At 36.8% G+C, this 71,860-nt stretch overlaps 6 protein-coding genes across 7 annotated transcripts in view; 2 read left to right on the top strand and 4 right to left on the bottom strand.

Annotated features, from left to right (window-relative positions):
• Window positions 1-9,332, top strand: part of LOC306854489 (secretogranin-2a-like) — a 14,551-nt gene extending 5,219 nt beyond the window's left edge. The window contains exons 1-2 of one of the 2 annotated variants that reach the window (XM_079392557.1): window positions 5,609-5,726; window positions 7,166-9,332. In XM_079392557.1, the coding sequence (XP_079248683.1) occupies window positions 7,173-8,981 (1,809 nt within the window). In that variant the 5' untranslated portion in view covers window positions 5,609-5,726; window positions 7,166-7,172 and the 3' untranslated portion in view covers window positions 8,982-9,332. Of the gene's footprint in view, window positions 1-5,608; window positions 5,727-7,165 lie in introns of those variants that run through there. The other variant, XM_079392558.1, reaches the window with a different exon arrangement.
• A 472-nt stretch (window positions 9,333-9,804) lies between these two features.
• Window positions 9,805-13,230, bottom strand: LOC306854607 (AP-1 complex subunit sigma-3-like; the record flags this gene model as incomplete). The annotated part of the gene is made up of 4 exons (XM_079392770.1): window positions 9,805-10,445; window positions 10,682-10,819; window positions 11,353-11,461; window positions 13,052-13,230. 4 exons carry the CDS (start codon window positions 13,228-13,230, stop codon window positions 10,410-10,412), a joined length of 462 nt encoding a protein of 153 aa, XP_079248896.1. The 3' UTR covers window positions 9,805-10,409.
• A 2,722-nt stretch (window positions 13,231-15,952) lies between these two features.
• Window positions 15,953-26,935, top strand: LOC306854531 (dehydrogenase/reductase SDR family member 12-like). The gene is made up of 10 exons (XM_079392651.1): window positions 15,953-16,151; window positions 18,797-18,930; window positions 19,373-19,455; window positions 20,100-20,195; window positions 20,761-20,842; window positions 20,982-21,043; window positions 21,114-21,218; window positions 21,968-22,058; window positions 22,406-22,543; window positions 26,082-26,935. Exons 1-10 carry the CDS (start codon window positions 16,096-16,098, stop codon window positions 26,195-26,197), a joined length of 963 nt encoding a protein of 320 aa, XP_079248777.1. The 5' UTR covers window positions 15,953-16,095; the 3' UTR covers window positions 26,198-26,935.
• Window positions 26,936-29,841: 2,906 nt separating this feature from the next.
• Window positions 29,842-45,096, bottom strand: LOC306854606 (WD repeat and FYVE domain-containing protein 1-like). The gene is made up of 12 exons (XM_079392769.1): window positions 44,873-45,096; window positions 43,472-43,539; window positions 42,379-42,452; window positions 41,498-41,552; window positions 39,965-40,115; window positions 39,189-39,301; window positions 38,294-38,420; window positions 37,155-37,260; window positions 36,746-36,847; window positions 32,035-32,165; window positions 31,824-31,932; window positions 29,842-30,775 (listed from the first exon to the last, which is right to left on the bottom strand). Exons 1-12 carry the CDS (start codon window positions 45,007-45,009, stop codon window positions 30,716-30,718), a joined length of 1,233 nt encoding a protein of 410 aa, XP_079248895.1. The 5' UTR covers window positions 45,010-45,096; the 3' UTR covers window positions 29,842-30,715.
• A 1,204-nt stretch (window positions 45,097-46,300) lies between these two features.
• On the bottom strand, window positions 46,301-55,597 carry LOC306854612 (glia-derived nexin-like). Its single transcript, XM_079392775.1, has 9 exons — window positions 55,336-55,597; window positions 52,122-52,402; window positions 51,795-52,022; window positions 50,892-51,089; window positions 50,171-50,369; window positions 48,969-49,066; window positions 47,021-47,107; window positions 46,812-46,895; window positions 46,301-46,702 (listed from the first exon to the last, which is right to left on the bottom strand). The coding sequence occupies exons 2-9, from the start codon at window positions 52,375-52,377 to the stop codon at window positions 46,665-46,667; spliced, it is 1,188 nt and encodes a 395-aa protein (XP_079248901.1). The 5' UTR covers window positions 52,378-52,402; window positions 55,336-55,597; the 3' UTR covers window positions 46,301-46,664.
• A 1,655-nt stretch (window positions 55,598-57,252) lies between these two features.
• LOC306854530 (putative serine protease K12H4.7) lies at window positions 57,253-68,054 on the bottom strand. The gene is made up of 9 exons (XM_079392650.1): window positions 67,794-68,054; window positions 66,877-67,058; window positions 66,472-66,704; window positions 63,609-63,744; window positions 61,037-61,151; window positions 59,159-59,360; window positions 58,672-58,762; window positions 58,335-58,534; window positions 57,253-58,265 (listed from the first exon to the last, which is right to left on the bottom strand). Exons 1-9 carry the CDS (start codon window positions 68,001-68,003, stop codon window positions 58,156-58,158), a joined length of 1,479 nt encoding a protein of 492 aa, XP_079248776.1. The 5' UTR covers window positions 68,004-68,054; the 3' UTR covers window positions 57,253-58,155.
• Between the last annotated feature and the right edge of the window lie 3,806 nt (window positions 68,055-71,860).

Raw genomic sequence — 71,860 nt, 5'->3', positions numbered from 1 at the left:
AAATTCTGGGTGCCAGCGTCTCTCATCTCCTTCCTAATTGGCGCAAATGCACTTCTTTTTGCGGTGACCGGAGAAAAATCTGGAAAGAAAGACAGCGTTGCTCCGTCAGAAGTTTTCACCGGGGCGTGAAGTCTGGCGGCCCGCAGAATGAGCTCCCTGTCTGTGTACCGTAGCAGTTTAAAGAAGAAAACCTGTGGTTTAGCGCGATCTGAGGAGAGCCTTGTGTACATGTGATGCTCTCGCTCCACTTCAATCTCTTTGCCCGCCAAAGACAGGAGCCACGTCGGTAGCGATCTTTTCAGAAAAAACCAAAGGGTCGTCCTTTTCGGAACCTTCAGGCAATCCAACCAGACGCAGATTGCTGCGCCTATTGCGATCCTGTAAATCCACAACCTGTTGCTCGAGCACGGCAACGCGCCTATCGTGATCTGCGACGACTTTCTTTTGTTCTCTCATCTCCCCTGTAAGAAGATCCAGTTTAGAGCATAGTGACTGAATAACTGACATGTGATAAGTGAATTCGTTCCTCATCACGGTCAACTCGGTTGTTAGAATGTCCTCAAAGTGTGTAACATTGTTCTCAAGCTTGTCCATCATAGCGCTCGCGGTCGGTGGCTTGGATTTTTATTCTTAATCGGAGAAGCCGATGGAGACAATTCCTGCAGTTTAGACTGCATGCCATCAGGTAAAGCATCACCAATGAATAAAACTTAAGACAACACGAAAAAAATCAAGAGGGTGCTCGCTGCAGAGCCAAATGGGAGGAGCTGGAGCTCTAGCTCCCCCTCGCTGGAGGTAATGGGTGGAGATAGACACCTAACCACACCCTAACCCTACCCCTTACCCTATTGCTAAACATAACTCCACCCATTAGTTCACACAGAGGTGGAGCTGGACATCCAGAGAGGGGGAGCTGGAGGGCATTTGGCTCTGCAGTGAGCAAAAAGAGGCCAAACGTACAGAGCTCTACTCGAGTGCGACTAGGTTCATGAGCACGTCACGTGACTCCTTGACAAAAATTCATTATGAAGTTTATTGCATTTGTGGTGAATTCAGTAATATCTATCTTATCTGTCCGGTGTTATTTATTTATTTATTTATTTACTCTAATTGAAACCCCAATGACCCATCAACCCAAACTTTATATTTGACATTTTGCGATTGCACAAACTCATATACACCCCCCATCCCCATCAATTTTGAAAAGACGAATAAAAATAGCTAATAGGCTATTTTTATACAACTTACTTTCTCTCTCTCTCTCTGCGACACTGTTTCTTATTGTGTTGTAAAGGTTAAACGAATTGTATCCTGACAAGGCAAATAAAAATAAGAAATAAAAATGTTTTACAACATTTTTATTTTCTCTGTGACACTTTTTTTCCTACTGTGTTGTGTCTTAAGATAATTCATATAAATTCAAGCCAAAGTCAATAAATTCAAGACATGACAAGACAAATAAAATAAATACAATTTTGTGTAAATTTAACGGGAACGGTCGGGTCGGGAAGAAAATTATTCTAAGTGGACAGAGGAGTGGGTGGGTGCGGGATATAACCTTGCGAGAGCGTGCGGGAGACCTCTACTTGGACTGTCTCCGCGTGGTTTACATGTTGTTGCTGATTGGGCTGACATTTTTGACACACCCACCAAATAAGAGAAAACGTATCTCAAACCCGGTAGCATACCGTTTTCCAGGAAACATGTCGTTCAACCCGGAAACCGTAGCAAAATGCTGGGCACCAGTCTGAGCTTGAACGTGCCCCATGGTTAGAAAAAACATTTTTAGATATTATAAATTAGCACAGACTCTATCAAATCTAGCATTCGCAGACATTTATTTCACAATCCATCTCCGTATAGCTCATAATGGCAAACGAGGAGATGGATCCTAATGTAAATGTAAATAAATATCCGCGAAGCAAATGACTACAGTGTTGCTACGATTGACCAATCAGAATAGAGTGTTTCAGAAAGCATTGTAACAAATACACACACAAACTAAATTAATATAAACAAGTTATCCTATTTAAATTCTTAACGTTACATCTACACCCAGTTTTTAAAACAACACGGTACGAACAGGCTAATTTGTGAAAATTCAAGTATTGGTGTAAATGCATAATCAGGATAGTATTAAGTAAAAAAGTAAAATACAATTCACATATTTGCATATAATTTTGACTGTGATTACCCACAATTTTACCCAAGAGAACCGTTTGGCATCTCTACTTGCATTCATAGGCTAACAACACTGTACGCTCTGATAGACCGGAAATGTTTTGCATGTGTCTCCGTGTGGGAGGCACAGTTTGATGCCCAGATACAACTGAGGATTCAGTAAAAATGAGGAGAACTTTGAGTGCTGGGGGCCATGGGAAAACTGACAGCCAGAAAGGAGTGATGTTTGACAGATAAACAAAGATAATCTCTCTCAAATATACAGAAAAACAAAATCTTCCCAGTGTATCATGTTCTCAATCTCTGTTTGTCACTGTATGTCATATCACTGTACACAATGATATGAATGATGCCTCACATTGTTTCATGGGAACACAAACCATAAATACCTGACATTAATTGTAGTGTGAAACATCTTTCATGTTTTGTCAATTTAAATCTGCCTACCACAAGCATTGCACAGGGAAATAAACACAACAAGACGCGTCACGTTGAGATGTGTCGATGCTAAAGGGTTGCACATGCACAAGTGTGTGATCTCCCGTGAAGAAACGTTCAGAGAAAACAAATGGCAGGATTAACAACAACAGACAGTGAGTGTGAGTTTGGATCAATGTGTATTTGAACATATATTTCAGAACAGTGCTTTGCCCCATCCATGTCCATTAAACACAATTTTGTTTGTTTTTATAAACTGGCAATCAATAGCAATCAACAAGATGCTTCAATATTTAATGTAGCTTAATTTACACCATCAGAGATTCATTTTCATTTTACTGCGCACCATCAGAATATCTCTGTTGGCGATTTAACCTATTGTGCTTTGAATGACTTATTGTGCATGTTAGCAAGTCAAATTCATACAAACTAATGCAATGCATTCTTCAAACACTTGAAAACATCTCAAGATAATCAAGGCTTTATGCACTCTGGAACAAGTAGAAAAAATACCAACTATATAACATTTTGATGGGGCACAATAAAATGTTGTGAGAGCTGCGTTTAACAAAAATTAGTCATTTGTCTTGCAAGACTTGCAAGAGCTGATAAAATGTAAAAACTGTAAATTGAATGCAATGTAAGTCGCTTTGGATAAAAGCGTCTGCTAAATGCATAAATGTAAATGTAAGACTGTAATATGCACAGGGTTAGACACTGCTGTTTATGTCGTCTGAACTTCTACCATCCAGGAAGCAGCTGAATATAAAGCAACTCCAGCTCGAGGCCGTCTCATACTGCATGTATGCACGTCACACATGCCTCATCCCCTTCTGATCAGTGTGTGTGTGTGTGCTCTGTCTTCCATCCTCTGTCAATATGATTTGTCCTCTGAAATATTCAATTCATCCGTCACGCTGTATTCAGAATCAGCCGGAGAACAAGCTGTATTTAGCCCATAAACACACTTACATAACAAAAGAGGTAAATGAAGCACATAGACACACACACAGGATGTCTACATGAATTGTTTACTGAATCTGTAATGTGCAGGACACAGATGAAAATAAAGGTGCAGTAACAACAATGGTGCACCTGCTCTCACACACACACATCAGAACAGGATCGAGCTTTAGGCACATACGCTGATGTCAGAGCAATGACGTGAGATAAGAGAAGAAAAACAGAACAGAACAGATGAGAAGTGAAGAGTTGAGAAAAGACAAAAAGAGAGGAGATCAGATGATAAAAAGACAAGGAGAGAATAGATTAAATTAGTTGAGAAAAGCAATGAGAAAAAGACGAAAAGAGAAGATATGAAATGAGAAAAAACAGAAGAGAAGATATGAGATGAGATGAAAAGAGAAAACATGAGATGAGAAGATGAAAGAGGCAAAAAGAGATGAGATTAGAAAAGAGAAGAGATAAGATGAGAAAAGAACAGGAGAGAAGAGATAAGTAGATAAAAGAGAAGACAATGAAAGATGAAATGAGAAGAGAAAAAAGATGAGATGAGAAGATTAAATAGTCAATTAGAAGAGAGGAAAGAAGACGAGAAGAGACGAGAAGAGAAGAGAAGAGAAGAGAAGAGAAGAGAAGAGAAGAGAAGAGAAGAGAAGAGAAGAGAAGAGAAGAGAAGAAAACATGAAAAGATGAGGAGAAGAAATAGGAAAAAATTAAATATGAAAAGAGCCAAGTCAGGATAGGAAAGACTTCATGTGATGAAAAAGATGAGAAGATAATAAATGCTTGACTGTAGCTGTGGCCCAATCAGCATCTCCCCCTGAACTCTGTGTGTGTGTGTGTGTTGTTCTGAATGAGACTGTGAATGAGTGGGCCACCCACAGCAGCAGAGCAGAGGATTTCTGAATGAACGAGATCTCCCTCCTACCAGCTCCTGGCACACTGCCAAACATATGCTCACTTCACAAAACCTGAGCCCACGGAGACAAACCCCGTCCCAAACACACGCATGTCACTTCCCATCAAAACACTCCTGTCTTCCTCTCCGTCAGTCCCTGTCTCACACATCTCTCCCTCCTCTGCTCTGCGGCTCTCTGCTGTGACTCATCGCTCGCCAGACGCTTTACAGATGAAGTCAAATCAACATGACCAGAACCTCACAGCCAGCCAGCCAGCCAGCTATAAGAGATGCATGTGTGCACGTGAGAGAGATGCTTTCAGCTTCCCCTACCTCATGTTCAATATTTAAGGATTAAATAGCTTTTTTGGCACAAGGGCAGCTTCATGATCAAATAAAAGATGAGCTAACGAGAGCATTCTGGGCGTGCAGATCAAAAGCAAAGTACCATCGCTCTTCAGTGATCGACTATTATCATAATATCACAATCAGACTCGAGAGCTTCCTCTTTACATGATAAGAGAAGGTCATAATGAGTGGGTTTCTTCTTCGCCAGGGGCCTTTTGGCACTGAAACCTCTAATCAGAGGCACTCTTGTGTTTCTTTACAAAAACTTGCCATGGTAGCCACCAAAATATACTACAAAATTCCAACCCACTAAACTTCAACTAAAATGTAATTGCTGGTTTTAAATTGAAATCAAAGTGAAGCCAAAGTTATACAGTGAAGAGTTCATTGCACTTACCATGTTTAATCTAATTAATGATGATGATGATGAAAAATAGGTGATTTTTTGAATGAATGAATGAATGTTACATTTATATAGCGCTTTATTGCGCATTGATGTAGACCCAAAGCGCTTTACAATCATATGGGGGGGGGGGGGGTCTCCGTTTTATAAAGGATCACCCTTCTTGATGTGAAAAACTGAATAATAAGACGAATTCAAGGTCATGCATGCATAAAAAAAAATATTTTCAGTTTGCATGCTAAATAAATAACCTTGAATTGCTTGGAGTGCGTGTGTGTGTGTGCGTGCGTGCGCGTGTGTGGCCGGTTTTGCGTATGTTGTTTCAGTGACGCACGAATCAGGTGGCGTCTCATATAACGGGCGGAGCTGTCCGCGGTGCTGACGAGAGAGACTCCGCGCTCGTGCTCACGGTGCTGCACAGCCATAAACACACCGAGAGCGCGAGAGCGATGCGCAACGCACTCACGACTCCCCGTTAAAACACCGAAAGCAAAGGTAAGAAGTTTTTTTTGCCTTTAAACACTTAAAAACTGTGCGTTCTTGCATCACTTATATCTGGGCGAAATGCATCACTTATATCTGGGTTATCTCTTTAGAAACGCGTATGGAGTGCTTTATATATATCAGCAACCTGCTGCGCGCACGAGAGACGCGTTCAACAGCAAGAGAAGACAAAAAAAGCACGCGTTTTAAAAGTTGAAAAAAAGGATTAATAAAAGTTCGACCGCTTCTTATATAAAACATTCTCAGTTTCGCGCACAATTATTATTTTAAAGCTCATTTGTGTTAATTTTAAATTCCACAAATGGTTAATTTATAACGCTGCGCACATTTAAAACCAAACCTGGCGGAAAATGTCCACGTTAAAGTTCTAAATGCTATATTTCCACTTAAAAAACAAGTATAAACCGCTAAGAGATTGACGTGAGCAGGATGTCGTGCTCCGGGGCTTTCTCCTCCTCTCCGTTTGTCTGCACTTTGCGGTTCAACAGCAGCGCGGATCCTAGCAACGGGGTATGACTCATTTAGTCGCGGCAGCAATTTAGAAACTAATGAGATTTTCAGCGCAGGCTCTCTGAGTGCTCCGCAAACACTCATCAACAGGCTTTCAACAGATGCTAGAAAGAGAGAGAGAGATGCAAACAGAGCTAGACCTGCGATGGTCAATTAAGCATTGTAAAGACTGCAATAAGCCATCAAGGGTAGGTCTTTGTAAGAAGTTAAAGGAATAGTTTGCCAGGTGATACATATTCTGTCATCACTTAATCACCCTCTGGTGTAACTCCAAACATGTGTGGCTTTCTTTCTTCAGTGGAACACAAACAAAGGTATTCTGAACAAGGTATTTTTGCACATACATTGAAAGTCAATGGGGTCCAAACAACACTGGACCACACTGACTTTCATTGTATGGACAAAAATGATGACAGAACAATGAATATGCATGAAATTTTTAACGCAAACATATCCATGTCTGCGCATGTGTTGCAAAATATACGAAAGCTATCACCTCTGTACATCGAAATGGTACTAAATTTACATTAAATGGTGCACATTACCTTAAAGGTACATATTAGTACCTAAAGTATACATTATTAGTACATAAATAGTACATTTAGTACTTAGTTTTACAGGATACCACCCCAGTGAAAGCTTTCATACCTTTATTATTTTGACAGAATTATTACATGAAATTGTTAGCACAAACATATTTGTGTATGTGCATGTGTTGCAAAAATGTACAAAAGCTGTCATTGGGGTTGTACCTTATTTACCCCTAAATGGTACATATTAGTACCAAAAATCTCCATATTAGTACCTATTTTAAAAGGGTACCTCCCCAGTGAAAGCTTTTATATTTAAGTTTCCATGAAAAACTGTCTGACTCACCATTTATGTCTGACTGCCTGACTTTCGCTCCCTCTCTCTCTCAGGTAAAACATGTCGTCATCATCTAGATGTTGTGCAACAGGGGTTTTCGTCTTCCCCTCGCTACTTCTTCTGCCCCTTTTCCTTTTTCTCATTTGTGGAGTTCAAGGGGCCACGCTAAGAGAGCATCGCCTGAGTGGAAGTGAACCGGTCTCTTATGGACCTGCGTCCCAGATCCGTCCTCCTCCGAGTGCTGAGATGCTCAGAGCTCTACGTTACATCCAAAGCCTCAGCCAGAGAACCCCACCTGAATCTCTTGACGACGAGCGCCAGCAAGACACTTCAGACGGCATGGAGAGCGTTCGCTCCATGCTGCAATTGGCAGCTCCTGCCCGGATGGATAGAGGCATGGAAGAAAGTGAGGAAAGAGAGAAAGATAAAACTCAAGAGTTGCTGCAAGCAGTGCTTACCACACTACAACAGACCGAGGAACACATGGTGCCCCAGAAAACCTCCCAGAAGGTCATCGCACCATCTCAACCTCGATATACCATCCACCCCTTCCCAAGACCAAAGCAACAACAAGAAGTGGAAACTTCATCTGAGAATTACGGAAGGACCTCGTGGACCAATCCGGATAGCCGGAGACAGCATCGTAAATTCCCACTCATGTTTGAAGATAAGGAGGATGAGGAACAGCCTCTCAAACGAACCAACGAGAACGCAGAAGAACAGTACACACCCCAGAAGCTGGCGACCCTTCAATCTGTGTTTGAGGAACTGAGTGGAATCTCCGCATCTAAGGCCAACAGCAAACGGGAGGATGCTGAGGAAGATGACGATAATGATAACGACATGTACAGGCAGAGGAAGATGTTCTTGGAGGACATCATGGGAACCGATGAATGGGCACCTCTGGAGGAACAAACAGAGACCGAAGACGAAGAAAGAGAGAGGCATGGGTTTAATCGCAACATTGAGGATAATGAGCAAGAGGAGGATGAAGAGGACGATGACGTCAAGAGATCCAACCAACCCAATTGGTTCCAGACAGGAAAAGAGGAGGAGCCAGAGGACATTGCAAAGCTTGTGGACTACTATCTTCTGAAAATCCTAGAAAAGAAAGAGCAGGAGCAGCAGAAAAGGCAAGAGGCCAGCAAGAGCGAGCAAGAAAGCGACCGAGAGGTGGAGAAAAAAGATGCGGATGAAGACGAAGACGAAGAGGAGGATGACAAGGAGGAAAGAGAAATTAAGCCCGTGCATAGCACATTCCCTGAGTCTTTGTCCCAGATCATCAAAATCTCACAGAAGCTACAAATCCCACCGGAAGAAGTTCTTGAGCTTCTCCAGAACGAGAAGCAGAAGGATTTATTCAGAATCCCAACAAAGTCACGTACGCCGTATGCAGCTGCTCACAAGACCTTCGCCGCATCACCTCACCGACGGCCGCTCGAGGCATCAGAGGGCAACAGCATCGCCCAGGACATCATGAACATCCTTGAGCTGGTAAACGCAGTGCAACAAAACAACCGTCCAGCACAAGCAAAAACGTCAAGTTATTACGAGAGGGAAACCAGCAGGGATGATTATGACGACGCTGCCGGCGAGGAAGACGTACTTGCTAATTACCTGGCGTCGGAAATGTTCGCCCATGGACAGAGACGTGCACGTCTGACGCCATTACGTGACGAGGATCAGCCTGTGTACGAACCTGCTGACTACTTCGACAAAAGTGCGCCAGAAAAAAGGTCCGAGAATCACAAGAACGCAGTGGCGGGATTAGACAACAACACGATGCTGCAAATCCTGCGGTATCTGGATCCGGAGAGCGACGATGCCGACGAAACAGACTCTGTGGGCAAAACAGTCCCTGAAATGTAGATGTGTAGATAACGATTATATTCACTGTTTGAAGTTTGTCATAAAATAAAATATTTTGAAACAAATATACCCCCTAATTGCGTTTAGTCAATGTAGTGCTCCAGCTTTTCTCATTTCTTGTTCTGTATAGCGAAAAAAATACTATTTTAGTAAACCCAATGAATTTGTTTCTTAGATAGCGAATAGAACAATGTAAAAAGTAGCCGGCTTTACCTCTTCAACATATGAACACACACAGATTTTCTCCCTCTTAAAGACGCCAGTTATGTTTTCAGTCAGTCAGTATCTTGTGCGTGTAATGAGGTCATGTGTGACGTGGCAGAGGTAAATAAAGCATTTGTTCACACCATGGTCCTCTGTGTAATGCTTCTCTCACTGCCGAGCAACGTCTGCAACCTTTGCATGATATACAACCTCTTTTTTTGTTTTGTTTTTTGTTGATTGGTTTCTGTTTCATGTGCTACCAGGGTCATAACAACCCTGAAATGCATTTACATTTGTCTCATGAAAATTTGGTAATATATTTAAATGCATGCAAAGAATAAGCTGTATTCGTGCTACTACAATTCATACATTCTCAAGAAAGTCTAAACTGTTATTAAAATGCATTTTATTATTTAATAATAATAAAATAAATAAAAAAACTTCCAGATTTGGGTCAGTAGCTGGGCTAATCCTTCCAACACAACACCTTTTAGATTAAAAAAAAAAAATCTTTCAGTTTCAGTTCAGTGTAAGATCTGACTGATTGTCTGCACAAAATAAAAAATAAAATCAAAACAAAATTTACTTCACAATGAACAGAAACCAGAGGGCTAATTTTACAGTGTATTCAAATATCCCACATGTACACTACTGTTTAAAGGTTTGGGTTTGTTAAGATTTAAAACTTTAGTTTTTAAAAGAAGTTTCTTCAAAAACACAATAAAATCCATAATATTGTGAAATATTATTACAATTTAAAATAACTTTTCTATACATTTTATGTATTTTCAAATTATTGAATTTTCACTATCATTAGTCCAGTCTTCAGCGTCACATGACACTTCAGAAATCAAGAACAGCATTTATTTGAAATATTTTTTAACATTATGAATCTCTTTACTGTCACTTCTGATCAATTTAATGCATCCTTGATTAATGAAAGTATACATTTCTTTTAAAAAATACATATGCTGACTCCATTAGTGTACATGAGTGTATCTCTCCCTGATTGTCTAAAACCAAATGTGCTACATATTAAACTCCTATAATTTAATAATAGTATTCTCACTATCTCAAAAGTAGTTTAAAATGCTTGCTAATGCAAAGTGTTGCTATTTCAGTGTTGTGACTTTGTATGGAAGCTCAATTAAATACATTCAGCATATGAAGTTCTTGTTATTGTGTCTTGAGTGAGGTGATGGCTGTGATGATCTGAACGTTCCTTCAGTATGTGGGTTTGTTCATATACTCCTCCATCGTCTGTCAAAAGATAAGGATAAACCCCAGTGTGTCTGAGTTATATTTGACCAGTGTAAGAATTAAATACATACAGTATATTCATGAGGTTATAACATTCATGAATGACTCTATAATAATTTATTTGAAAAGCAAACTGTCGAGCAGACAGGATCAGGTTGTGTACATATAGTACACCCACATCTGTGAGAACATGATGAATCACCTTTTCAATAAGCTTGTGTGTGTTTGTGTTTCACCTCCTGAAGAGAATCTGCCTCCTCCATCGATTTGGCCACAGATGCTTTGGATGTCTCCTGCACCTCTCCACCAATAACAAACTCATCCAGGATAAAGTAAGCCTTCTCAAAGTTAAAAATAATGTCTAATTCACACACCTGCAACACATGCAAACAGATCTAGATGCCAAAAACATGACTCACACAATTCAGAAAACACATTAACATGCTCTTGATTAAGTCTTACCAAGCGGATGAGTAATATTACTCTGAACTATTATGCCACACTTGTTCAAAAGTTTAAATGAAGTCTCTTCTGCTCACCAAGGCTGCATTTATTTGATCAAAAATACAATAAAAACAGCAAAATTTTAATATATTATTACAATTTAAAATAAGTGTTTTCTATTTCAATATATTTTAAAATGTAATTTATTTTTGTGATGCAAAGCTGAATTTTCAGCATCATTATTCCAGTCTTCAACATCACATGATCCTTCAAAAATCATTCTAAAATGCTGGTTTACTGCTTAAGAAGCATTTCTTATTATTATCAGTGTTAAAACAGATGTGCTGCTTCATATTTTTGTGGAAACCATGATATATTTTTGGTCAATTGAATGCATCCTTGCTGAATAAAAGTATGAATTTCTTTAACACCCCCAAATAAACTCTATAGTTTTTAAGCTTACATTTCCAAAGTACTGATCCAGCAGCTCGACGTATCTGTGCAGAAGCTCCAGTGTGAGCAGCTCATTGTCCCCTTGCTCCAAACCACAACAGAAATACAGACTCGCATACCTGCATGACAGAGGTCAGAGGTCAGTGTCACTGGGTTTCAAGCTGCTCTGAGTCACTAAATGTTTTTACATCCAACACACAATCATAGGCTGATCCAGGATCAGTATACTCTTAAAAATACACATTTTTCACTGGTTATTTTCAGAAGCTTTTCGTCTTCAAATAAGGAACCATATTTAGTTGAATAGAGCTTTCTAAGGAACCTTTTTAAGAAAAGGAATCATATAAACTTAAAGGACTATCAAACCCTTTTGGAACCATTGTTTTTCAATGTGTGTTGCTACTAGGGATGCCACAATTCTCAATATAATATTGAACCGTTCGGAACGACATCCACGGTTCAATACGCGCTTGTGAATTGCGGTTTTTTCGGTTTTACGTTTAAATAATTTATGTGCGTTTTATTTCTCTCCGAATTGACTGTTTGTGTGTGCCTGTAAGTCTACGAGCTGAGATGAGGAAACTCCTTCCCGCGAGTGAATATTCAATCATATGCTCTAAAGTTAGAGGGCACTTAACCATCATTCCACACTTTAACATGGCGAGCGGCGGTGAAGTGAGGCAACAGTACGAGGAAGCGCCGGCGTCTTTCAAATCCGCGATGTGGAGACATTTCGGTTTTGCCGTTGAGTATAATCAAAGACCTAAGACATGTCACTCGTATTGTTTTAAATGGGGAAAAATGCAACGCTCAATATGGCCGCTCAATCGCAGGAAGCCCCGCCTTCTGAATGAAAGAACCAATCGTTAATCAGTAAAGTCAGCGCGTCACTGCAGCTGCCGTTAGAAGTCCCGGTTGCTATAGAAACAGTCAGCGCTCTGAGACTCGCGCTCAGGACTGCGCATGCGCACTGGCTGATCTAGCCTGAGAAATAAGCTTTTTATAACGCTATTTGAGCAAAAGAAACAACAAATGTATGTGTTCCCCAGTTTGTACATGGGCTACCAGCAGCTCTAAGATTTCAGTGTTAATTTTTTATTTATTATACAATACACTAGGAACTAGTGTAGGCTACTGTTCTTGGCTTTTAAGTAAAATAAAGGAGCATTGCAATAAATCGTTTTTATTTTTTTCTCCTTAACCTCTTACTGTTCCTATTGCCTAAGCATAGAATAACAAAAAAAACACTTATGTGTCAAGCCATCAGAACCGAACCGAACCGAAAACCGTGTTAAAAAACCGAGGTATGTATTGAACCGTAGGCTAACTGTATTGTTGCATCCCTAGTTGCTACCATGCAAAGTTCCCTTAATCTAGGACAGCAGACGAACAGAAATCCCACAAGATGCATCAGGTTCAAATACAACTGCTCTGCAGGTCAAAGTTCAACATGCAAATGTTCTAGCAGTTTTAGTATCTTCTGACTATGCCGAATTATTATACTTTAATGTGCAAAGATCTAAAAAGGTAGATAAACTGATAAAAAGCCTGTAAACGCACCATAATGCTTTAGGGCTTGATGGCTGATCATTAACTTGAGTCAAAGGTTGAGTTAAATTATTCTATGGGAGACGGCATCAGAGTCAGACACTTACAGAAAGCATTGCAATGAAGAGAAAAGCACATGCGATAAGAAGGTGACCTCTGACCTCCTGTAGACGATCTTCAGATCCCTCCACTGCAGGAAGTTGCAGGACTTCGGCGGTCGAGCCAGCACCATTTGCGTGACGTCTCTTATGATCTTCTTCTTGTCACGATCGCCGAGAACTGTGAACCATTTCTGCAGTCGGAGTTTCCCCTGACGACTGAACAGCAGCAGGAAATGCATCTACAGCGGAGACACACATAAAAATGTCTGAAAGCTTCATTAAGCTGCTTTTGGGAATGTGATAAACTATGTGAAGCATTGACCTGAATACAACACAAAACACACACACAGGTAAAATACCACATGCTTTGTCATGGTCAGAATGTCAAACAACGCAGGACTATCGCAGTTAAAGTATAACTAGGAGTAATATTAAGGAGAAACTGTGTGCTCTCTTACACACACACACACACACATGTTTCCAGCAGCACATACTGTCAGTATCTTACAGATACACTAAAAACACAGAGAGTCCGCGATGAACGTAAGACTCCTCACCGAGACCCCAGTGGGAATCTGTGTTTGACATTTTAGGCCTGTTGCCAAGAGCCTGCATCACTGCTGCCACCAAACACATAAACACTTACACACATACATGCATAGCACATGCTTACCTAGTTAAATGAGGACATACCTTAGAGCTTTACTGCTATTAAATAAAAGCAATTTTGTAAATATTAAATATACTACATTAAATATTTACATTGTCATTCCTTTGTCAAGTAATTGCTATTAAATTATATATATATATATATATATATATATATATATATATATATATATACCTAATAATAATAATAATACTTCATTAATAATTTATAATAATTGCAATAATTTAGCAATATTTTACAATTCATTTAACTACAAATTATCAATATCAAATAAAACTAACACACATACTGCCGTGTGACATGAAAATTATTTTAATTGCTTTATTTAAAAGCAAACATTTTACTTCAGGACCATTTGAAATGAACTATAACCTAAAGTATTGACGCAAGATTTGTATAACCTAAAATCTTGATGCAAATATGTAATAATAATAAAAAAAAGCAGGGGAAAAAAAGCTTGAGCATGCCAAGGTCACAGGTTCAATTCTCAGGAAACTCATGTTTTACTAAAATACATCGCCAGTGCATACAGTGAAAATTATTACTACACTATAACTCATAACCAATAAACGCCTGTGCTTGTTTAGACTATAAAATAACTATATGAATCATTTTATATTTAATAACATCCTAAAACGAAGTATATTTTACATTGACAGCCATGCATTTCTCACTGGAAATATGAACATGAAACTGCAAATTGATGTTTTTAACCAAGAAAAGAGATAAAAGCAACAAACGCACCTTTGTCTTTTTGACACAAGAGGAAATACAAATGTCCCTCTTATCTGCAATAGAACAGTGTGTGTGTGTGTGTGTGTGTGTGTGCGCAGTAAAACACAACAAAGGGTCAAATATAAGGACAAATCCCAGACAAACAGCTCTACAGAAGAGAAAACACAAAAAACAATTAAGGCTCTATCTGACCTCCGCCTGACACTCGGATTCGTATCTTAATAGTTTTGACCTGTTGGTGATGTTAACGAGAGAAAACGGCAGCAACAATTAACAAGAAGACAGTACATGACGAGCACCAGTTGCACACTCGCGAGCTCACCATCCTGAGTCTCCCTCAGATCCTAAACGAGCCTCTGCGTGGAGCACCGCGCGGGGTCACGTCCACAGCTCAACCGGGACAGTCTCACCTCGCCCCGGTGTTGCGGTGTTTCTGCTCGCGCACAGGTGTGAACCAATCACAGACGCGCACGGATAGCGGGGGGCGGGGCCGAGATTCGCGCGTGTCTGTATCTGCTTCACACCTGTTTGCTTTACCTGGTCAGGTGTAGCGAGAACATTCTTTCCGCTTGAGTTGTTTTAAAATGCGATTTCAAATTAATAAGGACTCACCCCCTTGTGACCCAGCCATACAAAAACAATAGCATCCAAAGACGATCAACATATTAAACACTAAAAAAATTATATATTTTGTTTTATTACCCGCATGTTAAGTGCATCCTGTGATTTTTATTCTGCCGTATAATAATTATTACAGGCGACTAACATTTACACAAGCATGTAGCCTACATTTCTCGTACAAACGTTAGTGATATAACAAATGTTAAATCTCCTCATTTTGAACAACTTTGCCTCAAGAACCAGCTGTCGATTAAAATCGCTCTTAAATATTTGAGATTATTAAACTTAAGCGGGTTTTCCCCTCTATCAATCTCGACAAAAACCGGTAAGATCACTAATTATCCAAAAAAAAAAAAAAGTTAAACTTTATTATGGATTGCTATAACAGGGTCATTTAGAATAGGTATGACCAAGTTTAAACAAAAGCCAAAAATCCCGAAGCAAAACCAATTTCGAACCAATCAGAAATTCACAAAATTGTAACTTGCACCATGATTCTAAATGTTGCACCATGATTCTAAACAATACATGCAACATTTTATGGAGATCGGGCAATAGGTGGGGCTATATAACCGTTGTTATTAAATAATATATATTTTGATGGTAAATTAGCTTAAATTGTCTTTTTCTTTTTTTATCTAGACAGTTACAGTGTAGTTTAATAACGCGTACGATTTTAAGAAATGCGCAAAAGCCTGAAAAAATCCTGAATTTGATTATAGCCTAAGCTTATATAATTAGGCTACTACTAATAATAGGTCTATAACATACATTGTTGTACTATTATTATTGTTATTATTTATATTGCAATACTGTCATTAAATAGACGATCTTATATATTCTGAACTATTATCAAACTGTCATCTAAAGCAGACACAAACTAACTGCTTTGAAGCATCAGAGGTCTGACAGTCTTGAGGCGTGTTATGTGTATTATTACCGGTAGAGGGCAGAGAGTGTTGACCATCGGTGAGTGGCGTGGATCTACGTGCACTCATGTGACCCCGGTGCCGGTTAAAAGCACCGGCGAGCATCCGCGGGCACAGCGGGCGACCTGAGCGACAGCGCGGGTGTGAGAATGTCTCTGTACCGGAACTCAGCATGGTTCCTCAAAGGACTCACCGAATTCACCAAGTAAGAGATGCACTGCTTCAGAAATATCACAACACCGTATGACAGCATTAACAAACATAATGCTTTAATTATGCACATTCAAATATAAAATAATATATGTTGCATAAAGGCTCATGCAAGATTTAATATTTAACATCTCTATTGTAAAGTTAAGATTTCAGCTATTCTACTACATCTGTTTCGCTCTTATTTTATGTAATTTATTTAATGCATTTTTCTGTATTTATCAGTTTGTCCTCATTAATAGGAGTTTGATGAAATATTATGTGTAATGGGAGCTGAAAAAACAAATAACAAACGGTTCTTACTTTAAATTGAAATACAACTATTTGGACATGTCCAAGATTTGTCTGCAGGCCTACTTGGATTTTTATGTAGAAATATTTAAATGTGGCAACTAACTGTGATTTAAACGAAGAATTATTAAATGATAAAGGACACATGTATATTTCTTTTTACTTAAAAACAAGAACATAATCAGTTGTTTTCCTTTAAAAATATTCATTATAAAAGTGTTGCAAATCATAAACACAGTGACAACATAAATTCTGGTATGGGTCAAAGGTGATCACTCATGCTTTAAAAGTCATTTTCTAACACCGGCAAAACTAGTATATTTTTTAGACTACATTTTTTTCCGAGCTCAGTGTCAACACACTAACGCTTGCGGCTTTTTGTTTTCCATGAAATCCAATTTCATATAAATTCTTGGGAGTCTGAAAAACACTCAACCCGTCTCATCTCACGGCTGTTGTTTGTCTTTCAGTGGTTTCTGCATCTCTGTTTTTTCCTCCTAATACATTGTCACCCGGGTCGACCTCTCACGTCCCATAATAGGACACACATCACCCATAACAGTGCACGCATTTACCGAGAAAAGCTCGATTCCCCCGGCACCTCCTCGCTCCTCTCATCCCTCCGCCTGGCCTGGTACGCGTGGACAAAGCCAGTCTTTGAGATCGGGTCAAGGGCGCGAGCGCCGCCGATACCAGGAGCGGTGCTATCAGAGGACACACTGATAGTCCGCTCTCATTAGCTAAGCGATGACGCAAAGTGGCACATTAGGACAGGGCATCTTGAGCTTCAGGACGTTAAGTGGCGAACCAATACAGAACCTAATTTTGCATCATACAAAAATCAACACGGAAACACATACCCAGCTAACAGAAAATGTTCTCAGAAATTAAGAACATCATTAATCTAACCTTCCTAAAATGATGCCACTTGTTACTTTTGAAAATTCTCAGAACATCTGGAAACATTTCCATGTTTTCAAAATGCTAAAATGGAATGTTTCCCTTGATAGAATTTTCTCAGAGCCCTAACATTCTGGCAAGGTTCTCTCAAAGTTATAAACAAACGTTCTTCCAGTAACATTAACAGTTAGTTCAGAGTTATCTGGTCTTTAATAATGTTCTTAAAATGTTAGCTCAAAAACATTATCCGTGCATCATTCATGGAATGTTTTTTAGCTGATTTTTAAAATGGTGCTACTTGTTACAGAACGTTCAGAGAACATTCCAAAGTAACGTTAACGATGCTTTTAGAACTGCTCTAATGTTCTGGCAAGGTTCCCTTCAGAGTTATAAACAAACATTCTTACTTTAATAGAACATGCATTTGAAGTTATCTGGTCAAAAACGTCATCTGTAGCCTACGTCGTTCATGGAATGTTTTTTGTGAAACAATTTAGTTGAAAATTCGTCTAAATGTTACTTGTTTCAGAAAGTTCAGAGAACATTCAAAAGTAACATTTCCATGTTTGCGAAATTATAAAATGGACTGTTTCCTTGACAAAATGTTCTCAGAACTTCCGTAGTGTTCTGGTAAGGTTCTCTCAAAGTTATAAGCAAGCAAACGTTCTTCCAGTAACATTAATAGAAAGTTCGTTCAAATTACTGGGTCTTTATTAATGTTCTCAAAATGTTAGAACAAAAACATTAGATCGTTCATGGAAACATTTTAGTTAATTTATTTTTTAAATGTTGCTACGTGTTTCAGAATGTTCAAAACTAACGTTAATGTAATGTTTGCAAAATGATTGAATGTAATATTCTCAGAACTGCCCTACTGGCAAGCTTATCTCAAAGTAAACGTTCTTCCAGTGAAGTTAATAGAAAGTTCGTTCAAAGTTATTGGGTCTTTATTAATATTCTCAAAACGTTAGCTCAAAAACCTTAACTGTACATCGTTTATGGATTGTTTTTTTCTGAAACGTTTTAGTTGAATGCTCGTCTAACATTTTTTAAGTGTTGCTAATTGTTTCAGAATGTTCAGAGAAATTTCAGAGGTAACATTCACATAATATTTGCAAAATTATAAAATGGAATATTCCTTTAACGTTCAAGAAAAATGTGCAGATGTGCCAAGGGAAAAATAATTATAACATTTAAAAAAATGTATGTTTTGAATGTTTAGAGAACATTCAGAAATCATGTTTTCATAACTTCATTGGAACATTAGCAAAAAGTTCTTAACATATTTTGTTAGCTGGGTTCTTCCATTGCCAGGTGCTCCATCTTAAAATAGTTAAACAGTTCAAAGCATGCAAAAAGTGAACTAATTAGTTAACTGAATGATCTAGCAGTGTTTTGAGAAGTAACCCTGTGACATCTCAAGACTAATTAAATGTGTGTGTGTCTCAGGGGGGCATTTCTGTCAGCGTCTAAAAACTTTGTTGAGAAGGACCTGGAGACGTCAATGGCAGGCCGATCCTTCATGATCACTGGAGCGAACAGCGGGATCGGGAAAGCCACCGCCATGGCCATTGCCAAGAAAGGTGCGTGTTGGGGAAAATCAGCAGTGATTGGTAACTAAAACAAGTCATTATCCTCTGGTGTCTGCATTATTAGAAAATAGAAACAAACCTGGTGTTTCATGGTATACTTATGTTCTTCAAATGTTTTCCATATCTTTATGTGAATACAGTTGCCCTACAAAGTATTTGGACATATTGGTCACACAAAAACATGTTGAAATATCATTGCATTAGATAGCAAAACCCAGAATCTGCAAACATATTATGCTAGACCTTCACTTTTCTTTATTGTTGCATTGCTTGTGCTCTGCATGCATCTAAATTTATGCATTTTATCTAATTTTATTTGTCTGCATTTATGCATTTATCTAAATCAATGACATTCCAACATTTCAAAGTGTTTTTAAGTCTCCAAACACTTGTTTGGGTAGCAGTGTAACCTCTGTTGACTCTCTTCTTAAAGGTGGTACCATCCACATGGTCTGCAGGAACAAGGACAAAGCAGAAGAAGCCAGAGCAGAGATCGTCAAGGAGTCTGGAAACAAAGTATATTGGAGTTAATATTGGAACGACTGGGATTGTTGGGCTGCAGTTTAGTAGTTAAAGGAGCTGATTGAAACACAGATGGCTGCAGAAGCTTCCAGCATTATGCCTTTGAGCAAGTCAGTGCATTTAAATAGTAGGCTACGCCAAATAAAAATGAAAACTCATGCTATTGATACGCAAAAATGGACTAGCGTATATATGATATGAACGTGTTTGGCGTGCATATGATGCAAAATTTGTTAGCGTGCATATAATACGCAGTTTTCGCATACATATGATACGCATCTACCCCACAACCCTAATCCTATCGCGTAGCATATACATGCCAAAGTCCATTTTTGCGTGTATGTGTATACAACGAGTTTTTATTTTAATTTGGTGGTTATTTATATGCACTTTCATGAGATCGGGTTGTCAGGTCACACCAGGAGGACTGGACCTGTGGTGAAAATGAGAAAGCAGCTGCTTAATGAAGTATAATGTAGTAGTTTGCAAATAAGTTACCGTTTGTACAAAACTCCATTGAATCATTGAAATGACTCATTTATTTATGCACGTTGTCTGGAAACAGATTTACATCTGAATCTGTTTCTAATGCAAGTCTAGTAAAATACATAACCTTTGGCCTCTGTGTCTGGCTGCAGGAAATCTATGTGCATATTTTGGATCTTACCGAGACCAAGAAGGTGTGGGAGTTTGCAGAGTCTTTTAAGAAAAAGTACAAGTCCCTCAACGTCCTGGTGAGGCTTTAATATTCAATATACACAGTTTATGCAATGGGGTCAGTAAGACAGATTTATTTATCAAGGAAACATTAAATTGATCAAAAGGCAGTAAAGGCATTTATAATGTTATAAAAAATGTATTTAAAAAAAAATGCTGTTCATTTGAACTTTTTATTCACCAGAGAATCCTTAAAAATGTATATTGGTTTCTACAAAAATATGAAGGGGCACAATTGTTTTCAACATTGATAATAATCAGAAATATTTGTTGAGCAGCAAATCAGAATATTAGAATGGTTTCTGAAGGATCATGTGACACTGAAGACTGATCACAGGAATAAATTATATTTTAAAATGTATTCAAATAGAAAACATACTTTAAATTGTAATAATATTTCACAATTTTACTGTATTTTTGATCAAATAAAAGTAGCCTCGGTGAACGTTTTTTTCCAGAAACATGAATAATCTTACTGATCCCAGATGTGAATGTTAGTGTAACTGATAATACTTTTGAATGGCATTAGCAGCCAACTGGAGTAATGATCATTTGGTTGTTTGATTGAATTGATTGTGATAGATCAATAACGCCGGCTGTATGATGACTAAGAGGGAAGTGAATGGTGAGGGTTTGGAGAAAAGCTTTGCAAGCAACTCTCTGGGTACGTGAGCAAACAAACAAACAAAACCAGCTCAATATCGCCTCAGGGCTAGAAGTCTTTCCTACTAACTTTATAATAAATAACATCTTTAATGCCTTAGCAGACTGTTTTCACCTGATGTCTCTGTTGTGCTCTTCAGCCGTGTACATCCTCATCAAGAGCCTCATTCCTCTGCTGGAGAAGAGCCCTGACCCCAGAGTGGTGAGTAAACCAGAGACTGAGAGCGACAGACCGAGGTCAGACGGGTCACCATCTCTCTCCTCTCTTTCAGATCACAGTATCATCCGGTGGGATGCTGGTGCAGAAACTGCGAACAGGAAACCTGCAGTCTCAGAGGGGCAGATATGACGGCACTATGGTGTACGCACAGAACAAGGTATATATATATAGAGAGAGAGTCTCGAAAAAAAGCTTGTGTCCACATACATAAAACTATTTATGATGCCATATGCTAGTTTAATAATTTCTGTTATAGAGTTCATTGTTTGATTAAGTATGGCAGCTCAGTGACTCGTAACTACAGTTTGAACATTTTTAGGATATTCCAGTTTTACGATTAAAGTCTCTTCTGCTCAACAAGGCTGCATTTATTTGGTTACAAATTCAGTAAAAACTGAAAAATTGCGAGATATATTTCTGAATTAAAATAGCTGTTTTCTATGTGAATATACTGTAAAATGTAATTGATTTCTGTGATCAAAGTTGATTTTTCAGCATCCAGTAAACTCGAGTCTTCAGTGTCACATGATCCTTCAGAAATCATTCTAATATACTGATTTGCCACTCAAGAAACATTTCTGATTATTATCAATGTTGAAAACAGTTATGCTGCTTCATATTTTTGTGGAAACAGTGATACAATTTGTCAGGATTCTTTAATGAAAAGAATAGAATTTAATTGAAATAAAATGTCACTTTTGATTAATTTAATGGACCCTTGCTGAATAAAAGTACTAATTTCTGTCACAAAAAAAATCCTACTGACCCCGTACTTTTGAACAGTAGTATAAATTATTGTAAAAAATATACAAGACTTCACTGTTTCACTTACTTAGCTGTTTATAATGTTAGTGCCTCTTGTGATATCAGAAATGACTTCTATGTACTTCTTTCTTTGTGTTTCAGAGGCAGCAGGTGGTGATGACGGAGCAGTTTGCTAAAGCTCACCCCAGCATCCACTTCTCTGTGATGCACCCCGGATGGGTCGACACGCCGAGTAATTGCAAAAGCACAATTTTTTAAATCATTCATTTAAACCGTGCATAAATGCATTTTAAAAAGCTACATGGAATCTTTTTACTTTAAAAATTGAGTAAACTGCAAAAAATGTGATTAAAATTGGTAAAGAAATACATCACCCACATGCAGTTTCCACCAGAAATATACATTTTACCTACAAGCTTGACATTGTTGATTTGTCAAATAACATTTCAAATGTTCTATACAGTGAATGCATTGGATAAAAGCGTCTGCCAAATGCATAAATGCAAATATTAACATTTATTCAGACTGATTTGGTTATGTCTGATCTTGATGGATTCATTCTCGACTCTCATTCTTTAGCCATTGCAAATGCGATGCCTGATTTCCACAGCTCTATGAAGGAGCGTTTGCGGACACCGGAGCAAGGGGCCGATACGGTCGTGTGGCTCGCTGTGTCTGAGGTGGCTGTCAAGAATCCCAGCGGGCGTTTTTTTCAGGGTGAGCAAACACATACAAGCGCACGCACACTGGCTGTGCTCCAAAACCTAGTGAGCCGCGAAACTGCATGTGCCACAAAAATGTTGAAGCACACAAGAGCCACAATTGATTGCAACAGAGCTGCATTAACATGTTGCTAAAGAAATACTCTAATTTACATAAAAGTACATGAGGCACAAATATTGCATTTTTAATATTAGATTAAGCAACATTTGAATATTTGTTTTTAGGTATTAAATTGTTCACTTTTTTTTGTTAAATATTAAGGGAGCATTGCATTTTCGCAAAGACAGCGATCTCAGAATGCATTGCAAAAATTTGGGTGAAACAATTAATCCAAGATTGCTTGGAAATATTCTGATATAAATATACTGCTATTTCTTTTACTACTGAAAAATATGAATGAAACATCTGTGTAATTAGAAATTATTATTCCGCACAATATTTATGCATGTTATGTATCTTAGAGTATGCTATGGAAGCTTATTTTTCACCATGGAAGAAACATATAAAGGTAATTGCGACTTTCTCAATTTCTAATTTCAGAATTTTGCTCAGAATTTCACATTTTTATCTTGCTATTGAAATTTATAAACTCATATTCTGCATACATCTCGCAATTCTGACCTTTCTTTTTTCTCTGAATTCAGTTTACAGCTTGCAGTTTTACCTTTTTTCTCAGTAGACGGACTTTACATCTCACAATCATTTTTTCCCAATTTTTTTTTTTTTCAGACTCCTGACCCAACCCCCTGAACTGAAATTTCTGAATTGCTAGATGTAAATGTATAATTCTGAGAAAAAAGTCAGATGTGTGAGATGGAAAATTAGAATTTGAAAAAAAAAAAAAGTAAAAAAATGCAAGGTCAACAGAATTCTGAGAAAAAAGTGAGAATTGTAAAATGTCAAATTAGAATTCTGAAAAAAGTCAGAATTAAGAAATGCCAACATAATTCTGTGAAAAAATCACAATTGCGAGATGCTAACTCAGAATTCTGAGGGAAAAAGTCAGAATTGCAAGATGTAAACGTGCAATTATGAGTATATAAATTGCAAATGCAAGATATTAACATGTAATTCTGAGAAAAAGTCTGAATTGTGAGATATAAATTCACAATTACCTTTTATAAATCTTTTTATTTCATGTCAAAAATAAGCTTCCATAATTTCTGCATTATCATAGCAACATGCAAAATTCAAATAGGAATCAATTGCAAGTGCCATTTGTGTGCCAGTTTAGAGCATTCCAAATCATTCATTATTAGGCTCCATGTCAGTTAGGATGCTTCCTTAGAAGGCAGCAGGCAGTGAAGCAGCGCTCAAAGTTTTGGAACCGAACTGCTGTCTTTCTCTCCATCTTCTCCAATAAGGCATCCATCTGTTTCCATATGAAACAAGTGCAGCTTTCAGGAGACAGAGAATGGATGAAAGACGCTGATGAAAGCAAGAAAAGCATGAGCGGTAGAGAGAAGACGAAGAGAATACAATGAGTGTACAAAGAAAGACTGGACAATGAAAATGAAAGGGAGAAACGGAGCAGAGCCAAAGGAGGATGAAAGGAGAAGGAAAGAACGAGGAAAGGTCAAGAAAGGGAAAAGAGAGTTGGCAGAGCTCCAGTGCAGCTGTAGAGGGCGGAGCTTCTGTACCAGACACGACCGGAGTGAACTCAGAACGACCTTATGACCTCTTGGGACTGGGAAAACCAAACAGACCAAATAGCCACTACTCTGACTTTAAGGCAAGACTACTACATTTTTTTTTTTTTTTGGGATAAAATGAAAAACCCCTCTGTAAAAACCTTAAGAAAACAGATAAACTGTAAATTCTGGTGTATGTAAATACTACTAAAGTGGAGGGAAAAAATGTTATTTTTAGAAAACGGCCTTTACAGATGTGCATTGTAGGTGAAATCTACAGATGCAAATAAAGTGTAATAAAATAAACAAATGAGCATGTTTGATGTTTTATTTCCACTAGTCCACTTAACCTATTGCCTGGAAAAAAGAAAAAGGTTTTGCCTGTAGTGTCTTGCCTCAAGGTCTCTTTCTTCTCACAAAGTAAAATTTTAATAACTTTAATATTATATATGAAGAGTTCAGATGAAACTCTGAACTCTTCATATATATATATATATATATATATATATATATATACATATATATAAAATTTGAGTGTTGTGAAAAGGTTACTTATAAATAAACTTATTTCAAAAAGTGAAACTTTCGTATATTTTAGATTCATTAAATGTAAAACATTTCAAAAGTTTTTTGTTTTAATTTTGATGATTAGAGCTTACAGCTCATGAAAGTCAAAAATCCAGTATCTCAAAATTTGAATATTTCCTAAGATCAGTCAAAAAAAGGTTTTGCAAAACAGAAAAGTTCAAGTTCTTTAAAGTATGTTCATTTATGCACTCAATACTTGGTCGGGGCTCAGCATCAGTGAGGAATGGCATGGAAGCGATCAGCCTGTGGCTCTGCTGAGGCACTATTGAGCCTTCAGCTCGTCTGGATTGCTGGATCGACTGTTTCTCATCTTTCTCTTGAAAATATCCCATAGATTCCATATGGGGTTCAGGTCAGGAATGTTGGCAGGCCAATCAAGCACAGTAATATCATGGTCAGCAAAGCACTTGGAAGTGTTTTTGGCACTGTGGACAGGTGCTAAAGTCCTGCTGGAAAAGGAAATCAGCATCTCCATAAAGCTTGTCAGCAGATGGAAGCATAAAGTGCTCCAAAATCTCCTGGTAGATGGCTGCATTGACTTTGGACTTGATAAAACACAATGGACCAACACCAGCAGATGTCACGGCACCCCAAATCATCACTGACTTCAGAAACTTCACACTGGACTTCAAGCAGCTTGGATTCTGTGCCTCTCCACTCTTCCTCCAGACATTGATTTCCAAATGAAATGCAAAATGTACTTTTATCTGAAAAGAGCACTGAGCAACAGTCCAGTTCTTTTCTCCACAGCCCAGGTAAGACGCTTCTGATGTTGTCTCTGGTTCAGAAGTGGCTTGGTAGCTCTTTTCCTGAAGACGTCTGAGCGTGGTGACTCTTGATGCACTGACTCCAGCTTCAGTCCACTCCTTGTGAAGCTCTCCCAAGTGTTTGAATCTGCTTTGCTTGACAGTATTCTCAAGCTTGCGGTCATCCCTGTTGCTTGTGTACCTTTTCTTATATATATATATATATATATATATAATCGTCATTTGTATCGTTATCGGAATAAATACCTGATTAGGCCATATCGCCCATCCCTACCGCAAACGTTCACTATTGTGGTTTTGATTGTCATTTCACTGGTAACAGTGACTTCTCTGATTGGTGAGTCTTGCTCGAGGATGATGGGTAGTCCATTTCTTCAACTGGAATTGGGTGGAAATCAGACGTATGGCTTCTACAGAGGCATATTTCATCAATTAACAACCTGCTCTCTATTGATTCTTCAGGCAATAGGAATAATTTCTCCAAATGAATTTGGGTGGATTTCATGCGTTAAGCATCCTTTTGTGTTTGTGTTTTACATGCATTAGATCGGCAGATGGTGTCGGCTCATCTTCCCTTGGCCTGGACGCACAGTTCACAGCTGGAAGATCAGAAATTCATGAGCGTCATGGAGGATCTGGCCAAAAGCTTCCAGCCGCACTAAAGAAACTCACATGAAACACAACTGCTTCACAAATAGATGGGGAACACTACCTAATACACAACATATTTTATAACATTTTAGACACATTAGCCTCACTCATAAAGCCGTGTGAATGTACTCACAGTGTCTCACAACAGACTTTTAGCTGTAGATGTCCTCCAGAACTCTGAAAGTTTGAAGGTGTGAACGACTGTTATGCTCAATAAATGCTTAAATATGTTTAAGTCTTTTACCTCAATGACTATTTCCTGTTTCTTCCTGTTGTACTTCCTTGTGCATTTCAGTTCTCTCCTGTCATTGGTCACATCAAACGCAGGAATCGCTCTTTTCCGACAGCTCGTTCTGACACCATGTGATCAATCTCAGCCAATCACAGTGCGTCCTCGCTCTCACTGTGTCGGTGACTCCAGCGAATCAGGTCAATCAGGTGGGAACCCGTTCTGACCGGAGTCACCCAGCTGTCAATCACTCACTCACAGCCAATCACCTGGTGCAGCACAGGAAACTGACTGAAAAGGACACTTCCTGCTTTTGGAGGCCTGTGATTGGACGTTTATTTGGTTTGATAGTGTCACCTGATGTTCCAGAGAATGAGGAAGTGATATGGAGTGTTTTTTTGTTTTTGTTTTTAAATCTGTATTTGTTCTGATAGTAACATTTGATTACATTTCTACGTATATAGACTGGGTTATTAATTATGATTGTACTTTGACACTTTAATAAATGTCTTTGAAGGTGTGTTGGTGTATGTCAGGGTTATTATATTTAACAAAAACCTTAAAAAAAAGAGTTACCTGAAATATAATAAACATTAACTGAAATAAAATATAAAATGTATATTCCATGTTTCCAAGAAATAATTTCTAACATTCACTTAATTTAAAGTGAAAATGAAATAAAAACAAATAAATTTAAAAAAATGGTAAAAACACAGAAATAATTTACTAAAACTTTAAAGCAAAAAATTCTAAATATTAATAAAACTATAATAGCTCAATGATTCTAAAATAACACTGGTGTGAGTGACACACACACACACACACACACAAAATATACATATATTAAAATTATAACATAAAATTATGTTATACATGTAAAATTATATTGTGTGCTTTTGCATTCGTTCACAAAACTTGTGTTCCCCCAAGAAATGTTGCATTCACTCACAAAAACACGAAAATAGAATTTTTCCTTCCATCTCATAATACTTATGAGTTTTCCATGATCAGTTTTGCAAGCTCATGCAATACTTATATGTGAGCGAATGCAAAAGCATAGCAGTATAATGTTTTCTTCCAATTTTCCATCATTTCCCTTAGAATTCACCATAAGCATTCAAAAAAATAAACAAGAACAACTTTAACATGCAATTTAAATGACCAGAAGAACTACAGGCTCCCTCTTGCATGAGATACAGCTTACATCTTTATTGTAATATTTCGTTCAATCTGACTGAAACAGCAGTCATCATAAAGACTTACGTCAGTTTTCATATTAGCGGCAAGAGTTTTATATGAAAAATACAGATGTTTGAACTCAACTTTGTATACATAGAGAGAATAATACTTCATTACTGAACAACCGAAGTAAAGTAAGTTTTAGAAAAAAGCACATAGAAAAACAGGTCTCAAAGTAATTTAGAGTTATTTACAGTTTTAGGGTTTGATCATTAGAAGCGTGTTGAACTTTACAATGTACTGTTCGTGTGATTTATAATGGTAGTTAAACCGAACCGCGATATCGGCTCCCTGAAGTGTTAGTTTCAGTAAAATAGATGTTAAGACACATAAGAGCATTAACTTGTAACAAAAATGTCATTAATCTTTCCAGGATGAAGCTCACAATATTCTTGTCAAATTGTGCAAGATTGACTCGCAGCGCGTTTTTATGGTTAACGAAGGATTAACAAAGCAAAGAAAATATAACTCCCTCAGTTCCCTGATGAAAAATTACAATCGTCGTAAGAATCTTTCCAGTTGAACGACACAAAACGTCATTCAAAACCTGCTTTCTGTGACATCATGGGAATGAAATTATTTACAAAGCTCGGAATGGGACGTATATCGAAAAGAACAAGCGCTTTACACACAGGCACGAACCAGGCATTTAATGCAAACACTGGCACAGACGCCGCTTGTACCGTCAGATCATGAACACTGTGCAATTCAGTGCAAGGAACAGAGAACTCGGAAGGACAAAGAACGATGGTGAACGACTGAGAAAGTCCTGAAGTGACAGATGAAAAGAATGAACTAAAGTAAAACAAACAGCGCTGATCAGTTATAATGTTTGTAAACAGGTTAGAATTCTCTCTTCTCATTGGTCAATGTGACGTTAGTTGTGAGCTGTGCATTCATTTAAAACATCGAACGTTAGCGTCACACGCCACAGCTTGAATCTGAAGCCTTTTTGAAAGAAATAACTATTTAAAGAAAAAGTGCACCCAAAACGACATTTATTCACGTTGTTCCAAGGATTCGTAAGTCATACGATAGCTTCGTATCAGGAACAAACCAAAATGCTAAATCTCCCACCCTCCAACGCATCTCTTAAATCTCATTTGCATATACAGACCTAGTCAGGTTTAGGCGCCATATTGAATTAAATAAGGCTTATGCACTGTATAAAAGTCTTAGATCGTAATTTTCACAACTTTCAAAAACTGTTTTATTGAGTTTTTTCCTTTTTTTCTCAGAAAGACCGTTCTTCCACTGGACAATCGTTATGTCGTTACACGACAGTGCAATCCATTAAACGCACTGTACCTCGCAGCTTCATTTTCATTTGTCAAAAATTTTAATTAAAAATGGCACTACCCAGACTAAAGTCTATCGGTTTGACATCAGCAAAAAATATTGCAAACTGGCACGTTAGATTACGCTAATGAGAAGGAACAATTTGTTGGAATATAGCACAATTAATATCACGCACAGATCTTAAAGACTATTTTTATTGTTCATTTTTGTCAATTTTGGTTTGTAGAAGCTATTATACGGATTCAGAAGAGTTGTAATATAGCGCACAAGTTGTATGGACTCATTTTATGATGCTTTGTTGGAGCCTCATTCACTTCCGGTGTATGGAAAGAGCAGCGTGAACATTCTGGTAAACATCTCATTTTCTGTTCCACAGAAGAAAGCAAGTGATTTGAGTAAATGTTGTAAATGCTGACAATTATTGGGATAAACATGACTTTAATATGAAAGTCTGTTTCAACCATGGGATAAAAAAAGGTAATTGCAACTAATTTAATTGTAAATTCTGACCTTTTTTTCAGCACAGTTCTGTTTAAATATCACAAATCTGACTTTTTTCCTCACAATTCAGAATTTATCTCTCAAAATTCTGACCTTTTTCTTGCAATTCTTAGCAAAGAAAAAAGTGTGTGTATATATATATATATATATATATATATAAATAATTGTGAGACAAAAGTCTACTATTTTTATTCAATAAACAGAAATGGGAGATGTAAATTTAGAATTCAGAAAAAAGTCAGAATGAATGCAAACTCAGAAGTTTTGTAAAAAAAAGTCAGAATTGCAATGTGTAAATTTGTAATTTCGAGCCTATAAATTGGAATTTGAGAGAAAAAAAATTCAGAATTGTGAGATAAAATGTTACAATTACCATTTTTTTATGTTGGGGCAGAAACAAAAAACAGAATTCTGAGACATAAACTCACAATTGCAAGAAAAAGGAAGAATCGTGAGATAAAAAGTCGCTTTTTAATTTTTTTTATCCCATGGCGGAAACAAGCTTCCATACAATAATTTGTCACTAAATCACAGAGAACTGATAATTAGTGCTATAAATGGTGTTTTACAACTGAACACTACTGTATTAACTTAATGTTTAATCATAAAATGCTCCATGGATTTTATGCTACACTTAATGTCCCTCACCTATCTGGCCTGAACCTGTCTGTCTCTTAGTTTGAATTATCTTCACTTCATTGTTTGGGGTTGCAGTGACACTTTTAGAGGGAAAACAACAAGTTTGCACTGGAATGTTCCATCGTTACTATGGAACACTAATTTCCATGGCAACATGAGTGCTGGTTACTATGACCAGTAGTAGCTTTCAAATTCAAAAAGGGTAAAATGGATAAACAAGCAAGATGGCTGAAGAAGAAACAGGATGTGATGAAGGAATACTTCCTTTGTTTGAGTGGTACTTCTGGATAGAGGGAATACAATATTTCAGAAACCTTCAGCCTGTGACAAAGCGTCATATACACACACACACACACACAGAAAGAGTGCACATATTGTGCTTTTAGAAGTACCTTGAGTTCATGTTTGATCAAATCCAGGTCATCATACCTCATAAGAGACATGAACGTCTGATTCATAAAATCAAGGAGCATCCCAACGACACATATATTCACATACACCGTGTTGAAGTGTCCGTTTTGCACAGACTCCACAGCTGAAGGACGAGAGAGTTAGACAGGTAGGTGAGCGTTTCCATGATCTCTGTTGGCGGAGTGTGGGCGGTGCCTTCAGAAACAGCCAATCAGCGAGGAGAGAATCCCGCCGCTACACTGCTGCCCACCACCTGCGTCATGTCCCAGATCTGCACACAGACCAATCAGACCATCAGCAGGGAGAAGACTTTATTCATCACAATCAGAACAAATGAGAATTCATCACGAATAAATAAATTCATCTTGAGTTTATTAACAAATTTGTTCTGCAAATGTTTCATGCTAAAGGTAATAGCTTACCGCATATGACACAGTATACTCTATGACACACTAGAAGTATTATTTATAAACACATAGTATTTAATCATATTTTGAATGACCTTTTTATATTTTCAGTTTTTGCTTTAATTTTAATTGTGCTTTTGTCATTTTTATGATTTTTAAATACTTCTAAACAGCTTTATTCACTTTTAGTACTTCAGCTTGAACTTATTTCAGTTAGTTGCCATGGCAACAGATAAATTTTTTTCTCATTTCAGTTTGTCTAATATCATTTTTTTCTTACTAGCAGTATTATTTATATATTACAGTATTTATTAATATTTTGAATTTGATTTTTTTATATTTTCAGTTTACATTTAAATACTTTATTAGCTCTATAGCTTAAATTAATCAATATTTCAATTTGATTTTTTAGTAATTTCAGTACTCAAGTTTAAACTAGGTTTTATTAGTTAGTTGCCATGGCAACATTTTTCATTTACATTTGAGTTGAATTTTTTTTTATTTCAATCCCCCAAAATTTTTTACTGAAAACAATGTTTTTTTTCATTATAATCACCTTTGAAATAAAACGTTTTTTTTTTTTTTTTTTTTTTTTTTTAATGCAATTTTGTCCATTTTTTTTCACTGAAATAATCAAGTCAGGGAGGAGATGTTAAAAATCATGGCAGATATTATTTCATTTGTCACAGTGAAAAATGTTAATTGCAGTGAATTGTAGGATATGATGTTCCATGCAGTGTGATCATATACTGAACAGTGTGACAAACGTAGTAAGTAATCTAAATAATCAATGCATATAACAATGCACATACTGTGTTAGTACAGACACTGCATACTGCAAAAATAACACAAAATTCTTCGATGATATGCTATTTATAGTCACTAAAATACAAGAACAAAAGAGATCAAGACCTTAACAACTCGATCACTCCCAGAGGTAACCATCAGTCCTCGGCTCGGGTCCATGTCCATGTGAGCCACGTTGTGTTTCCCTTCATGAAATGTAGCTAGAGGAGTACGACTGCAACACGGAAATGCAAATACACAAGATTAAGAAAAATCATCTGATGCATTGATACAGGATCAAACAGAAAAACAAAAGAGACAAACTAAAAAAACTCACTCTTCCTCTTTGATTGTGTCGTAGCAGTCGTCACACATGCGCACCTGGAACTCAAAGCCCATGATGGGGTACGTGGAGCGTTTAGAACTACACTTCCCACAGATCGCCTTACCACACTTCCTGCAGTGATGCTGAGGAGAGGAAATGACATGGGCATTACATCATGAAGCACTGCGATGCTTCATTAAAAGTAGGGATGTAACGATTCACTCAACTCACGATTTGATTTGATTCACGATTCGATTCACGATTTAACAAAATGAGATTTAAGACAAATTATAAATTAAATGTGTCCTTTCATTTTTGCTTGGACAAAATGCTGCACGTTTTTTTATTAAACTGAAATATAAGTTTGGACAACTGTATTCCTGCGGAATACTACGCATGCGCTGATTTGTGACTGCGTGTTTTGAGTTTGAGCTCCATCAAGTTGATTCTTTATCGTCTATTTTCTATCTTAAAAACTATTTTATACCCTATCATTTTTGTTTCTATAACGTGTGAATATATCCCCTATAGCATTCTAAAACAAAACCAATCAGAGCGCCTTGTTATCACTAGTTTTATTTTGATTTCTCGAGTCTGCTATTAGCTTATAGCCCGTTAGCATCGGCAGCGTGGCTGCCGCTAATCTCGCTCACATTGCTAATACTCTATTCACACACATTACCATTGCTTCACTGTTACTTGCTTAAATGGCGAATTTGTGTCTATCTTTGAGTGCAGGTGAGGACACATTCGAGCTGCATCTGGTGCAGCTAGAGCTGGAGACCGTGGAAAAGCAGATCCGCGACCTGGTGGAGAAGCATGCCCAGCTGAGAGAGCGGAGAGCCGCGCTGGAAACATCCCAGGCTGACGCTCACAAGTCCGGGGTAAGTATACAGCACACTGCTAACACTCCCACCACCTCTACTCCGTGTGTTTCTCTGCACAGACCCTGTGCACCCAGGACGCGATCTTCCCAGATGTTCACTCCGGCACCGGGACGCCACGGACCCTGGGTGCACCAGCAGCGGAATACGCGAGCCAGGCCCCGGGCGACGACCTCTCCCCCTCCGCCGCCTCCGGTCTTCCAGATCTCCACCTGGAACCGCATCGCTCCCCTCCACGAGACGGAAATCAACGCTGTGATCGTTGGAGACTCCATCATCCGGCACGTCCGTGCTACGTTAGCTGAAGGTAAAGTGCACACTCACTGTTTCCCCGGTGCTCGTGTTCTCGATGTTTCTGCGCAGATACCTGCGATTCTGAAGGGCGATGAGAGCATCGGTGCTGTCGTGCTAATTACAGACCCATTTCAAATCTTCTGTTTATGTCTAAAATTTTTGAAAAAGTTGTGTCTGCTCAATGGTGCTCCTTCTTGCAAAAAAATTATCTCTATGAAGAATTTCAGTCAGGTTTCAGGCCTCACCATAGCACAGAAACTGCACTTGTTAAAATTACAAATGACTTGCTTCTTGCTTCAGACCCAGGCTGCATCTCATCGCCCCTCACAATGTAGAGCGCTTTGAGTGCTTAGAAAAGCAGAAAAGCGCTATATAAATGTAATGAATTATTATTATTATTATTATTAGTATTACTTGATCTTAGTGCTGCGTTCGACACTATAGACCATGACATACTCATAGATCGATTACAAAACTATACTGGTATTCAAGGGCAGGTTTTAAAATGGTTTAGATCCTACCTGTCCGATCGCTACCACTTTGTTAATTTAAATTGAGAGTCATCACAATTATCACCAGTAAAGTATGGAGTACCACAAGGATCTGTCCTAGGTCCTCTGCTATTTTCAATATACATGTTGCCTCTTGGTAATATTATTAGAAAATACGGGATTAGTTTTCATTGTTATGCTGATGATACTCAACTATATATCTCAACAAGACCAGATGAAACTTCTAAACTAAGCTAATAGATTGTGTAAAAAATATAAAAGATTGGATGACCAATAATTTCCTCCTATTAAATTCAGATAAGACAGAGATATTACTTATTGGACCAAAAAACATTACACAGAATCTCTTGGATTACAATTTACAACTAGACGGATGTACTGTTACGTCCTCTAAAGTCAAAAATCTGGGAGTTATATTAGACAGCAGCTTGTCCTTTGAAAATCATATTTCCCTTGTTACAAAAACAGTATTCTTCCATCTTAGAAACATTGCCAAGCTTCGAAACATGCTACCCGTTTCTGATGCAGAAAAGCTAGTTCATGCATTCATGACCTTTGTAACATTGTTGCCCATGTTACACCTCTCTTCATCTCCTTGCACTGGCTACCAGTGGCAGCTCGCATCAAGTTCAAGACACTGATGCTTGCATACAGAACGACCACATGCTCAGCACCCTACTACTTCCACTCACTATTACGAACCTACATCCCCTCCAGAAGTCTGAGATCTGCTAGTGAGCGACGCCTTGTGGTACCATCACAGAGAGGCTCAAAATCACTCTCCAGAACATTCTAGTTCACCATTCCTGGCTGGTGGAATAATCTTCCCACCCCTATCCGGAACGCCGGATACCTGTCAATCTTCAAGCAACAACTGAAAACTCATCTCTTTCGGCACTACTTGACTTCATCCTAAACTCAAAAAAAAACCTTAATCTTTCCCTCTATCTTTCTCCTTCCCTTACTAGCTTGTACTTATTTGAACAATGACTGAGACTTGGTGTTACGAGCACTTCCTCTGTCTGATTGCCTCTTCAAGATGAATCGCTTTTTGTATTCCCCAATTGTAAGTCGCTTTGGATAACAGCGTCTGCCAAATGACTAAATGTAAATGTAATGACCTCTAGACTGGACTTTGTAATGCACTGCTAGCTGGTTGTCCTGCATCTTCAATAAACAAGCTACAGATGCAGCAAAATGCAGCAGCTAGAGTTCTTACCAGGTCAAGAAAATATGATCATATTATCCCAATTTTACAGTCTCTGCACTGGCTACCCATTAAGTTCCGTATCATTTACAAAATATTATTACTTGCCTATAAGGCCCTAAATGGTTTAGCTCCTGCGTACCTAACTTGTCTTCTACCACACTACAATCCAACCCGCTCCCTAAGGTCGCAAAACTCTGGACTTTTGGTAGTACCTAGGATAGCAAAGTCCACTAAAGGAGGTAGAGCTTTTTCACATTTGGCTCCCAAACTCTGGAATAGCCTTCCTGATAACGTTCTGGGTTCAGACACACTCTCTCTGTTTAAATCTAGATTAAAGACACATCTCTTTAGCCAAACATTCACATAATGCATCTTATAATCTTGTACTGCAGTTATATCTGATCAAATATACATTATTATTATTCTTTAGCTTGGGTTGAACAAATAATTTTTGCTTAGATTGAACAGCAGCTACGCTAATTATGTCTCTATTTGTTTCTCTGTTTCTGCCTGTTTCTGGTAACTAGGAATGACAGAAGCTTCAGTCTGGATCCAACCCTTAAATGATCTGAGATGACCGAACACCTGAGAAAAGATAATGCCAACCCCTCAGAGGACCTCAGAGGATGCCAACTCTCAGACACCATACAGAATTACCAAATTTTGCTATAAGTTAAATATATTAAGGTTCTGCAATATATAAATATATTGTGGAAACTTAATTTCCTGTAGAGCTGCTTTGCAACGATTTGTATCGTAAAAAGCGCTATACAAATAAACTTGAACTTGAAATATAACACTATAATAACATACTAATATAGCACTTGCATATTGTATGACCATCTAAGCTTTTCTAAAGACAGTAAGTTCCCCTCGGACATACATTAAAAGAATATTTCACCCTAAAAGTTTCTGAAAATGTACTCATCCTAGATTTAAATCCATTTGTTTCTTCATCAGAACAGATTTGGAGAAACGTAGCATTACATCACTTGCTCAGCAATGGATGCTCTGCAGTGAATGGGTGCCGTCAGAATGAGAGCTGATAAAAACATCACAATAATCCACAAGAAATCCACACCACACCAGTCCAGTCCATTAGTTAACATCTCGTTAAGCAAAAAGCTGCGTATTTGTAAGAAACAACTCCAGCGTTACGACATTTTAAACTTCAAACCGTTGCTTCCGGCTAAAACACGAGTCCTCAATTCATAATATTGCTTTCTCCAGAGAAAAAGTCATCTCGTCTGAATCAATAGAGAAATCTGCACAGACCGAGCACTGATTACAAGCAAAAACAGTTAAAACAGTGGATTTTGATGTGAGAGATAACATGAGATCACTGGAGGAAGCATTATTATGGATTATGGATTTGTATTTTGGACAGAAGTGAATGTTTAAATGTCTTAATAATGCATTTGTTTCTTACAAACACGCAGCTTTTCATTTCACATGAGATTAATTTATGGACTGGAGTGATGTGGATTATTGTGATGTTTTTCTCAGCTGTTTGGACTCTCATTCTGACGGCACCCATTCACTGCAGAGAATCCATTGGTGAGCAAGTGATGTGATGCTACATTTCTCCAAATCTGATATAGAAACAAACTTATCTACATCTTGAATGGCCTGGTGGTGGGTTCATTTTCAGCAAATTTTCATTTTTGGGTGAACTATTCCTTTAAGACAACTTGAATGTGCAGATGTGTAACAGGCTAATATAAGACCAAAAGATCATCAAAATGTTTATGAAGACATGATGTCAGAGGGGGAGAAACCGATTCGGATCTTTATATTTTTAACCGTACTGTTGCACTCAGTACCTGTCGGAGCCCCAAGGTCTTAGTGTCCCACATCTGCTTTATATTCCAAAAAAATGGCTGTTCGCATTTCTGACAGGAATCGCTGTCCAGCCACTGTGGAGCCTGAAAGAAAGAGTTACAGAGAGAGAGATAATGTATGTCTCCATGACATTTTGAGTATGAGTCGCGTTCCGGTCACCATAGAGATGGATGTGACTTTGATGACTGATGCAGAGGTTGCCAAGGCGACGGCAAGAAAGTTCGTCACTGCTTCATGATTAGACAATTTGGCCATGGACTCGTTCAATCATATGCTCTAATACTGGAGTGTGTGTGTGTGTGTATGAGAGACAACTTCCTCTTTGACCAGCGAGTCTATCTGAGCTTGTACTACATTAGTATTTACAAAGAATTTTAAATTATTTAGCACCTCTTCTCGTGTTGTCTCCATGTTCCACACTGTTATTCCTCCATCGGCAGAGCAGGACACCAGCTGATGGGTCACCGGCAGATACCGCAGCGCCTGGACCTTCTCACTGAGACAGACAAAGACAAAATGACTGACTGTCCCAGACAACTGACTTCCCATAAATGCAAAAGTTTGGGGTCAAAAGATGTTTTTAGATTAAGTCTCTTATGCGCACTAATGTTGCATTTATCTGATCAAAAATACAGTAAAAACTGTAATATTGTGAAATATTATTACAGTTTTAAAAAGCTGTTTTTATTGTAATATATTTTAAAATGTAATTTATTCCTGTGATGCAAAGCTGTATTTTCAGCATCATTACTCCAGTCTTCAGTGTCACATGATCCTTCAGAAAACATTCTAATATACTGATTTACTGCTCAAGAAACATTTCTGATTATTATCAGTTCAAAACAGTTGTGATGCTTCATATTTTTGTGGAAAATGTGACACTTTTTATTTTTTAGAATACTTTGATGAATAGCAAGTTCAAAAGAACAGAATTATTTGATATAGAAATCTTTTGTAACATTGCAAATGTCTTTACGGTCACTTTCGATCAAATTAATGCATCTTGGCTGAATAGAAGTATTAATTATTAAATGACCGCAAACTTTTACATCACTCTGCATTCTCTTTCATCACACATAATAGAATAATTCAAACTCAAATCAATCATTCACGTTCAATTATTTACTTATTTGGCAAGCATCTATGAAATAAGAAGATAAATGTACGGTCCAACGGTCATTATTGCAAAAGGAAACCCATAACGGTCTTATATGAAAATCACTTGCATCAAGTGCGTCAATTTTGCGTTAAGGACCAGTTGAGTGTGTGTTATCTCTTACATCATGACTTTCGATTGTGTGGGCTAAGACATGTCAGAATCTGTGTATTTTAGAACAACACACATGCTCAATGACCATTAATGAAACAGAATTTCATGAAAATCATTCACTTTCAGAATTTTCTTTAAAGAAAGAAATGAAAAAAGAAAAATAGTTCTCTGTCTTGGTTTCTATTCCATTTACAGCCTGGTAGCTTATGTGGCAGTGGTTCATGGCAGTGTGTGTGTGTGTGTGTGTGTGTGTTCTCACTGGTGTCCCTGCAGTAGTAATGTGCGTCCCTGTCTGCCACCAATGTCCCACATGATCACACTGTGATCAGACGCCCCGGAAAACAGCCACCTCTGAACCGGGTCCCAATATAACACACCAACACTACCTACAGACAGACAGAAGCATGTTAAAGGAAAAGCTCAGTTGTGAAATCAGTTGGTTTTTATTTTTTTAAAGGCATTAAGGTATTATAAACATTAACATTATGAATTTCTGTAAAGCTGCTTTAAAACAATCTGTATTGTGAAAAGAGCCATACAAATAAAATTAACTTGACCCTTTGGGACGTCCTCAAAGTTATATATTATATATATATACAGTATTTATTATCTATTGACCTATCTATCTAACCATTATTTATTTATAATTTTTAGAAATAACAAAAGAACATTATGCCAGAATATTAAAACAATTTCAGCTTTTTGTTATATCGGACCACAAAACCAGTCTTAAGTGTCAATTTTTCAAAAAAAGCAGAATAAAAAAAGCTTTCCATTGATGTATGGTTTGTTAGGACAGGACAATATTTGGCTGAGATACAATTATTTGAAAATCTGGAATCTGAGCGTGCAGAAAAATCAAAATATTGAGAAAATCACCTTTAAAGTTGTCCAAATGAAGTTCTTAGCAATGCATATAAAACAATGCAAGTTTTGATATATTTACGCTAAGAAGTTTACAAAATATCTTCATGGAACATGATCTTTACTTAATATCCTAATGATTTTTGGCATAAAAGAAAAATCAATCATTTTGATAATTTTATATATACACACACAGACACACAGTATATATATATATATATAAATATATGTAAAAATATAATGTATATGTAAATAAGCATGTTAAACGTGTGTTTTTGTAGCTGTCTTACCTTCATGTCCCTTTAGTGTAGTAATAACAGAACACGTCTGTTCGTCCAGTTTCAGCAGAGTGATCTGACCTGAATAATCTCCCACAAAGGCATGCTGGGTATCGTTATCATATCTACATGTGAAGTCAAGAAATAATAACAAAAACCTTAAGATAGTTTTATAACATTAAAGTATTTGCCAGTCCAATTAAATGCATAATGAATCTCCTTAATCAGATTTGACAAGATTATCGGTATCAAATGTTTGAAAGAGCTGAACTGTATATTCCAGTTACACTACCTTTCAGAAGTTTGAAAGAAATAATGCTTCTATTCAGCCACCAGACATTAAATTAATCAAAAATGGCAGTAAAGACATTTATAATGTTACAAACATACGTTCTTTGAACTTTCTATTCCTTAAAAAACAAATGCATCACGGTTTCAATAAATTACATTTAAAAAAAAAAAAAAAAAAAAAAAATTTTTATGGTTATTTAATCAAATGCATGCAGCCTTGGTGAGCATAGAGGTACATCAATTGTACAAAACACACACTATCAGAGTCAGGGACAATTATTTTCCACAGCAAGGTATTACACTATTGCACTGCTCCAAATAAAATTACATTGTAACATTTAAATAATAGAAAAAAGTCATTTGACTGGCATGTTACCTCCAGCACTGCACTCAACCACTATAGAAACCACTGAGATTCACAGAAAGCAATAGAAGCATAAATAAAATGTAAAAATGCTTTCAAATATTTCTCAGAGATAGACTGAAATGAAGGATACTGTAAACAGGAAGCCCATGAGCCGAAGCTGTGACGTCCCAGCATAGAGCCGCTCTGAGTGCTCATCCAGCTGATGCTTTTATCATGACCCGTACTGATCACCCACTGACTCTCCAGAGAGAAGATGAGGTCCGACACACGGTTCTGATGAGCTGCACACACACACACACACACACACACACGCTGAAGATCAACGTTCACAAAGATTAAAAAAAAAAAAAAAGTATATACTGCAAACTAGGTTATCTTTTAAATAGCATGTCAAACTTTATGCAATATGTATGATAAACAGTAGTGTGCTACATTGGCACATGACCTCATTTGCACCAGGGTTACTATCATTAATTAAAACTATTTAAAAAAAAAAAAAATTATTAAATGTAGCCTTGGCAACTAACTGAAATCAATTTAAAGCACTAAAATTACTGAAATTAAAATTAAACTAAATTACAATTAAACTAAAACTGAAATATAAATAAATCAAAACTAAATAGCAATATAAAAATGATAACAATTTACAATAAGGTCCCATTAGTTAACATCAGTTAGAGAATTAAATAATATCAACTAACAATGAGCGGTCCAACAGTTACAGTATTTATTCATTCTCATTAATATAGGTTAATAAAAATACAACAGTTCAAAAACAGCACAAAAAAACACTAATTTAATTTGAAAATCTAAAAAATTAAGCTAATTTGAAATCTTAATAAAAACGACTAAAATAGCGATTATTTGCATGCATGCTTCATTTTTAAAAATTAATTCAGCATTGTAATTAATTTTCATTCATTTAAATGAATTTGCGTCAAATGTCCAAACCTTCAGCGGTCCAAATATTTATATCTTTTTTTTTTTATTCTTTCTTCTGATTTGCCATACTGGAAATAGAAAATGCAGTCGAGCACAATGCATTGTGGGATACAGTATTACATGAGCGCACATTATGCAGATCATTAAGATCCAGCACACAAGCACACCCTTGTGTGACCTGCTTCAAGTCCTCAGGCAGAGAGTTTTCTGCGTTGAGATGTTTGTGGGACGATGTCATTATCTGATGACGTCATTGTGTGTGCAAACAGGCCAACTAATAATATAACTGGATTATATCAGAAAGAAACAATACCGCATGCAATTCACAATACTAACTAATTCATACACAGGAAGTACATTTCAATATTTTACAGTTATGGGTCAGAATACAGTGTCTCTCTCACACACACTTTCCTGGCATTGTCCTGTTTTCTCCAGACATATTTTCCAGAGCCGCTCTGACTCAACCACTCGTAATCATCTTGTGTGTGAGTGTGTGTCCAGTGAGAGCTCACATGGGACTCTGAGCCCCAGGGCATGCTGGGAAAGAACAAATGATCCTCAAGTGATCGGGAGGGGCTAAAGTAGAGTGTGTGTGTTTCTCTCTCAAGGAAATAAACACACATACCCCCGGAAACAGAGAGCACATGTGTCTTACAAACACACTTCAGCTCTGCTGGAAGGGAAATCCAACCCGTCTTCTAAAGTGTGTTAATATTACCTGGGTATGTTTTGACATGGTTCATTTTGTTGAAGTCTTCTGAGATGAGGAACTCCTGAAAGACAGAAACAAAGAACAATACACAAAAATGACACAATGGCTCAGTTTATCCACTTACACACCCTCATGTGGTCACAAACTCAGACTTTCATCCTTTTGTGAAACACAAAATGAGGCGTGGAGTTCACAGTGCTATTTTTATATATACTGGTCAGGCGCTCAAGACATAAAAAGAACAAAAAAAAGTACTATTTATGTACCATATTTCACCCTCTATTGTTCCTACTATAAATAAAACACTGTTTAAAAGTTTAGGGTCGGTATGATTAAAAAAAAAAAAAAAATTTATTAATATTTTTTCATCAAGGATGCATTAAATTAATCAAAAGTGACAGTAAAGACATTTATAATGTCATAAAAGATTTCTATTTAAAATAAATGCTCTTCTTTTGAACTTTCTATTCATCAAAGAATCCTACGAAAATGTACAGTATCACAGTTTCCACAAAAATATTAACTGTTTTCAGCATTGATAATAATTTAGAAATGTTCTTGAGCAGCAAATCAGTATAGAATGATTTCTGAAGGATCATGTGACACAAGACTGGAGTAATGATGCTGAAAATACAGCTTTGATCACAGAAATAAAATGACATTTTACAATATATTCACATAGAAAACAGTTCTTATTACATTGTAATAATAATTCACAATATTCCATTTTTTTCCTGTATTTTTGATCTAATAAATGCAACCTTGGTGAGCAGAAAAACGTCTACATGAACATGCTAAACATCTCATTTTGGGCTTCACAGAAAAAAACAACAACAAAGATTGGGAATCACATGAAGGCAACTATTTTGTGATAAAGTGACACTCACCACAACAGCCCCATTGTCCTGGCCTATGAAGATCCGCCTGCTCTCGTGATGATAGGACACACAGGAACACGGAGCTGGACACAAACACAAAAGACTTGACCTACTTCATCACAGAGTTCTGCTACGCAAAGGTGAAGTGTGTCAATCTGTGCTACTGACGGCACCAAAAACAACATCTGTGTCTGACTAGTGTTGCTACTGTTAACTAAAAATAAAAACTATTATTAAATTATTAACATTTAATCTTTTTTCTAATATGAGATGAAAATGGAAATGTTGCCTTTTTAGTTTTAAAAACTAAAAATTAATAACTACAACTATTTTTTTCTTTAATTGAAATAATGCTCAAATAAAATATTGGATGAAAAACTTTTGGAAAAAAAAATGCATTTTAGTTTTAAAAACTAATATCTAAAAATTATTTTGTAAGTCTTTCTTTAATTGAAATAAAGTTAATATAAAATAACAAATATTAGATAAAAAACGTAAATGAAAATTAGAAATGTTGCCCACACAACTAACTAAAATAAATAAGTTGAAATTGAATTACTACAATTACTAAAGCTGAAAAAAAAAAAAAAAAAATTATGACAAAATGACAAAAATTCTAAAACTTAAACTAAAATTATAACTGAAAATCTTAAAACAAAAATTAATTAAAAAAACTAATAAATACTATTACATTGTATAAATATTAAAACAAAAATGAATTAAAAAAACTAATAAACACTATTATAAATAACAGTTTCAGAGCTATTTTTTCCAACACTCTTAATATTCTCAGTTTATTTTTCTCAAGCATAGCTCCAGTTGGAATTTGACATGACAAGCTGCTCAAACAAACAAAGCAATGGCATATTAAAAATGTACACACTTTCTGATGACGCCAGGGAATATATGTGATATATGAAGAGGTGATATGGTTGCTATGGTAACAGAGTTCATCTGCACATGAACACTGTGTGGTAAAAATTATTTATTTTCATTTTGGTTAATTTACTTGCAACTGATGACGTTCACTATGTCATTCACGTCAAACCTGCTCTCGCTGTATTTGAGATGAAAGATTATGCAATTTTCTTGTGATACTCACAGGACACAGTGTGGTAGATGCTGGGCCAGTACTGTCCACTGTCTCGCTTCAGCCAAACTCGAATCGTCCTGAAAGAAAAAAAAGTAGTACAGCACACAATAATAATATTAATATGAAATATATAGAATTTTATATAATCTAATAAATAATAATAGAATAAATATATAAGAATAATGTTATATCTCTGAAGTGTTATGGTCATGCACAGAAGCACACGTGTCCCCAGAGCAGCTGAAATCTCAATTCTTTCAGTTTCAGTTCATGCTAAGATCTCAAGCGTATCATATTTTGCAAAGTTTGTGCATCTGCTCTCATGTGCCAAACATGTAGATAATCAGCACACCGCCACATGCATGCATCTCCACAGGTTTATCTTGTCCTGAACCGTTCAAAAAGCCTCATCAGTCAGCAATCTTACCAAAAACAGAATGTTTCACATGGAATCAACATTTAGATGCATCCCATCCTTAGAAGCAAAGGCTGTTCGAGAGGAACTTAAGCAACCATCAGCAGCCCAGCTGATGAATAGCCAAAACCCCTCTAAAACCATCAAACCTTCTTAGACTGGTTTAAGATGCATTCCACAGAAATACCATGTAAGCAACAAAGAACTGCTCCAAATATCATCCAAGTGTACACACAGTAGTGAACATACACCCGGGAAGCAGTTGGGGGTCCGGTGCCTTGCTCAAGGGTCTCACCTCAGTCGTGGTATTACCTGAGACTCGAACCCACGACCTTCAGGTTACAAGTCCATTAGGCCATGACTGCCCCATTATTTACGCCTTTTATGCCAAAAAATACCACAATTAAATGAGAATTGGTCATTGGGTCAGTGTAAATTATCCATTTTAAGTTAATCTTTGATGATAACTTGATTAATATCAAGCTACCACAATAATAACTACAATAAACCCTAGCTGCAATAAATAATATATAGTATTTTGGCTTGTAAACTGATATCACAGTCCGAAGTCTACATACTATTATTATTGTTAATGTAAAATCCAAATAAATCAACACGAGATCTCATTCAAACTGTGGAAGGTTTTAAGAATCAGTCTGATTTTGATTTGTGGTGACGAATACCAACCACAGTATGACTGGAATATGCATGTGGTTTTATGATTAATATGGTAATTCATAATTCAATTCAATGGTTCAAATCGGAAAACAAATCAAAAGCAATAATAAGTGTTAAATTCAAACAGCACCATGATGTTTTGGACTGGTACTAGAGAAACATGGTAATCCTGCAGTACTATGTGTATGTGGGTGTATCACTGTACTATGCTATTATCGCCATTGTACTTTTTGTAAGAGAATAAACAGCCGGACTAATTAATCAAATAAGAGTTGAGTGTTGAGAGAGCGTTAATTGTCATGTGTTCATGTATGCACCTGTCCTCGCTGACCGTGATAACCCCATCCTCCTTCGGGATCAGCACCGCCGCGTTCACGCCGTCGCTGTGGCCCTCGATCTTGTTGAGCAGGACGGGTCTGGAGCTCTGGGGCCTCGAGTGAATCTCCGCCGCCATGATTCCCAGTGTGTTCCTCTCGAGTCAGCTGAGCGCTCTGGAGTTTCAACCACAACAGCGTCAGGTACCGTAACGCTCCGAGAAAACGCGCACGCGCTGCGTAAAGGCCCACGATTGACCAATCTACGGTGGTCAGTTTTAATATTTTGTACAAAAAATTATTAATACATTCTAGATTATTATATATTAATATTTTAATTATAATTGGCCTGTAATACGTATTTGAATTAATATATCAACATCTATCGCACAATATTTTATCATTTCTTAATGTTGTTAAATTATTGTATGTGAATATAAGTATAAATATAACATACATATATAATATAAATACAATATATTACAGTATAAATTAAAAAATATTATAGTATAATTTTACTGATATTTATTTTGATACGAACCTCTATTGCATTTTATATATAAATACTTTTTTAATATATTTTTTGGATTTATAGGATTTGCCTGTTGAGATCATAAGTATTCGTAACAAAATGTAGGCCTAACAACATCTGTTGCATATTTGATTAATATTTTATCAACTATTATTTTTATTATTCTTAGATAATTCTAAATAATTGTACATATAAATGTGACCCTGGACCACAAAACCAGTTTTAAGTGTCAATTTTTTGAAATTGAGATTTATACATAATCTGAAATCTGAATAAATAATCTTTCCATTGATGTCTGGTTTGTTACGATAGGACAATATACAACTATTTGAAAATCTGTAATCTGAGAGTGCAAAAAAATCTAAATATTCAGAAAATCACCTTTAAAGTTGTTCTAATGAAGTTTACAAATAACCTAAAATTAGTGTGTGTGTGTGTGTGTGTGTGTGTGTGTATATATATATATATATATATATATATATATTGCTGTCAAACGATTAATCGCGATTAATCTGATTCAAAATAAGAGTGTACTGTTTATATTTACTATATATATATATATATATATATAAATACACACACATGCATGTATATATTTAAGAAAAAAGTGTTATGTTTATCTATTAAAAATATTTCTATATAATATAAATATAAGTATATACATGTAAATATTTTCAAAATATAATCACGATTAATCATTTGACAGCCCTAATATATACATAATAAATATACAAAGCAATTTTGGATGCAATTAATCACAATTAATCGTTTGACAGTACTATCTATCTATATTATATATATAAATATATATACACACACATGCATATATTAAAGTAGCTAACTTGAATATATTATATTAAATAAACAAGTGTTTTCTTAGAGTCAGAAAAAAAATGAACCAGTTTAAGTACCTTATTTAATAAAATAAGACTCAATGCAGGAAAATACATAATGTGACAAATGAACTGACATTTTATTAAGGACAAAAAAGTTAAAAGTTATCTCAGCATTTAAGTTGCACACATTTTGTGAGAAAGATTTGCTTTAGACAAATTATAAACCATGTATAAAATTTTATAAAATATTCCTCAAGTATATAAAAATAATAAAGACAAAGTCAAAATGAGGGTAAAAAGACACTTGAGAAATTGAGTGGGTAAAGAACATGCAGTCCTAGACAAAAGTTAAATATATTCATCTGTCTGTGTGTGTGTGTGTGTGTGTGTGTGTGGACAGCTGATCGAATCTCCTCTGATCTCTGGCTCAAGGTTTGTTGATCTGGCCAGCAAACAAAATAGTTCCTGAGAAGAGAGCAAGACCAGATTTGAGATGCATTTCATATCAGGAACATTTTAATATTACAGTTTCATAAACCAATAAAAAGCCTATAGACTGGATGTGTGTGTGTACCTGTGGGATTGTGTCTGATGAGAAACAGGAACGGTCTGTCCACAGTCACCCACGGAGGAGAAGATCGGGCGTGCAAGATTGCAGCTGAAACGAGAGAGAGAGTACATGCATATTAGGATCACGAGCACAGATGAAGGGTCTTGCTGGACGTCCAATGATTGGGAGTAAATAACTTAAAAACAGATGACTCGTGCGACACAGTAACGTACCGGTGGCGGCAGAGGCTTTGGTTCCATCCTCATTGACCTCTATCTTGGCTTTCTGAAGTGCTTTGGACACATAGACAGACTCTGAACCTGTTACACACACAAACACACAAGTCTTTACTTACAGCATGCAGCTTTAGCACATAGAAGTATACAGAGTGGGCTTCATTCATACAGTAAACACATGTCATTACATCAGTCTGCCACACGAGGGAAACAGAACAACACACTTCAGACTGCCAGAGCCGCAGGTCTGGTTTCTGATGGCATTTCTCAAACACTATGGCCTACATTGCTTGCAAAACCTCTTCCTACCTTCCTCTAGTTGATATGAACTTCATTTATAGTCTATATTTGCTCTCTATACACTGGTATGTCTTTACATTTGCCCCTCTCATTATTTTCTAACATTTTTCCACACACAGTCATTCTTTTGGTATTTTCTGATTTTCCAGGTTGATTCTCTCAACATTGTATGGAAGCCAATTTCCACAACATAAGAAAAAAAATCATGCTCTGGTAAATCAATCATAATTATAATATCAAAGAGTCACAATTATGACAATCAAAATTGTTATACCAAGTCATAATTATAAGCAAAAAAACGAAATAATGAAAAAAGTCATAATTATGAGATTTAAAATTACCATAAGTCAAATGACATATCACATATTTTTATTATGACTTTGTATGGCATCATTTTAACTTGCGTCATAATTATGAGATAATTCCATAAACTCAAAATGATGACATACTAAACAAATTATGAGATAAAAAGACAATATGACAGTTCTGATTTGGTCAATTATGAGGTAAAACAGCACAATTATGTCAAAGAGCTGTACTTATGAAATACTAAGTCATAAATTCGATTTTATGAGATTTTACAGCATACTAAGTCATACTTATAAAATGATGACATACTAAAGATGAAGTCATAATTATGAGATAAAACTAATTATGACATAAGTCATCAAAATGATGAGGTAAATCATATGATAAAGGTAAGACTATGATACTAATTCAAAATTATTATAATAATTATTAAAAAGTCAAAGTTAAAATATTGACACAGTGAGTCAAAATTATGAGATAAAATGTCCTACTTACAAAGTCAAAATTGTCAATTATGTAAAAAAAAAAAATATTTCTAATACATAATTATGACTTAATATCTCATGTCGACTTTGACTTTGTCATAATTATGATTTATCAAATCATACGTTTTTTTCTTATGTGGCGGACATAGGCTTCCAAAACAGGGAACTTCTACCTTTGCTAAACTTAGCTTTTCTAATATCCAAAAGTCCAAATTTAAGAATGTGGAGAGCTTTAAATCCTGTAAAAGTGATCATTCACCAAAAAAATAAACATTCTGTCATCCTTTACTCATCCTGCTGTCATTCCAAACCCCAATGACTTCCTTCCGTTCTCTATACAATGACATTTCATACTGCACATGCATGTCAAGCTCCAAAAAGAGCTTTTATGATCATTTTTGATCCTGTTTGGAGCCTGACAGAACGTCTTTTGTGTTCCACTGAATAGATAACAACATGTGGTTGAGTAAATGATTATAGATTTCATTTCTGGGTGAACTGTGACGTTTCTTTATAGTTTAAAGTGAAAAGGCACAGTGATTCACTGCTCGCTGCAATTCAGGTTAAAGTTTGTGGTTTAACAGCATGAATTCTGGTAATAAAGCACAGGCTTTGAGGAGAATTCTCTCTTTAGAGATCATCTGGAGCTGTGCGGAGCTGGGAGCGTCTCTGGAAGGTGACCAGAGCACTAGCAGTGTCACTCTGACTCATTTTCACACTTCGCTGAGAGACGTGATTCATGCGGCTGAAGTTCACAGTCAACAGCCAACGATATCATTCAAACACAAACATATGCACATATAATGAACTTATGAAGAAAATTCTGCACATGACTGACAGCTGTCACTCACTCAGGTGTCTGAAATCGGCTTTGGTCTGACTGAAGATGTCTTTGATTCCCATCGCTGCGAGAGGACCCTCCAAATCCACCTCTTCCTCAGCTGTGAATCTACTCGGAGAAGAGGAGGAGAAACCATGAGTGCTGCTTAAACGCCAAATGATGAATCCATATGAGACTCGCTAGAGATACTACCAGTGTGGTATTGTTAACTGAAACTAAAACTATTAAAATTCCTAAACAGTTTTTTGGTAACTGAAATACAGCTGAAATTATACAAAATATAAATATTAGATTAAACGTCATAATAATGAGATTAGCAAGTCAAAATGACACAATACTGAGTCATAATTATAAGATTGTCTCATAATTATAACAAAAAGTCAAAATTATGAGACGCAAAAGTCATTATGAAATAAAAATGTCATAATGAAAATAATAAAATGAAAAGTTAATTATGACACACTAAATCCTAATTATGCGATACAAAGTCACAATTATGACATACCGAGTCATAATTATAAAATGGTCTCATAATTATCACAAAAACTCAAAATTATGAGATACTAAAGCTTAATTATGAGATACAAAAAGTCATTATGGCATAAAAATTCCAAATGATGACATCCTAAGTCAGAACAGTTATAATTATAACATACTAAATCATAATTATGAGATAAAAAGTCACAATTATGACATACTGAGTCATAATTATGAGATACAAATCATTACATAGTCAAAATTATTAAATAACTCATAATTATCAGATAGACAAAATTATAATTATGACATACTATATCATAATTATGAGAAAAAAAGTCACAATTATTACAATTAAAATTATCACAAATTAAGTCATAATTACAATTAGTCCAAATTATGAGATAAAAATACATTGACCAAAATTAGATAAAAATCATATTTATGACTAAATGTCTAAGATTTAGCATCTTAATTTTGACATAATTTTGATTTTCAATTTTGATATAATTCACTTAATATTCAACTAAATATATAGAAAATTTTATATTAGTCAATTCGTATTAGTCAATATTAATATTTAATATTGACTAAATATGAATAAATATTATAATAATGAAATAATTCTATATATTAATTCTAAAATAACACTGCATCGTCCAAAAGATGCTGACTGATTTAGAGGGAAAAAAGAAAGTGAATATTAAAGCATAACGCTAAGGACAGGAATCTCACTTTGGCATCAGGAGGCGCATCCTCCTCTGGACCAGTAGTTTGGTCCAGCTTTGGACGGTCGCTGTGGAGATGTGCGGCAAGACGGCTGACAGGGGCGTGGCCTCTTCTGACGGCAACGCAATGAACATGCTCATGCTGTTGCCGTGATACGGCAGCTCGATCACTCTATACTTCAAACCTTCTGGAGTGCTTGCTTGACCTGCAGAGAGAATGAAAACTTGTAAAGAGTAAAATGGCACACTTACCTATTAAATATTAGTTTATATTAGTCATACTGTATATGAATGTTCCTCAAAAACCACGTGTGTGTGTGTGGATCATATCCCAGTCACCCCTGTGAACTTTAGAAATGCAGTCCTTTCGTACGGTCTATAAAACACTTTACTCTGTTCGTAAAGTGCTTATATCAAAACTAGTAAAACAGCAGTTTATTGCGTTTTCATGAATTAAATCCTTCTGACGATGGCCAGACACTCTGGGCGTTTGCATTAGAATTCAATTAATTCACATTTTACACTATTTTATTCCCATCTGCTGGGTTATGAGGAATTGTTAAATTAAAATACTCCAGCGTACCCAGCGATTTAAAAAGTAGCCACGTTTTTATTGCATCGCCGTCTCTGGAAAACAGTTCCACACAGAGCCAGACAATGGCATGAATCACGTGGCGTTCTGAATGTGTGCGAGTGTAATATCTGATGCAACCTGCGAGAAATCTCACCTGTGCTAAAGACAGAGAGTTGGGACATCATGGGAACTTTGTATGTCTTTCCGTCTCCTGCAGTAAAGCTTCTGGGTTTGGTGTTCTGGGCTTGGAAACGGGACTTCCAAAGGCCTTTGAAGTAAATGGAATTTACAGCCACCAACCGAGTCATAACCGGATCGAACATATCTGCCTTGACAAGACTGGGAATTTGGCCTGATAAAGGAAAAACAGAGCAGGTATAAACATATATCTATACAATATTAATATTATAATTAGTTGCCACTTCACACAAAAAGAATACTAAATAAGGCCTAAAAACACACTTTTTCCAACAAATAGTCAATGAAATGACTTTTATATAAAATATATATTAAATATTATATATATATATATATATATTACAAATATTTAATAAATTGATTAATAAACAAATTACGTTTGTATACTGGAACGAAATGTTTTTAGTTATTGATAAACTTCTAATTTCTATAAATTAAAGAGTTTATTTTTTCTTATAATAATGTGGAAAATGATTTTAAGATTGACAATCAAGTTTAATAATTAATTCATAAATAAATAAAACAAACAAATAAACAAATAGAGTTTGTTACTGAAAAACTTTTACTTCCTATAATTAAGAAAAATATAGTTTTTTTTTCTTATAACATTTTGAAAAATATTTTTAAGATTAATAATTAAAAGTTAATAATTAAGTAATTAAACAAATAAATAATGTTTGTATATTTTAACCAAATGTTGTTTTTTTAGCTGTGGATAAGCATCCTATAAATTGAAGAAAATATTTTTTTTCTTATAATAATTTAAGATTAATAATTAAAAAAAATTAACATTACAAATATTTATTTTTAATGACTGCAGGTTTGAGGTAAGTGTATCAGATGCAGGGGTCCGCTGTACCTTTGGTGCTGTTCTTCACCCATTCATTAATGGTTTCTGCAGCCTTCTCTGGGTCGCTGTAGTCTATGGTTTGACTCTCACACATGAAGTTCTCCCTGTTGGCTGTCAGGAAGTCGTCCTTCATGCTGAAGCCCTCGTTGGGGAACAGCGCATTGGCAATCGTCACAATATCAGCATTGGATTTGGTCGTCAGGGCCTTATGCAACTTCCACAACATTTTATAAGGACCTGAGAGCAGAATCAGTTTCTAGATGTCAGACTTGAGATTCCTATTTTTGAGCCTTTTAATGCACAATTACTGCACATGAACCCAGAGCAAACACACACCTGTCTTCTTGTATTTGAGGCCCGTGAGCAGCTGGCGGCGAGTGTCCCCGTGGGCCCCGGGGAGCAGCATGCCCAAGATGGAGGCCACACCGTGAGGAGACAAGACCACATTCTCCTGCGGTTTGTCCTGGACCACACGCAGAAACACCTGCAGGCCGAGATCAGAGCCTCGCTCTCCGTAAGACGAGGACTGAGACGCCGAAACGCTCAGAGAACAAACCGCCACCAACACACACAGCTGCAACGCCACAAACATCGTGAGGGACACACAGGCAGCTCACCTGAAGAACAGAGAGACGGGGTGTGAAGTACAAATAATGCTTTAATTATTTTTATGAATACATGATTCATTATTTTTAAGCATTTCATTGCTTATGGATTAAAAACAAAAGTTGTGTGCTGCTTGAAAAACTAAAAGTAAAATGCAATCCAAATGGTGTATTTACTTTCTAATACATTCATGCCTTATTGTTAACAATTCAGAGCACGTTATTCCAAAGAATTTTTTTTGCCTTATCACTTTTAATCAAAAAATTATAATTTAAATAATGCACCTCTGAAATAATTTTTTCATATACATAAAAATGTGTCTAGATAGATATTTATAATTTTTTTGTATAAAAATGTATATATACACAAAATAGAGATTTTAATTATTTATATTTATGAAATAAAAAAAAATACATTTACTTAGATTTTCTTTTATTTGGAAATTTTTATCATTTATAAAATACACATTTCTGTACATTTGTATTATTAAAAATTACTATAAAACACTATATACACCCACTACAGTACTGTGTGTGTGTGTGTGTGTGTGTATGTATGTATAATATATATATATACACACACACACACACACACACACACACATTTCATCATGCAAACAATTAGGCTTTTATTACACGTGGACTTTCATATGTTTGGAAACTGTATATTACTATTGCAGTTCTGCTAGTGTTTGGTGCTGTTGTGTTGCCTTTAAGGGAGACCGCATAACATATTCAAAACAAATACACATTTAAATTTGATGATTTTAAGCCCAAAGTCTTTACTGACCCAAGAAATCCCTCAATGGGAATCGTAGTAAAATGTCTCAAGGTATTCCAGATTCAAACTTGCACAGACATCTGACCCACGGCTCAATCTTACATGATAACTTACAACATTTACACAAAGCACAACACAAATACCTGCTTCTCTCTGAGATCTCTGATTTTCTCGGAGATCTCGATTCTCCAAAGCACAGCGATTTCCGGGTCACAGACTCTTTTTTTTTTTGCATTTTTTGCACAAGCGTTTCTTGGGTAAAGAACAGCTCCAAGCAACACATTTCCACAATCCTCTGGTCTCTTGGATCTGTGCACACACACTTCTGAGATATATTGTTTCCCGTCACACAGTCCTGCGACTCAGGAATTTATTTGATTAAGGATAGTGAGTGTGTGTGAGCAGTGTCTATTAACCACATTTTGGGAACAAATGTGTTCCAGAAGTACAAAAACCTGATCAAATCTACCAAAACCTTCTCTTAGTATTTCAATTCTGAGAAAAAAAAAAAAAGTCCAATTTGCGAGATATAAACTCGGAATTCAGTTTCCGATTCCAATTTTTCCTATTGTAGTTCACATATTGTAATTCAGTTTTTTATTTTAACCATGAAAAAAAATTAAAAGGAAATTGTAACTCTTTATTCTTTTTATTGTTATTATTTGACATTGTAACTTTATTCTTTTTATTCTCACAATTCTTTTTATTTTTGAGTTTGTATTTCACAATTTAGACTTTTCTCAGAACTGTGATGGGGGAAAATTATTAGATAAACTGTCTGAATTTAGAGATGAAAAGTTGCAATTACCTTGTTTATTTTTTTATTGCATGGTGGAAATGGACTTGGCTAGGTTATAGTATCCAATGCATTATCCAAATTTTGATATCTAAGTAAACATCTGTGTGCGTGTGTGTGTGCGTGTGTGTGTGTGTGTGCATGATGAACACAGTACTGCAGAAAATATCTCCAGTGATTATTTAATGGTGCAATTAAGAAGGGAACAGAAAATGTGACTGCTAAGTATTGTTTAAAATTACTCCATAATATCATATCACTCTACTGACATAGTGTGTCAACAGACTGTTGTGATCAATCATTCACAAGTGCATTTCACAGCTATGAGTGTTTAGCATAACTATCATTCCAGACAAATATTATGACCACTTACAGCACATTAAAAACATATTAAGCACACAATCCTCCATAAACCTTCAAAACAGAACTGATTTAGTCTTGAAACAGTTACAAAAACATGTTTAAGAATGATTTTGTAGTTACGAAAACATTATTTCTGAACGTTCTCTGAATGTTTAAAACAGTTTTTTACGTTTTAAAAACGTTTGATTGGTTGTGCAAACATTCCATTTTAGCATTTTCAAACATTACAGTAATGCTACTTTTAAATGTTCTCTAAACATTCCAAAACAGGTTGTAACATTTAAAAAAAAACATTAGTCGAATGTCCAACTAAAATGTTTCAGAAAAACATTCCATGAAAAATGTATAAATCATTTTTTTTCCTATAGTTTTTCCAAACATTGTTAACTTTGAGAGAACCTCTGAGAAGGTTCACTGTTAAACAGGTGCCAGCTGCATAAACTGCTTAGACTAGTCTTAAAAGTCAGTCATCTATTTATTTATTTTCTTCAAGACTTGTCATAACTTTGTAAAGTCAGTCCAGGCTACATAAAAAGGTAGATTGTTCTAATTTGAATCCAAAAAGTAAGACCAGACCAGTGACTACCACTTTTTCGACTCCTAGCTGGTCAAACTAGCTCTTAAGACATAAGTTTATCCAACTGGTCTATGTTGATGTTGGTCTTATGACAGCTGAACTTATCTGACTTGGTCTGGTACACCTCCAATGACAGTTTATGCGTTTTCTGTGAACTGTGTGAGTAAAGCATTATCTTCCGATGACCGCAGTAAAGTTTTTACAGCAGCTTTCAGCAACTGTGTTTAATTATAGGCTTTAAAACACAGTCTGAACACAAATAGGAGCGGGGGTCTGGAACTGAAAGTCAACCTTCACATCCCTCATATGTTAGTTAGTATCCTGAGGTCAATAATAGCATCTAGGAAATACAACAGCAGTAACAAACGCCTGATTTAAGCATAAACCAACCTGGACAGTCTATGAGGTGAAAGATAAGCTCCACTAACCTGGACAAGAAGCTCTAATTCTTCAGATACGCAGGTAGAGACGAGTGTCTTCCGCGAGCGTCTGTTCTTCCTCACGCCAACGCGCCTCCGTTTATTTCTATCTGTCCTGACCGCCGGACTCCGCCTCCTCGTGAATATACGAAAGTTGCTTTAAATATGAATCAAGTAACCCTGACGTCATTTGGTTGACGTCCTAACGGCCGCCGAACGTAATTAATATTCATGAGCCATGCCTTCGCTGTAGTAGAAAAACCCTTCAGCCAGGGGCGTGTCTACGTGGTGGCCAGGGGTGGCACCGGCCCCCCTGAAATTTGGCTGGCCACCCCAGGTGCCCCCCCTACCAGATGTCTTGCGATAGGCTTGTTTTTAGTTAATTTCTAACTGCATCTGGCGTATCTTGGCATGTGTAGGCAGCTGCCTAGGGCCGCTTTCTTCTCTTCTTTATTCATTTTAGGCATTTTAGCGTGATCTAAATGACAGATGTCGAGAGCGCATAATGTTACGCGATCATGTAATGCGCGAGCACCAATCTCTCCACTCGCAAGCGGATTTCCTTCACTCGCACAAAACTGGACGTGTGCTTTTAAATCTACATTGTTCTTTTATGAATTGGCTCGGGTCTCACTCAGATATTGTGAGTATGCTCAAACGTTATCCTCGCATCACTGAAGACCAGAAAAGCTTTTTTTTCTAATTCAGGTGAAGAGTAGGCTTTTCTCACTAAATGGAAGCAAGCTGAATATAGTTAGCCTTCTCTAGTTATTAATTTTATTAATACTTATTTTATTTAAGTGCTTAAATTGTAAATATGCATTGATTAAATTATTTTATGTAGTACATTTGTATTTTGTTGTTTTTGTATATAGTTATAGAAGCATATCAACCAGAATCACTAAGGCTGCTTCTGAAATAAGTGGGGGTGCTCTCTTAATGCACATTTTCACATATTTTGTCCTATTGCTATCAATATGCTGCTATTTCGAGAGCGAATCCCGCATAAATATGCAGATGTCATTCCCAAAACTTTGCAACGTGTGTGTGGGCAAAAACAAAGTTCTACATTTTAAATGGATTGCTTAGAAAGCTCGCAAAGAGCGCTCATAACCAATAAAGCTGTCACTCTTTGTTCATCGCGATCTCACAAAGTTCTGTGAGGACCAATGACTCTCACACTGTGCAATTAATATCCTATATAATATAGGCCTATTAACATCGTGTATCCAACCCCCCTCAGACTCAATTCCTGGAGGGCCAAAGCTCTGCACAGTTTAGCTCCAACCCAAATCAAACACACCTGATCCAGCTATTCAAGGTCTTCAGGATTACTAGAAACTTCCAAGCAGGTGTGATTGGAGCTAAACTCTGCAGAGCTGTGGCCCTCCAGGAATTGAGTTTGAGACCACTGTCATAAACATTCTCTCAGAACGAGCAGTTTCAGATTCTCCCTCTGTTCACGTCACCGAGGGGAAAAAGTCCCGCCCATTTGTGACGCTCCCTGCCCTATTAGCATAAACACAGCCCTGAGTGAGCCTTTGGCGCTATGTCAGCACCAGAGGTGTCCCATGTTTTGGGATGCACTAATGAACATAGGAGTCACCATAATCTCCCCGATCTGAGCCGAGGACACTGTGAATTAAATTTCATTTTCGAAGGAAATATCCTGGAAAAAATCAGTAACGTCCCCTATATGTTTAGGAATTAATACCAACGCTTCGTGCACGAGCGTTGCGTATGAAAGCAATGTGAGTCGATCGCTTGAAGTTGTCGAGCTCATAATCAGAAGTGTAACTTATAAAGTTTGTGATAGCATGAGACCAGCTATGTTGTTATTTTTAGCTCACCATCTGTGTAATTAATAAGCGCAAATTTATTATGCACAGTATAATCAGATGACTGACTTTGAAACCGAGTAGTTTTCTGTAAAGATAACAGGCTTGTATTAATAGTGGAATGTTTATTTGCAAAGGGAGGGTGAGCTCTTGAAGCTCCGCCCTCTTCTCCGGGAGCAACAGCTCACTCACATTTAAAGCAACACACTCAAATACAGCGCGTTTTGGCTCATACCCTAAAAGTGGCAATTTTAACAAGCTATAAAAATGTATATATGCTGTATATACAGCATAGTTTATATGCTGTAATTCAGAGGGAAAAATAAAACATTAGAATTGCAAGATATAAATTCAGAATTGCTAGATATTAACTCAAATTGCAAGAAAATAAGTCAGAATTGTAAGTTAACTAAAAAGTCGCAATTACCTTTTTAATTTTTTTATTCTGTGGCAGAAAAAAACAGAATTGCAAGATTTAAACTCAAAATAGCAAGAAAATTTGGCAGAATTAAGTTTATATTTTGCAATTCTGAAAAAAGAAGTTAGAATTGCAAGATATTAATTCATAATTGCGAGATTTAAGCTCAGAATTGTGAGAAAAAAGTCTGAATTGTTAATAAAAAGTTGCAATTCGCAGTTACCTTTTTTATTTTCCAGCAAAAACACACAGTTGCCCCTCAAACACACACCTAAACACAACATGAAATCAAAGTCATAAATCAAAGGTTTTCAACATTATCAATTTACTTTTGAGAAATCTCTGCTGCAAAATATACACAAGCGATTTGCATCGAGAAAAAAAGACATTCATTGGTACTTTCATAAACATATTACATACAAAACTGATTCAGAATTCAAGATTGTTATAAAAACACTGTCAAAATGAATTTCTAAAGCAAGATTTCCTTCTTTGCATTGCAATAGTGCCATTAAACACCGTGATTGGCCATTACACACATCGGTGCGCCTGATTGGCTGCTGCTCCTGTCAATCACTCGGCCATCCACTTCTGGAGCAGAATGAAGATCTGGTCCCGTGCTAAACTCAGCTGAGGAAGGTCTTCTGCTCGGGCCGGGTACATGTTAGCACAGTGAGCCGTACCTGAGAGAGACCAGACCAGTGAGATTCAGCGCAAAACAGGAAGAAATGGAAAATGAAGATGGGACAGACCTTTGATGAAGACAGCCAGAAGATCGCTTGTGATGTCCTGGGTCACTCCGAGGGCGTGCCAGGGGTCAATGGAACCATTAGGGAAGACGATACGAGTGGTTCTGATGTCATATCCTCCATATTCCTCATTGGTCTGCTGAATAGCATCATCCAATGAGGTGCTCAGATTATAAATATCGGCGCACTGCTGCAGGTGATAGCTGAAGGATAAGAGATCAAAATGGAAGAAAGTTCAATGCGTTTGTTTTTATGCAAAAAAGTTTTTAAGCAAAAAAAAAAAAAAAAAAACTCTCTAAACCCTTAATGCATTTGCAAACTGAAAACAACACACACTCACGGTAAGGGAAATCCACTGAAGGGCTGGTTCGGTGAATCGGTGCTCTGATAAAAACCAAATTCAGTGCAGGTCTGATACACCCACTGCCGCCCTAAACACACAAACTAAAGTCAGCTTCATTTCCACCTTCATTATGGAATAATGACATATTTAATCAATCAGAAGATGCAGGGTAAATCTTATGAAGTCTCTCGTGATACAGTATTTTATCAAAAAAAAAAAAAAATGAATAAAATAAGTACAGAGAAAATAAATCACATATTTGATACCCCCCCATCAGGGATGTAGATTACAGAGAGACAGAGAAGGAAAACATATAAAGACATAAGAAAGGGCAAATGAGAGACCCAGACTTCCTGTAATAAAAAGCAGCAAGCTGGAAAACAAGTGAGGAACATCCCATACACATGTAAACACACTCATCAGTGTGACAAACACAGCACACACAAATCAGCATGCATGAACACGCACACGCGAGCGAGCGCACCTCCTCCGGCCTCGGGGCCGCTCCAGCTCGTGTTGCTCATGTCCTGGATGTAGCTCTTGTACTGGGTGTTTATGCAGGGCTGAGAGAATGTGCTCTGCATCAGTCGAGCCACAGCGGCGTATCGATCGTACGGCTCGCCTAGCGAAGAGTCCAGCATCACGCTGCACAACACCTTTATTGTGATGTTAGTGCCCACAGCGCCCTGGAAACACACATTTACTTTGCTCTAAATGAGGATATATATATATACATACATATATTTAGAATATAAAGCAAATTTTAATGACTTACCCAAACCTTGTTTAAAAAAAAAAAAAATGGGTGGAATTTTTTTTTTTTTTTAAGATTTTTTTTTTTTTTTTTGCACTGAAATAAATACATTAAATGATTCATTAAATTATGTAACTTTCATTTATTATTTGAAAAATTATTTAAAATTGTTCACAAGCCTAAACGTATAATGTTTGGTTAATTAATGTGCTTCTACTCTAAATTTTGATTTGGTTATCTTCATTTCATTTAAATGTATTTATCTGTTTAACTATGGAAAATGTATATTTTGTAATTTGTATCTATTGTTGTTTTGTATTTTGTTTTTATTAATATATTTTGTTAATGTTATGATGGATTTCATTGTTTTGTTTTGCTGTTGATTTTTGTTTTCTCATTGTTACACTTCAATAAAAATGTAAAAAAAAAGAAAACTTGTTGCATTTTCGGAATTTAAAAAAAATTGCATTAAATACTTCATCTCACATGAAGAAGAGATTTTGTTCGACTTCCTGAAACAGTTTTGTCAGAATTTGTAGTTAAAAAACCCCAACCCCCACACATTCAGAAAAAGGCATTTCAGGACAAAAGTCTCAGAGTCTCTCGTAATCAGGATGTGAGCCGTAATCTATCAGAACCAAAATTCCAAGAACATTCCAAGATTGGACTCTGATTACAGAGACACACCTCTTAATCCAAATTCCATTTACACACTCAATCACTGCTTGGATTACACCAGGGAATCTGTCTGTGTGTGTGTGTGTGTGTGTGTGTGTGTGTGTGTGTGTGTGTGTGAGAGAGAGAGAGATAGCTCCTTGGCTTGTGTTCACAAACCACATCTGCTTTAAAGCAATAGTTCACCTAAAAATGAGATTTTGCTGTAAATTTACTCAATGTCAAGCCATCCAAGATGGAGATTAATTTGTTTCTTCATCAGATTTGGAGAAATGTGTCATTGCATCACTTGCTCCCCAATGTATCCTCTGCAGTGAATGGGTGCCGTCAGAATGAGAGTCCAAACATCTGATAAAAACATCACAATAATCCACACCACTCCAGTCCATCAGTTAATGTCTTGAGAAACCATTACGTGTTTGTAATCTATTGGTGAGCAAGTGTTATAATGTTACATTTCTCCAAATCTATTCTGATGAAGAAACAGACTCATCTACATCTTGGATGGCCTGAGGGTGTGTACATTTTGAACAAATGTTCATTTTTAGGTGAACTATCCTTAATATTTATTTTCCTAGATTGTTCCAAAAATGTCCCATTATAAATATCTGTTGTCTCCAGAAGTGTTTTTCCTCTCATTCACTCAGTTTCTCTCTCTCTGTAACTCAATGCTGCCGCTCTAAAAGCTCCTGCTGTTCTGAAGCGCAGCGGTTTATTGGTAATCTGACTCAAGAGGTCCTGACAATATCCAGCCTCTTATCTGTCTCTCTCACACACACACACACACACACACAACAAATTACCAATCTGGTTGTTGACTTGACTTTAATTCTGACCTGGCTTCATGAACTGCACCCGTTTCATTCTGATCATGTCATTTCCATGCTTGTGGTCAACACGTGCGTCTCTAACACACACAGTGACCTCACACACCTCAAACGCTCGGTTATCCTCGTTGTACTGCACGACATCCATGAAATTCCCAGCCAAGGACTCCAAAAGATACGCAGAATCCATCTGGGACTGGATCTGGAGCTTAGAGCACAACCTGAGAGACAGAGAAATTATTTCACGGCTTATGCTGACTATTCATACACAAATGCGTCATTTGGACGCCAAATAATTTGCAAAGGAACACACACTCTTGTCCACTTTAAACACTCGACCACGAGACTCCGCCCACACGCTCTGACATCATCAAATCTGGCATCCCGCACAAGCGAGCAGAACAGGGAACAGTTTGTATATTTGGGAAAGCATTAGGTCATTGTGTGGGTGAATCACAGGAAAACACGTTCAGCTCACATTTCAAAGCTTATTTTAGGACATTATTTTACATTGTGACATTGGTATTTCAGGACAAGTAACCACATTTTCCCCCAAAATGATCATTATCATAATGCATCCAGATAAACTGTACTTGAAGTTAAATCATTTTATTTCAATTATTTGCAGTCCAACATTTTCTACCATAATGTCCAAATAATTTATAAGTTACAATTTATTTGACTTAATATATATATAGTTTGATTATATGCTACCATTCAGAAGTCTGGGGTCAGTAAAATTCTCTTTTGAAAGAAATGTGTGTGTGTGTATATGCACACACACATAAATACGGTATATATATATATATATATATATATATATATATATTTTAGTTTTTTTAATCACATTACAGTGATGAAAATGAGAATTTTGGGGGTAAACATGCTTGATTATAATGAAAAACTCATTAAAAATAATACATAAAATATTGGTCAAAAACGTTTTTTCCTAAAGGGGGAAAGGGAAGTGGTGTGTGGCCAAGTATGGCGCTCAGCATTTAACCCATCCTAGTGTACACTCAGTAGTGAACATACACTCGGAGCAGTGGGCAGCCAATGCTGCGGCGCCCGGGGAGCAGTTGGGGGTTTGGTGCCTTGCTCAAGGGCACCTCAGTCGAGGTATTGAGGGTGGAGAGAGTGCTGGTTATTCACTCCCCCACCTACAATCCCTGCTGGACCTGAGACTCGAACCCGCGACCTTCAGGTTACAAGTCCAACTCTCTATTCATTAGGCCACTACAGCCTTTTTTTTTAGACTAAAACAGACTTTGCTAAAAAAAAAACTTTGCTAAATAAATAAATATAAACGGATTTATATATTTGTAATAATTCAGATTTTTGAGAAAATAAGAATTAAGAATTTTGGGAGGAAACATGCATAATTATAATTAAAAACATGTCCCAAAAATGTATATATAATAAAATATTGAACAGAAGTGTTTTAGTTCTCCTAAAACAGACTTTGCACTATAAAAATTCAGATTTATTGCTTATTTGTACCATACTAGTGAACGAAAACAGTATGCAGTCCATTCCAAACACAGCCAGAGGCATGACAGCAGAAAGTCCGTGGGCCGGAAGGAAGAGAAAGATGAAGGATGCTTTAGATTGAGTGTTTTCTTTCTGCGGGTCGTGCTGAGACGACTGACCCTGCTCCATAACTGAGCTACGGAGCACAGACGGCATTCCAGGATCTCAGAATCTCACACACACACACACACACACACACACACACACTTCCCAAGTCGAATGGAACTAAGGAGGACACTGAAACCAGGATAGTCACAGTCCAGCGGCTGCAACTGCAACAGAAAGGCCTTTTCAGTCCTTGCAAAACACATGTATTATACATCGTCTCATGTTCCTGTGCCATTACAGACCTAAACAATCCCCAGTTCAAGTACTTTAAATAAATGCATCCTTGCAAAAGTGTTGAAGTCAACATTAATTTAAAAAATGACCCTATTTATTGCTCTAATCAATTAAAATGACAAATTAAATTGCCACCTCACAGATGACTGCTTTTCTTTCTGCTGTAATCAAGGACATGTAATAAATATATATATTAAACGATAATATCATAACCCATTTCCAATCAACTCCAGATTGATGAAATCAAGCTCTGTCAAACAGCTGAATACTCCGTTTTACTTAGAAATATCACTTTAAGTAAGTTAAATTAGTTATGTCATTTTTGCCTGTTAAATTAATTCTCAAACAAATGCAATTAAGTTCTCACATTCATTAGCATTCAAAAGTTTGGGGTTGGTCAGTCTTTTTAAATGTTTTTAAAAGTCTCTTGTAATGCATTTATTTGATAAAAAAAAAAAAAAAACAGTAAAAACAGTAATTTTGTGAAATTTTATGATTTAAAAGAAATTTTCCATGTGAATATATGGTACATTTATCACTGAGACGCAAAGCTGTATTTCCAGCATCATTACTCCAGTCTTCAGTGTCACATGATCCTTCAGAAATCATCCTAATATGCTGCTCAATAAACATTTCTGATTAGTATCAATGTTGAAAACAACTGTGCTGCTTCATATTTTTGTGGAAACCATGAGGCATATATTTGAAATAATTATAAATGCCTTTGCTGTCACTTTTGATCAATTTAATGCATCCTTACTGAATAAATGTATTAATTTCTTAAAACCAGTGTGTGCATGAGTTACCTGAAGTCCTTTGTGATGTTGTCATAAGTCTTCGGGTCATTGAGTCGTTCTGCCAACGTGTCTGATGCTTTCTTCACCACTAGAGGACACTCTGGGTTTTCCGCCGCCAGCGATCGCCACACAACCTCTAAATATTCTGCAACCACAGAAAAAAAATTCAACACTCATTACACAACAAAATTACACTTATGCATTTAGCAGACACAAAGTGACTTACAATAGAAAAAACAAAAGCATTCGTTAAAGAGCCAACAACAATGCAGCAGTGAATGGGTGCCGTCAGTCCAAACAGATGATAAAAACATCAGAATAATCCACACCACTCCAGTCCAGCAGTTAATGTCTTGTGAAGCAAAAATCTGCGTGTTTGTAAGAAACAAATCCATCATTAAAGCGTATTTAAAATTTTAAACCGTGACTATGGCCCAAAATATATTATCCATAATAATGCTTCATCCTGTGAAAAAGCCCAATTACTATTTTTACACATTACTACTGTTTTTCACATTAAAATCATATTTGTTTAGAACTATTTTTGCTTGTAAAGGGTGTTTGATCTGTGCATATTTCTCTCCTGATTCAGACCAGACCACTTTGTCACTGTAGAAAGCATTAGTATGGATTATAGACTCATATTTAAGCCAGAAGCAACGTTTTAAAGTTAAAAATGTCTAAATGATGGATTTATTTCTTACAAACAAGCATATTTTCACTTCTCAAGATGTTAACTGATGGACTGGAGTGGTGTGGATTGCTTGTGGATTATTGTGATGTGTTTATCAGCTGTTTTGTCTCTCATTCTGACGGCACCCATTCACTGCAGAGCATCCATTGCTGAGCGAGTGATGGAATGCTACATTTCTCCAAATCTGATGAAGAAACAAACTCATCTACATCTTGGATGGCCTGAAGGTGAGCACATTTTCAGTTGTAATTTTTGGGTGAACTATAGCTTTAAGGAATCATTAATGGCACATGTTTTAGACTGAAGTTTAATGTTAGACATGAACTAAAAGTAGTAATGTTGCAAACCAAGACCCTTATTATCAAAACCTCAGATGACTGGATGAAATCAGCAGCACGCGTATGATGTAATTATCATAAGTGTTGGAAGACAAATGAGAGCAGAAACAGCTGTAAACATAATCATGCACGTCTCACAGAAACCGAGAAGCTCCTGCATCGTTTCAGGCAACAGCCTGGACAAACAGCACATGCTAAACAATGCCATGAGATGAGAAGTTATTGTTCTAATGCTGCAGTGATCTAAGAGCCGCTCACAATGAAAAGCTCTGTGAAAGTGGTCAGTGCGACATCACTATCCTGAGGAGCGATGCTCCAAGACATCACTGCAGGACAGACCACAGTCACAGAGTTTGACGTCTGCACCGACAGACATGGAGTCATTCCCCGTCACCTAACCACACAGACGGAGAGAGACGGCAAAACATGTCTCCACGGCAGAGACAGTTGCTCATCGCCATAATTAAACCTCCATTTATTTGTAATTTTAATGTCTGTACGGGGGCGTTGTTTTAAATATGACCCAACAGACATAATACACACCCTCGGCAGACCGCGGCCACAATGACTGGTGATTAATGTGTGTGTGTAGCTGTAGGTCAGAGAAAGGTCCTGCTTAAAAGTGGTTCGGATGTCATGGTGACATCCAGCTGTTCAGAAACATGGAGGAAAGAGACGGGGGGGTTGAGGAACAGAGGAAGAGCAAACAAGACCAGAAAAGCAGACTGGAAACGAGAAATAAGGAACGACAGAGACAATAAAAAACAATGTTTATACTATTTCTTTTTTGTAATATTTACATTACCAGTCTGGGGTCAGTAAGAAGAAATGAATGCTTTTATCGGAGGATGCATTAAATCGATCAAAAGTGACAGTAAAGACATTTATAATTTCTAAAAGATTTCTATCTTGAAATAAATCCTTTTTTTTACCGCCACTTCTTATTCTAATGTGCTCATTTTATATTGGTACCTTTAAGTAAATGTGACTTTAAATGTGTTAATTTAGTAAAAAGCAGTTGTAACAACCTCTATATTATTATAACTAAAGATGATTTTGCATTAAATTGACTAAAAGTGAAAGCAAATACAAATACTGATTTTACAAAAGATTTCTATTTCTAATAAATGCTGATCAAAGAACCCTAAAAAATAAAGTGTATCACAGTTTTCACAAAAATATGAAGCAGAACAACTGTTTTCAACATTGATAATAATCAGAAATGTTTCTTGAGCAGCAAATCAGTATATTAGATCATGTGACACTGAAGACTGGAGTAATGATGCTGGAAATACAGCTTTGATCACAGAAATAAATTACATTTTAATATATATTCAAACAGAAAACAGCTCATTTATACTGTAATAATATTTCAAAATATTACTGTTTTTACCATATTTTCATCAAATAAATGCAGCCTAGTGAGCAAAAGAGACTTCTTCCAAAAATTCTTTATAAAAATCTTACAAACTTTTGAACAGTAGTGTACATATTTAATAGTTTTATAAATCAAGGCAGCACGTTGCAATGATTTTCCAGGGTTAAAGGTTTAAAGCATAATGTAAACCTAGCACAGCTGTAATTTCAAGATATCAAAATTGACAGTGTGAAACTTATTTTAATTAATGTATTTCTGAGTAAAAACAGAATATGCATCAAGAAACTGAATTGTAAAGTGGGAATTTATAAGTTGTATTCTCTATTTTAACCATTAAGAATTGATTAAATGGTAAAAAAGCATCTGTATATGACAGATGGTTGGAAAGCTTATTTTGTCATGTTAAACGACTGTAATTCACTGCTTTATCCTCATAATGAATGCGCTGCATATGAGACGCACCTGGGAAGTTGACGGTGGCGTGAACGGGTGCGCTGGTCGCTACCGAGGCGTGGACCAGGTGTGGGTACTTCAGACGGAACCAGGCAGCGAGGGATCCTGGGTAGGAGCCTCCAAAGGCAACCCACTTGCTATTGGTCAGGCCCCGCGTCTCTGCGGTAACTGTGCGGAAGTGAGCAAGATCAGCCAATGCCTGACGACTGCTGAGGAAACGTAGATTCTCAATGCTCAGGTCCCTGAAACACAAAAATCAATAATCAATAACTGAGCTGATATAGATAGACTGAGCGATATCCTCAATGTGAGAAGAGCAGAAAGGCAGTGACTGGCTTGTGGTGTCATCTAGTGTTCATAACTCTGAATGACCCTGTTAGGTGCTCTCTTTCTTTCTTTCTTTCTTTCACTCACTCAGTTGGGTGACTCTTCCCGTAGAATCGGTGCTCCAGTAACAAGCACAAGGCGCCCAGTTTCTGTGCGTAAAGCAGCCAGGTTCCGTACTGCATCCAGGCTGGGTTTGCCGGACCTTCACCCCCGATCATCAGGAAGACCGGACCACCGGGTCTATAGAAACTATCATTCACAAAATATCTCTAAAGGAGAAACAGGTTGTTGAACCTTTAGTGTTATATAGACTGTGAAAAAATAAAAATAAAATAAAAAATATATATATGCATATAATGCAGATACAATGCGAAAATTGAGCTTGAAATACATTAATTACATTTTAAAAAAACATTAACAGAAAAACTGTAATAATAAATCACAATATTACTGTATTTAATTTATTTTTGATCAAATAAATGCAGCCTTGGTGCATATGTGAGCATAAGAGACTGTTCAAAAACATAATGAAAATAAATCATGTATATTGGAAATTACAATAATGTATATTTCTACATATGTATATAAGGGTTATTTTAACATTGAGATACTTTATTAATATTTTGAATTATTTTTATATTTTCTGGGGGTGGGGGGTTGTTTTGTTTTAGTAATTTTGTTGTGTGTTTTTTAATGTTAATATTTTTTATTTGAATTTTACTTAAGTTTGAGCCTTAGTCATTTTCCAGTGTTTTTGTCATTTTCCTTATATGTTTATTTTTTATTTATAAATATGTCTATACAGTATCTATGTAGTTTTCATTCATTTTTATTTTAGTGTTTGTTATTTTAGTACATCCGGATAAACAAAATAAAAAATAAAAAGTTGTCATCTAGCATCTTTTTTTTTTTTTACATTTAATTTTGTTTAGTTTAATTTTATTTCAACAGGTTTTAGTTTAGTTAGTGTGTGAGAGAGAGAGAGTACTCCTGCAGTGAAGTACCTGTTTCCAGACTCGAGTCTCTGCCCCGCTGAAGTGATCGAGTCTCTGGATGAACCACTGCTCCTCGGCTCCTGACTCCAGCGGAGCTCCATATCTCCTGGAGCGAGCCGCACACGGAGCACAGAAAACACACGCCAAAACCACAACTACACCAGCAGAATATTTCTGAAACTCTAAAGCCATTTTGAAGTGGAACTGCTTCTCTGTCATGTGATCATGTGTTTATAATCATGTGATATCTCATCTCTTCCCTACTACGGTAAAGGCTGAGATTATGAATCTTGCCAGAGCCGTTGAGAAACAGAGATCCGACATCTGAAGTTCAAAACGCTCGATGGTCACGTGATTCAAGTAGACCTCAAATAGTTCCAGGAAGTTCATTGCAGGCAATTGGAATGCATTGAGTTAGAGAGACAGAACTGCGATTTTTAGTAATTAGTAGACAATAAAATTATTAATTTACATTATTTATAAAATAATGTATACGTAGCATATGTAGCTGTATCAGTGTTGTTTTTAAAAGATAAAATCCGCTAATATTTGAGGATTAATTTGGTCAGCTATCCTTACCTGCCTTGTTAACATATTTTAGTCTGAAGTTACCATTGTAAAAGTCCATGTTATAAAACGACATCGTGGTCTTTTACCAAGGTAGCTTCAGACTCTGAATATATATCAGAATCAGAATGAGCTTTATTGGTCAGGTATGTTTACACATATGAGGAATGTGTTGTAGTGACAGAAGCTCCACAGTGCAACAGAAGGACAGCAACAGGACAGGACACAGATAATAAAAGAATAATATACAAATAGGCAATGTACAAAACAGCAAAAACACTATATATAATATAGACAATTGTGTGTGTACAGATCTGATATGTGCCAATTTGAAATGAAAAAATAAGTATGTGTGATGAATAAATAATGTAAAATAGAGTTGTGTGTTCCACGTTTAGTGTCAAGTGTTCATGAGATGGATTGCCTGAGGGAAGAAACTGTTTCATATATGTATGTATAAATGTGTGTGTGTGTGTGTGTGTGTGTGTGTGTGTGTGTGTGTGTGTGTTCTTACAACTTACATTTACATTTAGTAATTTGGCAGACGCTTTTATCCAAAGCGACTTACAATTGGGGAATACAGGAAGCGATTCATCTTGAAGAGGCAATCAGACAGAGGAAGTGCTCGTAACACCAAGTCTCAGTCATTGTTCAAATAAGTACAAGCTAGTAAGGGAGGGAGAGAAAGATAGAGGGAAAGAGTAAGTTTTTTTTTTTTTGAGTTTAGGATGAAGTCAAGTACTGCCGAAAGAGATGAGTTTTCAGTTGTTGCTTGAAGATTGACAGGGATCCGGCGTTCCGGATAGGGGTGAGAAGATTATTCCACCAGCCAGGAATGGTGAACGAGAATGTTCTGGAGAGTGATTTTGAGCCTCTCTGTGATGGTACCACAAGGCATCGCTCACTAGCAGATCTCAGACTTCTGGAGGGGATGTAGGTTCGTAATAGTGAGTGGAAGTAGGAGGGTACTGAGCCTGTGGTCGTTCTGTATGCAAGCATCAGTGTCTTGAACTTGATGCGAGCTGCCACTGGTAGCCAGTGCAAGGAGATGAAGAGAGGTGTAACATGCGCTCTTATGGGCTCGTTGAAGATCAGTCGTGCCGCTGCATTCTGAATCATTTGTAGAGGTTTGATTGTGTTTGATGGCAGACCAGCCAGAAGAGCATTGCAGTAGTCCAGTCTAGAAACGACAAGGACCTGGACAAGAAGTTGTGCAGCATGTTTTGTCAAAAAGGGCCTGATCTTTCTGATGTTGTGTAGTGCAAACCAGCAGGATTGAGCAATCTTTGCAATGTGCTCTTTGAAGGTCAGCTGGTCATCAAAGATTACACCAAGATTTCTGACCGAAGTTGATGGGGTAATCATGGATGAGCCTAACTGAATCGTGAAGTCATGCCGTAGAGTTGGAGTGGCAGGGAAGACCAGAAGTTCCGTCTTTGCCAGGTTGAGCTGTAGGTGATGTTCTTTCATCCATGCCGAGATGTCCGCCAGGCAGCCTGAGATCCGTGCAGCTACCGTTGGGTCATCTGGTTGAAAAGAGAGATAGAGCTGTGTGTCATCGGCGTAGCAGTGATAGGAGAAGCCATGTGCATGTATGATGGGACCCAGTGATGTAGTGTATGTGGAGAAGAGGAGGGGTCCAAGAACCGATCCCTGAGGAACTCCAGTGTCCAGTTGATGTGGTTTGATACCTCTCCTCCCCAGGCCACCCTGAAAGATCTACCGGTGAGATAGGATTCAAACCAGCGAAGTGGAATCCCAGTGATGCCCAGTGATGAGAGGGTAGACAGGAGAATCTGATGATTGACAGTGTCAAAAGCAGCAGAAAGATCCAGCAGAATGAGGACTGATGATTTGGAATCAGCCTTTGCAGTTCGCAGGGCTTCAGTGACTGAGAGTAGCGCAGTCTCTGTTGAATGGCCACTCTTGAAACCTGACTCTTTAGCATCCAGTTTGTTGTACTGTGAAAGAAACCGTGAGAGCTGGTTGAAGACAACTCATCCGAGTGTTTTCCCTACGAATGGAAGGAGAGAGACAGGTCTGTAGTTATCTAAAAGAGAAGTGTTTAATGTAGGTTTTTTGATCAGTGGGGTTACCCGAGCCTGCTTGAATGCTGTGGGGAAGATGCCTGTGAGGAGATATGTGTTGATAATGTGTGTGAGTGCCGGTAAGAGTGTGGGAGAGATTGTTTGGAGAAGATGTGAGGGGATCGGGTCGAGAGGACATGTTGTAGGATGGCTGGAGAGAAGTTTGGATACTTCTGCCTCGGTGAGGGGACAGAAGGAGAAGATGGGAGTTAGAGCAGTGGATGTGGTTGATTGGAGGTCCTGTGGAGTTGAGAACTGGTTACTGATTGTTGTTGTATGTTGTAGTCAAGTGCAATCACATCTAAATGTTCATTTTCGTATTACTAATCTCATGGTAAATATTAAGTTTGTTCTAAGTGAAAATGAATCTTGTTTAATGTTTTTGATTCTTGTGCACCCCTCAGTTATTTATATATAAAAATATATTTGTAGTATATTCAAATTTAAAACATTTTTACACATTTAATCATATATTTTATGTATGTTGACTTTTGTTATGCTCTTATTTACAGCAATATATTTATACATTTATAATAAACTATACATATAATTAAATAAATAATTCACATTTATTTGTGTAGCACTTTTTATTATACCCATAGTTTCAAAGCAGCTTTACAGAAAATGAATGTTTCTATATTACATATAAGAGGTCTGTTAACAGGTGTAACGGTGTCAAAGTAATGTTCCTATGGCAGAAATGTTCGAAAATCAGGTTATACAAATCATGCCGTTAAGTAATGTCATGTATTCAGAGACAATGAACAAATTAAAGCAATGGTTACATGATGTGATCATTACAATGCAAGGAAAATGGAGCTGTTTTGTATGTTTATTCAGAGTCAGCTTCATCTGAAGTCCTCTCAAGTGTTGGGTCATCTGAAGTCTTCATGAGAGGCTGGATATAGTCAGCAGGAGCAATCTATAGATTACACCAACAAAATTTGATGGAATCACTTGGGAACTGGCATTCTTTCACAAAGAACAGGGAGACTTGCCAAACCCAGTGAAGAGACTCATTGTGAGGGTGATGTCTCAATACTGGGAGTCTTCAGGTGGTTCTTGTCCTGAGCAAGATAGAGAAGGAGAAAAACACAGGAGAAATGGTTAAGTGATGCTCTCCATCACATTTCAGTCCTGTGGCATCATATAGTACTTCTATAGTTGCTAAGACATTTAAGTATAAAATACAGTAAGTTTACTGTAATTACATCTACAAAATAGTAGTGGTATATAATACATTTTTGGAAATTCTGAAATGAAAACTGCTCACCTATTTTAAACTTTTCATTCTCATTTAGGTCCATCAGCATCCTTTGCAATAAATCTAAGTCTATTAAATAACTCCCCAGCAGCAAAAAAAATCACGTTTAAAAGCCTTAATTACACAATGTACAAAACTGCATGTAGAGAATGAATAAC

This window comes from Barbus barbus, assembly GCF_936440315.1.
Source record: "Barbus barbus genome assembly, chromosome: 34".
NCBI classification, from domain to species: Eukaryota; Metazoa; Chordata; class Actinopteri; order Cypriniformes; family Cyprinidae; genus Barbus; species Barbus barbus.
Note: the sequence above shows the minus strand (reverse complement) of the source record. Positions and strands in the feature narration are given on the sequence as shown.

What these genes read in the sequence shown, in the direction of transcription:
- LOC306854531 (XM_079392651.1), top strand. Translation starts at nt 16,096, where the DNA reads ATGTCTCTGTACCGGAACTCAGCATGGTTCCTCAAAGGACTCACCGAA. An exon ending in AGAGCCCTGACCCCAGAGTG is followed by an intron (nt 21,044 to 21,113) that starts GTGAGTAAACCA and finishes CCTCTCTTTCAG; the next exon opens with ATCACAGTATCATCCGGTGG. An exon ending in TGGTGTACGCACAGAACAAG is followed by an intron (nt 21,219 to 21,967) that starts GTATATATATAT and finishes TTTGTGTTTCAG; the next exon opens with AGGCAGCAGGTGGTGATGAC.
- LOC306854606 (XM_079392769.1), bottom strand. Translation starts at nt 45,009, where the DNA reads ATGGCGGCGGAGATTCACTCGAGGCCCCAGAGCTCCAGACCCGTCCTG. An exon ending in AGGACAATGGGGCTGTTGTG is followed by an intron (nt 41,553 to 42,378) that starts GTGAGTGTCACT and finishes TCTGTCTTTCAG; the next exon opens with GAGTTCCTCATCTCAGAAGA. An exon ending in GGAGTGATCGAGTTGTTAAG is followed by an intron (nt 30,776 to 31,823) that starts GTCTTGATCTCT and finishes GTCTGTGTGCAG; the next exon opens with ATCTGGGACATGACGCAGGT.
- LOC306854612 (XM_079392775.1), bottom strand. Translation starts at nt 52,377, where the DNA reads ATGTTTGTGGCGTTGCAGCTGTGTGTGTTGGTGGCGGTTTGTTCTCTG. An exon ending in GGTGAAGAACAGCACCAAAG is followed by an intron (nt 51,090 to 51,794) that starts GTACAGCGGACC and finishes TTCCTTTATCAG; the next exon opens with GCCAAATTCCCAGTCTTGTC. An exon ending in AGCCGATTTCAGACACCTGA is followed by an intron (nt 47,108 to 48,968) that starts GTGAGTGACAGC and finishes TGTGTGTAACAG; the next exon opens with GTTCAGAGTCTGTCTATGTG.
- LOC306854530 (XM_079392650.1), bottom strand. Translation starts at nt 68,003, where the DNA reads ATGACAGAGAAGCAGTTCCACTTCAAAATGGCTTTAGAGTTTCAGAAA. An exon ending in AACATCACAAAGGACTTCAG is followed by an intron (nt 61,152 to 63,608) that starts GTAACTCATGCA and finishes TCTGTCTCTCAG; the next exon opens with GTTGTGCTCTAAGCTCCAGA. An exon ending in TTCAGTGGATTTCCCTTACC is followed by an intron (nt 58,535 to 58,671) that starts GTGAGTGTGTGT and finishes CTTATCCTTCAG; the next exon opens with CTATCACCTGCAGCAGTGCG.